Here is a 72,089-nt window from a genome sequence, read left to right as displayed (position 1 = left end):
TTCTTGCCTTTCCTCCAGTGTTTTCTTTCTCCATACTCAAATAAGATAGCTGTCTCAGTTACTGGAGCTCTCAAAAAAGCCTTTTTCTTACAAACATATATTGCACCTTTCATGGATTTTTACCTTTTTCTTGTAAGTTATGCCAAACTCTGTTGTGGTGGTCCAAAACATTCCTGGCAATGTTTCCTGCCTGACTTTCAGTCACAACTATCTGTAGAAATTTAAGTTCATATGTTATTTAAGGCTTTGTCACGGGATAACTAAGAAGTGTTTAATTCTACTTTTGGTTTAGTATAGAATATTTCATTTGGAAGTGACCTACAGGGATCAACTCCAGTTGCCCAACTATTTCAATGCCATCCACAAGATAAAATATATTATTAAGGGCATTATCCAAATGCTTCTTGACTGAGGCAACAACCATCTTGCTAGGAAGCCTGTTCTCGTATTTGACCACTGTCACAGTAATTTTTTTTTCCTCATGACCAGTCTGAATCTCCCTGTGTGCAACTTTGTGCAGTTTCCATGTGTTTACTGGGGAGGAAAGAATTGCTGAGGAGGAGAAAAGGAGAAGCCAATTGCACAGAACAATGACATTGTTGCTTCTCCTTCTTTTCTCCAAACTGGGCAACTTAAGCATCCTCAGCCTCTCCTCATGGAGAATGCCTTCCACCCCATTTAACCAGCTTTGTTGCCCCCTGCTCCACAGACATTTGAGGACCATAACATACTTTTTGTGTATTATATAGCCCGTGTAGGCATGCAGTATTTGAACTGAAACCACAGCAGTGCTAAAAGTAGTGGGACAGTTACCTCTTTGGACTGGCTGAGTAGGGTGTTTAATGCAGCCCAAAATGTGGGTTATCATTTTAACTATTGAGCTGGTGGCTCATAGTGAGCTGCTGTCACCAGCGCCCACAGATCCCGTTCTGCTGAGCCATTCATCTCCCAGTCTGTGTCTGACATTGCTCTGTCCCAGGTGCAGCACCCAGCATTTGTCTTTATTGAACTTTATGCCATTGCTGATTGCTCAATACTCCAGCCTGTGTGGATTCTTCCAAGTACCATCAGTGGATTTGTTAAGGATAAATTCAACTTCTGTATCCAGTTTTCTGATTAAAAATGAATAGGGCTGTTCCTAGGATTGAACCCTGGGGAGCACCAGTAGTGGCTCGCTTCCAGCCAGGTGTAACCCCATTCATGACAATCCTTTGAGCTCTGCCATTCAGTCAGTTCATCACCCAGCATCGTGTGAACCAGTTCATCTCACAGTTGGACAGTTTATCCAGAAGGGTACTGTGAGGGATGGTATCAAAGGTCTTACTGAAATCCAGAAAAACTACATCCACTGCTTTCTCTTCATCCCTTAAGCGGATGACTTTACTGTAGATAGACATCAGATTAGTCAGACTGGATGGACTTTCCCATCATGAAACTATGTTGATGATGCCTGATAGTAGCTTTGTTGTTTAAATGCTCCTCTAGGACAATCCTCTCTATAACTTTTCTAGGTACTGAAGTTGAACTAACAAGGTGTGCCCACTACACATCCTTTTCTTCTTTGTCATTTTTTTTCCCCCAAATGTTCTGCTGCATGATCTGTTTAAATTTAGATACTTCTTAGTAGTTCTGAAACAGAAACTGTCTTGTATTTTAACATGGTACAGCTGAATGCTGGTATCAGGATGTTATTTGTGTGAACTTCTGTGCATGACTTGTAATTTAGTTCATGCAATCCTCAACCTTAGCACTAAATATGACAATAATTTCTAAGGACAAAGTCAGAATTGCTAGATTTCCCATTGCATACCATTTCTTCCTTTTTTATAAGGAGACTCATGCATATACAGAAGACCGAGCCACTCAGTTGTGTGTTTGTATAATTGCAGTTTGGGTTTTTGTGCTTGTTTCTTTCTCTTCGAATTTTGGTGTACTTATTTATAACGTTGGTCATTAGTGTGTATAGACTTCTTAAGTACAATACAAATTATCTTAGTGAAAGTTTATAAAATCACTAGGATTGTATTGTGGTTTTCTTTCTTCAGCATTCTTCTGAACAGTTTGCTTTAGTATGTGTGCTTTAAGATGGGGCTAGAGAAAAACCATGCATTTTGTACTGTACTGTGAGACAATGGTTGCTGTCCTTTTTTTCTTCTCTAGTTTAAAAGGTGTAGTTATGTATTTATATCTTTTTGCTTTTATATCAGACATTTCTGGATTTTGAGAGTTATGCAATAGATTTCAAATGTTTATCTTTAAAGAGAGATTTCCTTCAAGTTGTGTTCTAATGCTGTGCTATTTATTTTTTTTTCCCCCTCTTGAATCAGAGACCAAAAAAAAAAAAAACTCCAGTAAATAATTTTTAGTAAGCAGTTCATTTCCAGCATTAACACTGCCTCAGGACAGTACATCCATTACAGTAATACACCAACTTATTTGGTTTCTTGTTATTTTTTTCTGGCAGTACAGTTTATTGTATCATCATTGGGCTAATATGATAGCTTGCTACAGTTCTATAAATTATGTTACTGAATGATCTTGTAGTGAAGCTAACCCCACTTCTGTAAGGAGTTATTCTTAGTTAACTTCAGACTGCAGTTTACAGTACAGTTCCTTGCCTAGTTGTGTTGACACAACTTGAACTCAAGCTTTGTGCTATAAAGTTAGTCCGTGTTGATTTATATATATATAAATAAATAAAAATAAATATATATATAATCACTTCTGAGGTAGCTCGTACTATTGTTGCCATATTTTACCCTCTAATTGTCTTGGTATTCTATAAATACCAGGTATTTTGAAACCAAGCCATCAATTTGCTTCAGAGGTCGTGAAATTCTAAAGTGAGTTTTGCTGCTGTGAGTTTGATAGATATCTGCAGTGTTTCCTGTAATGTGCTGTCTGGCAAATGTCAAGGTAGAAAACTGAAAGTAGAGAAGACAGATTAGAAATGTTAAGTGCGAAGATTTTTCTGCCATGGAAACGCTGCAATAAAGATCTAAACTGACTTGATAATCAGCTATTAGAAATGTGTATAGGAAAGCCTGTATTGATGGAAAACTTGCTATTCTGAGCTTGTCTCTTAGTCACTGACCAGCTTTACTGAGCTCAGCTGTTCTATTTATTGTCCTTGTTTGTTCAGTGTCCTAGTGTTGTCTCAGGCTTTGTGTAAATTACTGTTTTGCTATTCTGTAAATGGAAATTGGTTGGCTTCACCTGAGAGATTCTGTATCCGGAAAGAAATACCTTAAACTGGTAAGGGATTTTATGAGCACTTGGAAAATTTGGTACTTTTAAACATGTGAGAGCGAGAAGTTTTGAGTTTGCTGCTTGGAAAAATGCATTTTTTGAAGTTGCTTAACTTGGTGACATTTCTGAGCTGAACGATGTTAAGATGCTGAAATCTTTTAGAAAAGTAAGACACAAGAGCATATACTTTTTACTGAGACAACTTTGTGTACTAGGAATAGATGCTTTTGAAATAAAAGACTCATAATATCACAGAATGGCTGAGGTTGGCAGGGACTCTGGCTCCATTTGGTCCAAACCCTGCTCAGGTAAGGGCAGCCAGATCAGAGTGTCCAGAATTACATCCAGGTGGCTTCTGAAGATCTCCTAGGAGAAACTCCTCATTCTGTCTGGGTGAACTGTGCCATTACTCAGCCACTCAAGCAGTAAGAGGTGTTTTTGTGATATTCAGGTAGAATCTCTTGTTCAATTTGTGCCATTGCATCTTGTCCAACCACAGAGCTCCAGTGAAAAAAAATGCCTGGCTCCATCCTTTTTGTCCCTTGCCTTCAGGTATTTAGACACATTGATGTGATCCTTTGAGCGTCCTGCAGACTGAACACTCCCAGCTTTCTCAGCCTCTTCAGTACTGAAGCAAGCTGCTTGGAGAGGCTGTGGAGTCTCTTCCCTGGAGATTTTCAGAAGCTGCTTGCATGTGGTCCTGGGCATCCTTCTCTGGGTATCCCTGCTTGAGGGGATGGCTTCTACAGCTCCCTGCCAACCTCACCAATCTGTGATCTGAAAGTGTTGTAAGTTGAGGTCAACAATCAATTCATTTTGGTTTTTGAGTGCCAGCCCTTTACTCTTTGGGGGAAAAAATGAAACAAAGGATAGGTTTAGTTATGGCTGGGCCTTTCCTTTAAAGTAACATTTCTGTGTAATCTTTAAACAATTTATCTCAATGTCATTCTTTCAGGATCTCAATTGTTGGGGTACTCTGCCTTACAGTGTATGAAAACTTTTTCTTTAAAGTGACTTGTTAAGAGGTTTAATGTAAACATTTATTAATATACATGAATTGCTTTCCTTTCCTGGCTTTAGTAATTGAAGGGTTAGTAAACCTTCAGATAACACAGTTTCTTATGCATTTAAGCATTAACCTGATAAATAAGTAGAGATGTTGATATATGCATCTGTCCTTTTATGTAAACTATACATTTATATTGAGAGATGTGTGTAAACTGCAATATTACATATACCTATATAAATTGATAATGAAATTAGTACTTTTCATGCATCTATTTTATTTAAAGGAATCAGTGCTTGACTATATAGTGTTGCAGTTTATGAAATAAACTGTATATCATTACTTTTTCATACATGCTTTTTAGAAATGCGTTATTGCATTTGAAACGTGTAATATATTTAGCAAAGGTACCTGACTACATCTTTAGTGAAATGTAACTGTATCTAGGCAACCAAATTGGACAGGAAGTTTCTACAATCATTGCTCTGAACTGATTGCTTTTAAAGAAGAAATCAATATATTGTAATGTAAATTCCAGTTCTAACATGGGGAAGGAAGCACCAACATGAGAATCTCAGCCCACTTTGCAGCAGAGGACTCATGGGCCTCTTCCATGAAGGAAGGTCAAGGAGAATTGGGCGTGTTCAGACTGGAAAAGAGAAGGCTACTGGTGCGAGATCTTGTTGTGACCTTCCAGTAATGGAAGGGAGCTTATAAACAAAAGTGGGACTGACTTTTTACATATGCAAATAGTGATAGGATAAGGGGGAATCATTTTAAACTAAAAGGGAAGATTTGGACTAGATGTGAGGTGGAAACTTTTTACTCAGAGGGTGAATGAGGTTTGTTCAGTGAAGTTGTGTATGCCCCATTCCTGGAGACGTTCAAGGCCAGGCTGCATGGGGCCTGGGCTGCCTGTTCTAGTGAGCAGGAGGGTTGGAACTAGGTGATCTTTAAGGTCCCTTCCAATCCAAACAATTCTGTCATTCTGTGAATTTCATGTGGCCTGTTTTTTGAAAGGAAAACACTGATTGAATGCACAGCTTGGAATCAAATGGCAATCTATATCACTTCTCTCACAAAGTTATTAAAATAATTTCTCTCATACATCTATCTGCCTATCTTTTTTCTTGAAGCTGATGTAATACATAACAACTCGTGTTACGAGCTAAACAGATTACAATGGTAAGGAAATACTTTCCAGGAAAACTTAAAGAATCTTGCCTGCTTTGTAAATATATGTTGGAATGCCAGGAATAAGTAGTCTCCATTGTTCAATAGTGTAGTGACATAAATAGTTATTCCATTATGGGAACTCTGTTTCTAAAAAGAGAGAGCTGTTGCCACATCTGGCTGAATGATTTTGCACTCTCCCTGGTACTTTAAAATGTTTGCTCAGTTTTGTGCTAGTTTAATAGTCAAATTAGCTATTCTGTTTTGACTTAGTTTTGCTGCTAGAGTGGTCAACTTTAACTGTTATTTTTTAATGGTCTGGTGAGCACCTGAGTAACTGCGTAGTGAGCAGCAGAGATATGTGTCTGATGCACATGGATTGCTAGAAGTGCAGCAGCAGATGGAAGGTGAATGGGTGCTGAATGACATTTTTTCAGTTTCTGCATTTCTCTGTTAGAATTTACTATACGATTGGAGTAGCAATAATGTGAAGTTGTTTGCCTGCAAAATCCAATTGGTAGAGTTGTTAAACTTATTCAAAACTCATTATTTTAAAATATTGCTATTGTAGGAAATACTTTTCAAGAAGTGTACAGATAAGAGCACTTGATTGGAGAAAAGTGGTGTGAGCTTTGGTTTCATTCCAAGTACAAGGAGAGTCAAACCTGTTTCCATATTCTTCTGAATGCACTTTTAACATATAGGTTATACTCTCAAGTGGGGAAAAATCCTTTTCTATCTGGTGCTTTGTGAAGAATGCCATATGGTAGTGAGAAAAAGATAATGACCAGCTCAGTGTCCAAACAGTAGAGTGCTCAGAAGAGTAGAGATGTTAGTTTCAGTTACCAGTACTGTAATATGGGAACAAAATGAGTGGAGTATTAGAATGAAGTTTTAAAACTTGCTGTGATTGAAGGTGAACGGCTTGCAGTAAAAGAATTGAGAATAAATGATATAATTGTCTCAATTAGTTGTAGGTTCTGTTCAGTTAAATATCATTTTGAATTCTCATTGATTTCTGAATCTACCATGATGAACAAGAGTGGACCGAAAATAAGCTGCTTAGTCTCATTTAAGTGCTGCCTGTATTCTTGATGCTTTAAATATTTCTTCAAGCATTTTGAAAATGGATTTATCAGCTCTGTGCTGTTTCAGTTACTAATCCTTAACAAATCCAGTAAACCATTATATACCTTCTGAAGCTCTTAATGACATTGACAGGGATTCCTTCTAATATGCTTTAGTGCCTCAGTGTTTGCTAGCAAAGGTTGTTGTTTAATTCCTAGATGAGAATCTATTTAGATTATTTCCTACGTGCTGTTGGAACATAGTGCCTTTTGGTGTCAGATCAAACCATGACAACATACTTGTTTGAGGCTATCAAACTGCTCTGCGTGTTTCTGTCTTATTCCTCCTCACTTCTGGTCTTGTTGGGTGTGACTGCCTGTTTGAATGGATTGAAATCTGATAAACCTTAAAGCTTCAACACTTTGAGACCAGCTATTTATCTTGAAGTCTATTTAAAAAGAAAATTGATTCAGTGCTATTAAACACAGATAATTGTGTGTACTTGTAGGAAGCTTTGTGGGAAAAATACATGTGTACACAACAGAGTGTGATTGAATATGCACACAAGTTTTCTTCTTTCAATTAAAATAAAAAATATGAGTTCTGAAAAAGATTTCTTTTTTGAAAAAGAACTTTTTGAAACTACAAACTTTTTTGAAAAGCTTGGGTAGCAAGACCTTTTCAGCATTTCAGACTGTGTCAGTTTGTAAATCCACACACTTTTGATGGAGATATTTTTAAAGTGTATTTATTTTGACTGCCCGTGTGCTTATTCTTGTTTTTCTGGAACTCACAGTCCTCATGCTGTACAAGGTGAGAAACGCTAGACGTGCTAGATGTGGGTGAAGACTAAATTTGTGTGAACCAAGGTTTATTGCACTACTTTTACAATATGGACTAAGTTCAGTATAACTGCATTTGTCCTTGTATAAACTTTGATGATACCCATTTATCTTATTTGCAAATGATACCTTGATGTTACATGACAAGTAGAGTTTTAAAAAACTAAAAGAAAAACCATTAAGATTTACATGAGACCACCTTCTGTTTTGGGAGGGATGCATCCACCTTGCTTTCTGATTTTTCCCAATTTTTTGTATAGTTACAGACTAACTACTGTAGAGGATAGGATAGTACTGTTGTTCTGAATTGTGGGGAGTATAAAGTGAAAATATGCTGTGAATTTTAAGTTACTTTGTTGTATGTTTTTACCAGAATGATATTGTATGCCTCTACTGCAACTATGAATTTTTTGTGAAGTTTCTTTGATTGTGATTACTGGTGGTCTGCTTATCCCTCTGCTATCTCAGTCACTGAACCTGCCATCTTCTCACAACATATCTATTATTCAAAGAACAGTAAAAGGCTATGAAGGCCACCACACTCAAGAGAAAAAGGACAATTTGAAAGTCTAGATATTTAATCGTTAGGTATGTTGTATACTGTTGGCAGAGATTGACTGTAGCTGTTGTGGTAAACGTTGTAAGACCAAAGGGGGTGATTCTTTCCGGTGGACTGTAAAGCATTTATCTGGATGGTTATATATAATGTCCTCTCAGACTTGTTCTCTAGAAGGACTTTAGTCATATCCTTTCATAGCATGACTTCAAATTATACAGTGATTATTGTTTCTGAGCATTCTACATGAATGCTTATCTTAGAAGAGGATAACTACTTGTGTTTTTTAGCTAACAAATTGAAGTCTTTAGTTCTGAGGAGTAGGTCAATTATTTACTGTTCTATTAGAAACACCAACAGATTTCTGGACTTGGAATTTTTGTGAGATTCAGAGGCTCACCTTTGATTCATTTAAGTAATCAGCAGATAAACTTACTGAGGGTGCTTTGATATTTAGTAATCATGCATGCTGTTTTTTAATAGCTATTATTTTCATCTCTAAGCGTGCACCTATTCCCCTAATTTTTGACATAATTAAAGTTTATTTCAAAAATTTTAGTCTCAAGTTTTTTGCTGTCCTTGTGGTTTGGGCACCTCATACTTTTTGTGTGAAGTCTTGCATCGGTATTAATTGAAGAAAATGCTTCAGAATTAAAAGTATGGTAACACTGTCCCTTGTCTTGTAATGCAGTGGTTCTACTTTCTTTCAAGAGATGTCTTGTATATTCTTAACAGAAATCTCCCTTAAAAGTAGCTTCAATTCTAAAGTACTGCATTTCCTTCAGAATATTTCACAGTGTTTCTGAAATATGCCTGGGATTATACTGGAGCTCTCTTCTTTGGTGGGACAATTGGTCCACTATGCGATTACAGTAAAAGTGATGCAGATGATGTTAGAAGGGTTCCTACTAGATGACGGTAGCTGTGCAGCCAATGACTTAAAACAATGGAGGAATGTGGATATAAGAGTAGTTTTGAAGAGCTAGGTGTACTTTATCTTCAAAAGCTATACACATAACTAAAGTTGTCTACTAGATTACCCTTCTTACCACACCCATCAAATTCTAAGAAAAAACATTGTTTCATAACATCTTTGTCATAATAAGATATTAAACACTATTAGAGAATTTGAATAACTGGAAACTCAATTTGTACTTCTAAAGATAAATGGAAACATGAACATGAGTAGGAAGTTACCTTAAAGTCTGCACAGTGGAATGTCTTGTGCACACTTACTACAAACAGTGTTCTTTAGAGAGTTCCAGAGGTTATAATGAATATAAAAATTCACATTCTTTGCTACTTCAGTACTAAACTAATGAATATGGTTTTAATAACCACTTTATATTTTTATATTAGTAATAATTTTAAGTCTCTTATGTAGGCTAAGTTTATAGTCTTAGGTTGTATAGACCTGGCTAAGCACACAGGACACTAATTTGAGTTACTCTGTAGTTGCTTATTTAAAAACATTTTATTAAAAATAGCGGTTAGTTGTCTGCCATTGATTTCAAAGATCTGGTAAGGGTGATACTGAAGGCTTGGGGAAAAAATAGTAGCTTAAAATTAGTTCTTAACAGAGAAGGTGAATTATAGGTTTGCTTAGTGCATTTGCTCTAGAAATAAACCAGCATGTGGCTGCTGAAACTTTGAAAATTATCTCAGTTCTTTCATCTGAGTCAGCGTCACAATTTTAGAATCTGTCACTCTTGTGGTTTCAGGAAATGATGTAATCAGGGATTTACACTCCATTACTGCATGTTGAAGTTACTGAAATGTTTCCTTCCAGACAGCACTAACCGCGGTTTCTTTTTTAAGTCATTCAGAATTTTCTGACATATTCAAATTCTGCTAGTTGCAGAAATTCCAAAACTAATATCACTAAATATATAATGAGTATTCTTGTAAGAGAAAACTTCTGCTTGACTATATGAAAACATTTGGGATGGGAGAAAAGGAAGATAAAATGTCAGCAGTAGTAGCTGCCATAGAATTAAGAAGAAAGCAAGATGGTAGTAGATAAGAAGTATAACTGTCATGAGGTTTCTAAAAGACAGCAGAAGACAAAAAGAAAACTTTGTAGGGGCAGATATTCTTGTGTAGAGACTGGTGCTGAAGAATATTCCATTTGATGGTCATCTGGGATGGGTGGCAAAAGGTTTTCACTGTGGATTTTTTATACTACTGTGGATGTGTTTGTGAGTATGGTAACAATGATTAATAACTTGAATAATAGCTAAAATAAGTCTCATTTCTGGTAATGTGTCATGAGGTAATAAATGTAAGGAGATTGTATTTGCAAGCTGTTTTATGAGCCCTGACGCATTTGTAAGAGCTTACTGGCCCCATAGCAGAAACAGCACTTTGCTTGTGCTGTCTGTCCTCAGTGATAGCTGAAGACCCCGAACTATTTGTCTTGTCCTCCAACCAGAAAATGCTGACATCTGACAGGAGACTGAGTTGGAGTAGTTGTTTTTTTTTTTTTTTAAGTTTGATCTGATACCAATCTGCTTTGCAGTCTGAAAAGCGGCCAGTTTTATATTAATTACTCTTGTCTATACTTGACCTCTGCTCTGACACCATACAAGACTTTCATGTGTCTGTAGGTTCTGTTCCTTTTGAGAATGATCTGGTGGTTCAAAGCCAGCCCTGTTCTACTCTTCAGCTTTTATGTAACTCTTCAACTAGTTCTGTGCCCCAGATTTAGACTACATTTATTTCTGTGTTAGTATTGCCAGAAATATCTTTGCACAATTAGAAATTGTTGAACATAACAGTTGGTTTCCTCCAAAGAGAGATGCTACATATGTGAAATTGTGAAGTTGTTTGGTCTGCTTTTTATTTGATGTATGAGTAGTTTATTCAGTAAGCAATTATTGAGTCTTTCACAAATTAGAAATGTTATACCTATTAAGGTATAAGAATGTACAAGCAGCAGTTTTTGTGCTTGGTTTCATAGAACACTTGCTTGTGAAATCTTTTGTTCTGGAGTGCTTGCTATGTAGGCAGCATGTGGGATAGTAAATTGTGAGACTAATGTAAGGTTTTTGATGACATTTTTTCAAATTATGGAAACACTTATTTTAATTGTTTTTCAACATGGATGTGCTTCATTTGAAAAGTAAATGAAAGCACTTGCAGAACCAAACATTGTTTTAGCTCGTTCTTATATTCATTAGAACTTTGATACCCCTATTCAGTTTCTTCAAAGTACGATACATGCAATTGATCTGTTAAGCACTTGGGGTTTTTTGAAGACATTTGGACATGTAGAAGCAACAAGTTGTCTCTGTTTCCAAAGTTGAAAGTTGTCTTCAAAGAAAAACAGCAGTACAGTTTAGTGTTTCTTAATAAGTTACAGTTTGTGCCGTGAACTTAATTTTTAGTTTAGGTTAGTTTTGTGCCTGAACTGAGTTCACTGAACTCCCAGAGTGCTGTCATAATTCATGCTGGATTGAAGTAAATAACTTCTTTGGATACCACTAATAGCTGTCAAAGTGTTGAGATGTGAAGATAAAGCCTAATTACTTTGAGAGAGAGGACTTTTCAGATCTTTGTACAGTCTGTAGGGGAAACCTAGTTCTTCTGTCTCCTTGTTAAGTTGTGCTGAATAAATTGGACATCTTTTGCTTTCACACTTTGTTGGTTTGTAAAATGAAGCATAAGGATCTACCTTTCTGGCAAGCAGTTGTAATAAGAGTATTAGACTTAGGTGATGTTACACTGACTTACATCAAATGAAAGTTTTTAAGAAAATGCTATGCTTTAAATGGCATTTTCATCAGATATGTTGTCCTCTGATTTTTCTCAATAGGGAGCTCCAGAGGTATCACAGAGGGCACCAAGTGCCAAGAGAGATGAAAATACTCATCAGTTATTCAAGCCTTATTCTACTGAAGCGGAATGACTTAATAGTTAACTAACTTTCATTTAAAACTAAGCAGTCAAAAAAATCCCTACCATTCTTTCAAGTCTGGAAGTGATACACTGCTACTTTTCTGGTTAGAGCAACTCTGCCATCTATTTTTTATATCATTCGTAATTATTCCATTTTTGTATTGTTCATATTCATTTTTATATTACTATCTGAGCCAGTAAGGCACTCAGCATTAAATTTATTGGCAGTAGTGAAGTTGCAATCAAATATTGCACTGATGTAGTACCAGAAACAATAAGTAGTCTTAATCAAATGATAGAGGAATACACATTGTCTGTCTGAATTTGGGCAGGGTTTGGTTGTGGCAGTATGGCAATCTTTGACATGTTTTATGCATCTGTCACATAAAATACTTAATGCAGCTTGCATTGAGTAATATTTTCTAATATGGTTCTCATTTTGCTGTTAAGAACTTATTCACACTCTCGTGCAAAGGAAAGGACTTTTTTATCAGTGCAGCTTTCCAACTGTAAGAAAACTTGTCTGAGCTCTGCATTCTGGAATACAAAAATTGTCAATTTCTTTTCAATATGGGACAGTGAGTAAGGTGTCTTTCAGACTTATTTTGAAGGATTATTATCAAGACATTTTAGTATGAAGTAAAAGCAGATGTACAAAAAGAACACCAAAACATCAAAACACTCTTCCCAATAAAAAGAACAGAAAAATAAAGGAAACAACAGCAGCAAAGAAAAAACTGTTTTTATTTTGCAGTTGATAAGGTAGGTAAAATAGGAGACTGCATCTTCCAGAAGCTCACTGTTAATGGTACACTGCAATTAATTGCTTGTGGGTTTTTTTTGTATGTGTTATGAATGCTTATGGTTGTGTTACTAAAAGAACTTTTATGAGAATTCTAGGTGTTTGCTGTGATTTCATACTAACACCGTAGTGGAAAATGGACACCCAACTCAGGAAAAACTGAGTCAGTTATATATTACATAATAAATAATTTGATCTAATAACCAGACCTGACACTGACCCGCTCTGTTAATCAAACATGTTAAATGTTTAAAAAGGTGATGCAATTACCTCTGTCTGTGGAAAGGTGATGAAACAGCTTGTTCTGGATATCTTCTCCAAGCAATTGGAAGGGCAGTTTGTCAGGAGTAGTTAACGTGGATTCACCAAGGGGAGATCATGCTTGACCAACCTGGTAGCAAGGCATTTGACACAGTGTCTCCACAACATCCTTGTTATGAAACTTAGAAAGTGGGATAGATGGGTGGATGGTAGGTGGATTGAGAACTGGCTGACTGGCAGAGCTCAGGGTTGTCATCAGCAGTGCAGAGCCTGGTTGGAGACCTGTAACTAGCAGTGTTCCCAGGGGTCAGTGCTGGGTCTGGTCTTGTTCAACATCTTCATCAATGACCTGAATGAAGAGGGAGTGTCCACCTCAGCATGTTTGCTGATGATACGAAGCTTGGAGGAGTGACTGACACACCAGAAGGCTGTGCTACCATTCAGCAAGACCTGGACGAACTGAAGAGTTGGGCAGGGAGGAATCTGATGAGGTTTAACAGCAGCAAGAGTAGAGTCTTGCATCTGGGGAGGAATAACTACGTACATCAGTATAGGTTATGGGCTGATTGCTGGAGAGGAGCTCTGGAGAATGATGTGGATGTTCTGGTGGACAACAAGTTGGCCATGATCCAGCATTGTGACCAAGAATGCCAATGGTATCCTGGAGAGCATTAAAAAGAGCAGGGCCAGGAGGATGAGGGAGGTGATCCTCCCGCTGTACTCTGCCCTGGTGAGGCCACAGTTAGATTACCGTGCCCAGTTCTGGGCTTTGCAGTTCAAAAAGATAGGGATCTCTTATATGAGGATACACTGAATAACATGGATCTGTTCAGCCTGGGGAGAAGACGACAGAGATGGGATCTGATAAATGCTTATCTAAAGGGAAGTGGGAGGCAAATGGATGAGGCCAGACTCTTCTCTGTGGTTTGTAGTGGTATGACAAAGAGCAGTGGCCTAAAACTTGAACAAAGGAAAATCCTTACAAGCATGCGGAAGAACTTCTGTATGTAAGGGGTGACAGAGCACTGGAGCAGGTTGCACAGAGAGATTGTGGAGTCTCCATCTATGGAGATATTCAGGACCAGTCTGGATGCCCACCTGTGTGGCCTATTGTAGGGTACCTGCTTTAGTAGGGTGATCAGACTTGATGATCTCTTGAGGTCCCTTCTAACCCCTGCAATTCTGTGATTCATATCCTGTAATGATAATACTTATCTCCAAAATTCTTCCTGAGTAGAAGGAATAGGGTGATGTGCTTTTTTAAAAAATGATTTGAATAAAAATATTACATGAGAATAAAGATTGTTTTATTCATGAAATTAATTTAAACCTTTGACACATTTATGCTTATGTGTGCAATTAAAAATTTACAGATTAAATATTAATTTACTGTATAACCATTTCAGATGTCACAGTAATAAATAATTTTCATAATGTTGTCTCTGTGTGTGTAATGTTGACTACAAGGCTTTTAGTCTTCTAGCTCATTATGGCAAATGTTGATGTTGTCATGGTGTTCCATGATTCTTGGAAGTGATGCATAGATCTTGTCTACTCCAGTAAGACTGTTGTTCCTTAATCTGTCATATTGTGAAAATGTGTAGTACTTATTAGCAGCTCTTAGAGGTTAGTGATTGCTGTTTTTGTGTACTTTACATTTGTGTAAAATGTAAAGTAAAATGTAAAGTAAAATGTTATATTAACATACTTTCCTTGAACTTCTGTGGCAGCTCAGAATCTGAGAGCTGTTGCTTCTCTGTAATTATATATTTATCAAAACCATGCCTTTTACTCGGACATTAGGAAAGAGCATAAACCAGTCATAGGCTGAAGTTGGCAGTTGCTTTGTTCCATAGCAGTGTAACTGTACAGTGCAGGAGCTTCTGTTGGTGATAAGTCATTGTGCTGTGTATTGGAAGAAAGGAAATCTGTCACATCAATTGCGGCACTGGGGAAGCTGTGGGACAACTCTTGTCTGACAAATAGTTCAAAGCTGGATTCAGCCTATTATGATGTTACATATTTCATTTAACCTACTAGGCAGAACATTTCAAATGGATTCATTATACAGTAATGAAAGTACAAAATATTTTATTAGCTTTCTATTTAAGTTGGAACACACCTTTACAAGTCATCACTTTCAGTCCTTGGCTCAAAATCAAGCAAGCATCAAAATTATGTGAGCCTTATCTGGTTGCATCTTGAAGATCTGCAAGACTAAATGATACAGTAAATGATACAATTGGTGTTCTACATCCACAGAGCCAGCTGTTTTCCCATTAAAGTATTACCAAGTAACTTAGAGTTGGTAAATCCTTCCTTGTTTTTGCCAGTCACATTCTTGTCCTTCAAGGACCTGGAAATGGCTTCCAGAAATATTTACTCTATCAATTAGTCTGAGGAACAAGGTGAAGTTGACAGCTCCTATATTTTTTTAAAGATGAATACAGTATTTAGCAGTATTTTCTTATGGTCACAGTGACCTCTCCAGTGTTAGAGAGTTTTCTTTGGTCATATTGGAATTGGACAACTGGCAATCTTTATGCTTTTAGAAACGCCAGCAGGTTGTCTGAAGTTTATTGTTCTCATGCATAAAAAGAACAGAGCTTTGCAGAGTTGAGTGATTTCTTGTCAAAATACCTCAATTTTGAAACTTAGCTAGAAGCATTTAGGTTTTTATATTAAAAATAATTTGTAATGTGTTTGGAACAATTGAAGTTCCTTGTATTGGTTAGGTATTTGAAGTGTAGAAACAAAAATTACATGTGTTCTCAAAGATGACCAAAAATGTAATGAATTTCCATTTATTTTTCAGGGGCTGGTGAATCAGGGAAAAGCACAATTGTCAAACAAATGAAGTAAGTATAGTAAAATACAATCATAGAGAGATATTTTTTAAATTTGAATAGAGAATTTATTTTTTTTCCTTCCGTAGGATTATCCATGAAGCTGGTTATTCAGAAGAAGAATGTAAACAGTACAAAGCTGTTGTCTACAGTAACACCATTCAATCAATTATTGCTATCATTAGAGCAATGGGGAGGTTGAAGATAGACTTTGGTGATCCAACCAGGGCTGTGAGTATTGAAGTAAACATGCACTTGTACAGCTGAAATATCCATTCTTTTTCAATTTCTGTCCATTGTTATTTCCTGGAAAATCTCTTCATATCCAACAGTCATTGTAGGCTAGAAGGTTTGATAAAGAAGAAATTTCGTTTAGTTTTCTACGTGAAGTAGAAGTGCTCTGTTGAGCAGTTAACTCTGGGTTGATTCATGACAACTATTTTGTTTAGATACAGTCCTCCAAATTCTATATACATCCAAGTCTTAGGGATTTTTTTGAAAAATAATACTAAGCTTTGTAGTCATACTTCCTAATTTTTACTTGTGGGCTGCTATAAGTCCTTCAAGATGGACATCTTCGCTTTCCTTAACAAAACACAGATTAAACAGGTAGGCATCTAACTGTTCTCCGCGCTTCGCAATTGTGTCACAGACACAGTAGTGCCTAAAATGTTCTCACCTGCAGGCCAGATCCAGTTTCATACTGACTTTCAGTGTTGATGACTTTACTGTACGCTAAGGCACAGGCACAGTGCTGCTGCTGGTACTCAATTTTTTTCACGATAGCACATGAATTAAGGATTTTTCCCAAGAAAATAGTTACCCATTTCCAGGCTTTCTTGCACGTTTTTCATCTCCTTTCATCTACTTATTGGAGCTAGTCTGCAGAACTTTTTGCTTATCACTTCACAATTCCTAACCCTATATACTCTTACTTGTGGTGAACCTGTCCCCTATCAGATCAGGAGGATAGATGCTGCTTGTAAAATGTAGATATGTTTATGTACATATGTTAATTCTGTCTGAATTCTGCTTAATTGTAAATCAGCTATGTAGATCGCTCTGAAAGTAATGCCTCCTACTTATTTCCATGGAAACTACAACAGACACAAAGAGCACAATAACGTTATTTGATAGGGCAAATTCTCATTTACTAAACAGTGTTTTTCAACAGTCACCACCATGAGCTGTACTTTTTTGTCAGCAGTGAACAAGAGGCTGCATTCCACACTTGTAAAAATCTGCATGGTTGTTCGTAACATGAATTGCCTTTCATGTTACTGTCACCACTGCTGAAATGCGCCACCCACTGCCTGCCCTACTGTACTCAAATCCACTTTTGGTCTCCATAGATGTTCAGCAAGCATCGATGAATGTCAGTGAGTGCAGTTTTTCCACATGGAGGCATTTAGTCACACACTTTTTCTTCATACACACTTCCATGTCAGACTTCCTCTCCGCTACCATCTGTCTCATGGCAACAAAATGTAGCGAGATATGGGTGCGGAAGGTTCAACCTCTACTGCCATACCATCACTGTCCGCCTCTTTGATAGTGGGCCAATATAGTAAACTAGGAGGCATTACTTCTGGAGCAATCTTCTCGCTTTGTTTTCATGCTTTCTGTTGTCTTACCATCAGACTAAAGATGTTCAGGGCAGGAGCAGTATGTGAATGCATATTAGTTCATTTGTACAGTGAATTCCTCTTTGATGTCTGACAGTTAATGTTGGAAAAAAGTAGATGGTGTATTTCTGTTACTAAATACAAAGTAAAAGAAAATGGAGGAGAGAGTAAGTGTAGATTTTATCAGATAAAAGGACTGACAAGAAGATTGTGAAAATGTTTTATGTGTGATATGAATTCAAACTGATTGGAATTTTTCAACTTCAGAGAACTATATAACTGAATGCAAACTTCAGTCAGGGATAATGAAATAATTGTCTCTTCCCTAGTATTTAATCAGATCTTGGTGATCTGAATTCTTTTTGCAGAGCAACATTGCTATTGAAAGTAATTATTAGACTTGAAATAATTTCAAAATGAGAAATCAAAAAAGGAATCCAGAGCTTGTGAATTACAAGTCTGCCTTTCTAGAAGATATATGGATGTTCTTCGTTGTATTAAATGTAGGCTTTTAAATTTTATTTTATTTTATTATCATTTCTACAGAAGAAAAAATGCAAAATTGCAATGTTGTGAGAAAAGCTGTTATACAGATTCTTCCTTAGTTTTTTGAATTGAATTTTTGGAGATTTTACTCTGAATAAAATAAATATGTTTGGAAAAATGACTGCTCTTCTCTTGTCAGAATAATAGCAAAATAACAAGTTGAATGTTTTTCTTTTGTGAAACTACTGAATCAGGGAAGCACAAGTTCTAACAGGACCTCCATCCTAGGATTAGCATACTTTTCTTTATCCTCTGGGATATTTCCATGCTGGAACAGAATCCATATTTTGAGAGGCATTTAGTGAATATGCTTTAAATGAGAATGGACCTTCAGGCCATTGAGATTTGCTGCAGTTATCTTCAGAAAAGGCTAAATGAGTTTCTATAAGATAGCTCATTTGTGGAATCTTACATAAAAACAGTGAGTCCTTGAGAGGAAGCAACCGTATTGCAGTGTGATTAAAGGAAAGCATCTGGCATTTGTTAATAATGAAAATAGGACTCAATTATTATGTGCTACCTCATTTGTGGCATCTGTGTACTTTCCTTCTGTAGAAAAGCGATATGGGGGTTAACAGATGCCACCTAACAGAACTTAATTCACTTCCTGCCCCTTCTAGTTACTGCCTCTTACACTCTCCCAGTAAAAACAAACGCAATCTTAGGACACACAGAGGTTAGAGCTATTTCAAAAAGAATGAGTTTTGTATATTTGAAAGTCAGACTATAGCAGACGTGAAATGACATTTTGAGAGTTCATGACAAGACAGACTCACAGTTTCTGGTATGTATCTGCTGCTTCTGTCAATTGTATATTGGCGTTTTCATCCAGAAACAACATTCAGTTGCCATTCAGGTTTCTTCTGTGTAAGCATATTGCTTTAGCTACAGTCAGGGAGATCTAATTATCCTGCTTTTTGATCTTCACTGCTCTGTTTTTCATGTAATTATTAGTGCAATCCACTCAACTTTTACTAGCTACCCATGTTTTGCCCGATGTATATGTTGTAATCAGCATACTATTCTTATGTTTGATAAATATCCATTTTTAGATTTGTAGCTTTCAATAGATGATATATCACTTACCTGTTTGTTCATATGTATGGCTACATGTGTACTGTTATGGTTTAACCCAGATGCTAATCACCAAACACCAAACCATTCACTCAGTCCCCCACCTCCTGTGAGATGAAGTATAGAATTAAAAAAAACGAAAACAACACAAAATGGAACCCTTGGGTTCAGATGAAACCTGAGACAGAAAAGGATGAGAAATTATTTATATACACACGCACACATGTATTTACAAAACAAGTCATGCGCAGTGCAGTTGCTAATTATCCGCAGATCAGTGTCCAGGTGGTCCACAAGTAAAGGCTGTCTCCCCAGGCCAGGCCAGGTGCTCACAGTTATGTTGGTTTTTTTGCATTTTGTCATATGGTATGGAATATCCATTTGGCCATTTTAGTCCCCTCCTGGCTCTTTTGCAGGGCTTTATGAGAGGCCTAAAGGTCCTTGGCTCTGTGCTGCACTGCTCAGCAGCAGCTAAAACATTGGTGTGTTATCAGCATTTTCTTCCTAAAGCCAAAATACAGCACCAGACTCTATGAGGAAAACCAACTCTGTTTCTACTGAAACGATGACGTGTACACACAGATACAGATAAATATCTTCAAATCTGCCTTGAGTTGACTATAAAGCGTACTTTCTGTTTCCAGGTTGAGAATATTTAAGCCTAAAGTGCGCAGTCTCTTCAGAACAATCATTTCTTTCCATGCTTATCCTAAAATGTTATCTTCATATAACGGGAAAAGTGATAGAACCTTTTTTCCTGCAGATTTGCGTCATATCTTCATTTACTGTTCTGTGAGAATAACTTTACAACATGCAGTTTCAATCCTCTTCATTCTTGAAATATTTTCAGTTCCTAGTTGGTGTACCTAAGCACCTCTCTTTCCCCCGTGCTCCGTTCTAATATCATCTCCCCTTTCTTTCATTTAGTGAACAAAGAGGACATGTTGTGGGTAGTAGTTACAAGCCACAAGTATGCTGATATTTCTGACTGACATACTTGTGAGTAGATCACATAGAACTGGTAACTACTGTCAGTCAGCTGCCTTCTGGGGAGTACCAGCTTGCAAATATGTTTCCTCTGTCCAGCTGCTATGTTCTTTTTCCAATACCTTACAGATTTAACATTTTTAGTCTCTTATCTGAGTTAAAATTGGACAACTGTTCAAGTTCTGTTAAAGCTGAAACTGGCTGGTGGATTGACATCCTACAGGATGTCTCGCTTTCACAGGCAGTCATTATATAAATGCGCTGTTTGCTGTTGTTCTTAAGAACAAAACAAATAAAACAACACCTTGATTATTCCTAGACGTGAAGTTATCAAGAAAACTTGGTCTCAGTAATTAAAGTAATGAATATTTTAACTATTTTATCTGGAAAAGTTGAAGAGTTATTTTTCTTTGCTAATGAATGATTGTTTGTCACAGTCAAATTGTTTTTTGAAGTTTAAGTGATTAATATGTATTTTGCAGTCAGTCAGTATACATCTGCATATCTGAAGGTTCTAATATGTATTGTAACTGTTCTATTTAATTTGAGGGGTATGACAGTAAAATAAGGTTAATATTAGACTTCGGCACAAAATGTATAAAATATTTCCATTTATAGATACTCAGTTCAAGTGATAAACTGATAGAATTTTTATCAGCTGATGCAAAATTCACTGAACTTATCTTTTTCTGTTGTTGGAAAGAGTGGAAAATAATACCCTATACAGGGTACTAATTGCTTGCCTTCACATTTTTGTTTGGTTATAATCATGTATACCAGGTTATGTAACTCATTCCTTTGCTGAATGTAGTTTTTATTCTTAGATGATAGGGGAATTTAATATACCTTTTGTTGTTTTTCTCAATGTTTATCTCTCCACCTTCTGTTTACATCCTAAAGGATGATGCTCGTCAACTCTTTGTGTTAGCTGGAGCAGCAGAGGAAGGATTTATGACTGCAGAGCTTGCTGGTGTTATCAAAAGACTATGGAAAGACAGTGGAGTACAAGCTTGTTTCAACAGATCTAGAGAATACCAGCTTAATGACTCTGCTGCCTAGTAAGTACTATGTGACATACAAGGCTCTCTTTTGTTTTCTAAGTAGCAACTAAAAGAACATAAGAGAAATTTAACCTTTTAAGTAATTCTGCTCCTATTTAGATGGAAAACCTAGAAATATTTAGCCAAAGATATTGTATACTTGGATCAGAATGTTAGATGGAACTAAAATACTGAGTTGTTCTCTTTACAACTGTTTTCAGAGTAACTTGGGTTTTAGTTGTAGTACAATGTACATTAACTTCCTACAGAGCTATACAAGGGTGAAAGTGTTAATGCAAACACTGGTAAATGTAGAACCATGTTTAAGTATAGAACCATGTTTGCTTTCTGGGATTTCAGAATACTAATTCTTTGTAGTAGAATCAATCATATGAGTTTTCTTCTAGAACAAAAGTCTCTCTAAAACTTCATTTTAAAAAAAGAAGTGGAAAATTACAGTATTTTCCTCTTAATCTTTTATCTCAGAGAAAATTGTTCATATAGAAGTCATGTGTTGTGTAATGAATGGACCTAGAACTTGTGTAACTTTTTGCAATTATCTCATTACTATTTTATGAATAACTGAATGCAGTATTTATTTTTACCTCCAGTTACTTGAATGATTTGGACAGGATAGCACAAACAAGCTACATTCCAACTCAACAGGATGTTCTCAGGACTAGAGTGAAAACCACAGGAATAGTGGAAACTCACTTTACTTTCAAAGATCTTCATTTTAAGTATGTAAATTGTTCTGCATGTTCATCTGTCTGTTAGTAGCTTTTGTAAAGTTCTCATGGATGGACTTTTAGCGATGCAGTTAGTGATTCAATTTAACAAATTTGTGTAATCATAACTAATTATTTTATTATTTTTTTTTACTGGAAAATTCCTTGCTGCTTGGATTAGTTTTCTGAAAGCATATGGGAATTGTTTGAATTTCTATAACAACTCAGAATAAATGCAGCAATATTAAGTAATAAATGCTTTTGTTTTTATTTGAAACTTTTTGGAAAATTTATTTTCTGTGTAAATCAAATTTTGAAATATTCAATTTTGTACTGTGTTAACGTGTAGCTGTTCTATCAGATTTTTTCCTTTAAATTCAATTGGAGAGCTGGAGATTTAAAAATATTTGTTGCTCTGGTTATGAAACAGCAAATCCTTTTTTCCTGAAGAGCTGAATTGAAAACTGTACTTTAGGTTTTTTAAGGTAATACTTTATTTCCTGATGTGAATAAAGTTTTTTCTGGCAGTTTTTTACCAGATAACGCTAGCATTCTAACCATTTTGTGTCCAAAGGCATTAATCGTGAAACTGTAGGATAGTATAAATGTGACACTATTGCATCTGTTCTTAACTAGGAAAATGAAATGGAAGCTCAGTAAAATTCTCATTGCGTATGCTTTAGGTTGTGTGGAGATAGTTGTCAGCACATCTATACACATTCTGATTTCTAAAAATAACTAATTGAATCTCATCAATTTATCTTACTTATCTGATGCACCAAATCAGTAGGTTTTCTGTCTACCCATTTACATCACCCCCCAGCCTTCCTCCTCTTACAACCTGAGGAAAACAGATAATCAAAGATAAAAGTCAGTTTTAATAAATATGAGACTTTCAGAGCCTCTTATCTTTTGAGATACGGTGAAAGAGTTTACAAAAAATATTTGTCAAATAAGCCTTCCTCAAGTTTGGGGCTTGGGGAGTAGGGAAGCAGTCAATTTGTATAACCTTAAAAGAAAAAGTGTAACAAGAAGAAAACAATAGCAACATGAGAAAAAAAAAAAAAGAAACAGTGAAAGAAATATCAAAAAGTACCTGCAGTACCTACTGTCCTTTTGGCCTATATCACATTTTTTTAATGTGTGCTGGAGCTATGTTCTCAGCTTAAATAATAGAAAGAAGCAGAACGTGTCAAGCCTTGCAACACTAGCTTTACAAAACATTAAGTGCTAACTTGTGCTTGCACAACTCCTTAAATTTGCACAATTGCTGATAAACCATTCAGAAACTGACCCATACAGCTAAGTAACAAAGATAAGCATGGTGACTTGAAGAACCGTCTGCAGTGCTTTAAACTTAGTTCAGTGAAGTAATTTGTCTTAATATATTGACAGTCACTATGCGATCTTACCAGAAAAGTCTGTGTTATTTAAGCAAATGAAATGAAAGTTCTTTAAAGCATTTATTTAATGACATCATCCTTTAGATAGGGCATGTAGATTCAGCTCTTATAAACTTTAATTTTTTCAATACTGCCTTGTATTTTTTTGTAGTTCACTGTAGACAGTAACTTACTGCGCATAAGCAAAACACATTTTTTTTAGTAGCCAAATTGCACTGTGATTTTTCGTATTAAGGCAAAGGACAAGGTTGCACGCCATACTCCCAGATTGTGAGGAGGAATCTGTAAAGCATCCAAGATTCTCATTCTTTCAAAACTCTGAAATTTATCTGTGTATCAGGCAGCTTCTGTAAGTGTCTTAGTGTGCTGAGACTGTGACCTATCAGATCTCTGTGTATACAAATAAGGCTTTCATGGTAGTTGCTGACCAAAGTGGATGGAAAAGCTCTGTCCTCTGTTCTTTCTCGTCTGTCTTCTCCTTCCCATGTCTTTATACTTACTGAATTTTAAGCTTTTTCATGGTAACGCCTAAAAAAGTTAAAGTTACGTGGAAGAATTGCTGAAGACAAAAGTCAGGCGTCTCTTAAAAGGAATAATTGCATTTCCTTGTAACGACAAGGAAAAATCCAATATTTACATGGTAAAATACTGGCTACCATAGCTAAGGAAGGCATATGGTGACCTTTTCACATTGTTTTTAAGCTGAAAGTAATCACAAGAATTTGAGACAAGACTCTTCTTTGTGTGGTAGAAAGGAGACAGATGGAAAAGGGCTGCATTCTGTTTTGTTGAGAAAATTCAGCAATTTGCATCCATTTTAGGGTAGCACTACTGTCCCCTTATTTCGTTACATTTTGCTGCTGCTGGTTTTGTTGCTTGGTTGTTTTGTTCTTTTTTTCATGAGTTAGTTCATTAAATCCAGAATACTATTTTTCTGTCTTGCAAAATACTTGAAGTTCAGTTAATTAAGATGTCTAATAAAACATTCAGTCTTTCAGATTCACTGTAGCTCAGATGTTAGGAAATAGTCCTTAAAGCATTTAGATAAAAGAGAAAAGCAAATTCATGTGAACTACGCTAACTTGCTGATCCTCTGCTGTTAAGTTCTTGTATGTGGTCTTTTCCTATCGTGTTGTTTCTGATCAGCTGGGAATTGAAAAGAAATATCTTTATAGTTTAGTTGTCTCATTCAACTGCATTTCCAAAGAGTTCCTTTATTAGAGGGGAAATTACTAGTCTTGTATGATGCCTGTTTTGTCTTTTAAGAAGAGAATGTTGAAAATAATATTTAATGTCACTTAAAAAAATACAGATTATTTTTAAACATAGTCAGCTGAAAAGCTGATCAAACTGTGATTTTGTTTAACATAGATAAGCTGAAGCTCACAACAATTTAGAGGTGGCTAAACTTGAAAAACTGAGAATTATATTTTATATATTTGGATTTGGATTCAGAACACAGACAACAAAAAATATTTGTGTACAAGTTTCACAGAGTAGCATTCTAGTACTAAAATATAGCGAATTCTGCTCTTACATTTAAAGAATTTTGTATTGACTTTTTATTACTTAAGACTATTCATTTGGGAAAAATATTGAAGAACTTCATGAAAGCTTGCATTTGGTTAAGTTAACTGTACTTTTATAGGTTATACTTAACTTTGTTAATGGAATTATTTGTAATAATAGATTTTTTTTTTTAATAAGTAGATTTATATTGCTTTCATATCACTTTCTCATGTTTTGTGAAATGTATAGGAAGACTTCTAAGTCCTAAATAACTTGAAGTTATTTCTTACACTAAGAAATGAAATTGTAATAAATGTTGCAGATTTTATGCTGTTTTTCAAAGTTCTGTGATCAGGCTTGCACAGTTGATATGCTCAGATTTTATCACTCAATATTCAGAAAGCTGGAAAATCCAAAGTTCATTTCCTGCTTTGTATTTCTGTTTTGCAGAATGTTTGATGTTGGAGGCCAAAGATCAGAGCGAAAGAAGTGGATTCATTGTTTTGAGGGTGTTACAGCAATTATTTTCTGTGTGGCATTAAGTGATTATGACTTGGTCTTGGCTGAAGATGAGGAAATGGCAAGTACCTTAATGTTGAAGAAAGGAATAGTTGTTAGAAACTAAGCATTTTCAAAGGGAAGCTAAATACCTCTTTTGGAATAAGAAGCTAAATGCTTTTTTGTAGGATACATGGGCTTTTTGTAAAGGTTTTCAGAGAACTGGTGATAGATTTCATGTCTTCAAATTTCAAAAATAATTTCTTTATTCTTGCGAGTACTTTGAGATGAGTACTCTTCAGATGTATTCTTTCATATATTTCAAGTTACACATAAGCTACTGAGAATGTCAATAATACACGTGCTTGTCTCTATGGATACTCAAAATATCAAAGAAGTTGGTTTGCTTATCTGTCCCTGCTGTGTTTTGTTACCCTTCCTCAGCCTTCAGTTTTTGTTTCTTTATAAATGTTTTACTCCGACCGCTTTCCATAGTTGCAGAAATCTTTATTTTCTCTCTCTTCAAATCCCTTTCCATCCTTTCTCTTCTTTCAAGATGTGACTCCTCCCACGTCAATATGTACAGTGTGTGTGCTTTTCATTATCTGGGTAGTCTAAAGCGATGCTGATCTGTTGTATAAATTGTTAACAAGCTTCTCTGTTATTCCTCATGTTCTGCAGCTTCGTGTAAAATAGTTGGAAGGAAAGAAAAACAAAAACAGGAAAGAAAAACACTTTAGAGTTAAATCTAGTCAAAATAGATCATACCTGCCATCTACTTAAATGTCTGGAAGTAGTGTCAGAGTACTGATATGTTGGATAATTTTTCTACAGTGTTAAAATTAGGGTTAACTTTTTTTTTTTTTTTAAATGAAACCCAACAGCTTTTTCATTTAATTCTCTAGTTCTATAGAACTACTATTTTTTCATTATATTGGAATCTTGACTCTGTACTGAAGTTAATTCTCAGTTTTCTGAATATCTGATAAATATCAGGCAATTTCTGGTCACTCAGTTTTCTAGAATATCATTATTGCAAAATGTGAAAATGCATCAAAAATTCCTAACAAACTAAAAAAGACTTAAGCCTGGAAATGGAGAAATGGCCTTCAAGGTCATCAAGACCATTAAATTTTATTTGGCCACTGTGTATATCTCTGTGGTAATGTGTGATTCTGCATACTGGCAACTTAAGTTTTTAAACTTTTCTAGTTGTAACTAATCAAATATATATATTGTGGTTTTACTTCTAAACTCTGATAAAATACAATAAAGTATTTGTTTGTTTGTTTGTTTTTCCCCCAAATTACAGAATCGGATGCATGAAAGCATGAAATTGTTTGACAGCATCTGCAACAACAAATGGTTCACAGACACTTCTATAATTCTCTTCCTGAACAAGAAAGATCTTTTTGAAGAAAAAATCAAGAGGAGTCCTCTCACTATTTGCTATCCTGAATATGCAGGTATTGGACAGGTGTCAAGTAATTTGGGGTTAAATTATCTTATTTTTGATGAACAGATTCGGAGGAATTTGATAACTGTAGGTGTACAAAATATTTAGATAAAGTTTAATTTGCCAGGAAGTTCTTAGGAATTACGAATGCAGGAGTGCTGAAGTCAGATTAATCTTAAGGAGATTAAATGATGGTGATCCACTGATAGCATTTAGATGTTACTATCATAGTGCTTGTCAACCTACTGTGGTTAGCATGTTCTTTATTCTGTATTCTATTCTTTTTTACTCAGATGTTTTTGTTTGTTTGTTTGTTTTGTTTTGTTTTTTGCACTAGCAGGAATCCCTGAGAGTTTATTTGAAGGGAGCATATACTCATAGATGTTAGAAGAGGTGACTTGTTCAGGAAATATATAACATTTTATTTAACAAGGTTTAGGCCTTTTATGTGTCATTTTCATTGTGATTTCAGACTGTTCTTTGTCTGAGGAAAAGAAAAACTGTCAAAAACATGAGAAGTGAAAGTGAGTAACTTGAATGAAGGAATCAAATATAGTCTATGTAATAGTGATCAGTTAATAAGTTGCTCCATCTACTACTCTTATAAATACTCTTCATGGAGCGCTTTTTATTATTAAAAATCTGTCCAGGTTTCCTTCAACAGGATACACATGTTGTATTGTAAAGTAGTGTCTGTGAAATTATTTAAATCAACATACTCCTTTTTAGGTTTTAGTGATTGTTGCAGAGTAAGTACTTCCTTCTAAGATACAATGTACATTTAGTTCTTCCTTTTTGAAATCTGCTTACTGAGCAATTTTCTCCTTCTAGGTTCAAACACTTACGAAGAAGCAGCTGCTTACATTCAGTGTCAGTTTGAAGATCTTAACAAGAGAAAAGACACAAAAGAAATCTACACTCACTTCACATGTGCCACAGATACGAAAAATGTGCAGTTTGTTTTTGATGCTGTAACTGATGTCATTATTAAAAATAACCTTAAAGACTGTGGCCTCTTCTGAGAACAGACAAAACATTGTTAAATGGTAAATTATGTGCCTGAAAAAAGGACTTAGGCATTTGGAATAAGCCCATGTTGTGTGAAACTTGCATAGGTATACTTAATTCTCTTTATTTTATTTTTAGGTTTGAAGAATGACTTCACACAATTCTAATCTGATTGATTTCAAGATGAAAGATATACAAAATATGTTGTGCTGAATGATAGATCAGTACTGTACTTGCCTGTTTTAACAGCTTTATTTATGTTTGTCTTGTAAATTTAAGTAACTAGGTAACACTGAGATGTCTTGACTGTATGTAAACTTGTAGTAATGTATTTGTATAAACGTTGAACGGAATACTTTGGTAACTTGTCCTCTAAAATTTCTGTGGTTTATGAAGATACTCTTAGAAGAGACTTTTTGCCTTTTGGTTATTTAAACATCTTGTAAAATTGAATTTCCTTTTCATCTAGAGGGTGCATGCTACTTTATTCTTTACTTTTTGTTGGTAATACTGTATATGGCACTAGCTTTTTTGATATTTAAACAGCTTCATACACTTGCTCAGATTTAAAGAAACATAACTAATAAAACTTGTTTTTTTGCCTTAAGTTTTGGGAAAAAAAGAGTTTTTTAAATTTAGGTTGAATACAAAAATTATTTTTAAAAGTTAAGTGAAATCCACAGCTTATGAAATCTGGATTTTCAGTCTTTGCAGTGCAAATGTGACTATATTGAAAAACTGAATTTGAAGGTTGAAATATCATTGAAGCTCATGGAAATGCAAAAAGGAAGTTGTTAAAAACATGCTTGTAGAAATAAAAAAAAAGTTTGAAGCTAATCTTTACTCACTGGAGTGAATGGCAGTTTTTTTAGACCCTTAACAAAGGCTGGACTTCCGATTAATGTGATTTCTTTCTGCTTAATAATTGAAATGATGTTATCCTTTAACTCTTTGCTATCTTGTGGTAATAAAGCTAAAACTAATTTGCTAATTTAATAACCATAAAAGTATTAGGTTCTCCCACAAGACATGGCCCAGTGTTTTCATAGTTTAAAGCAATTTGCTGTTGCTTATTAAAAAGAATCTTCAGTATATTGGGTAGGGTGACTTAGTGACTTGGAAGATGCTGATTTAGTTATGTTTAAAGTCTCATACTTTCATTTAAAAATAAGTTAAAGAATATGATTTTCTTCTGGTTATGCTTTCATTATGTGATTTGCAATTTTAGGTATATATCATCCATTGCCTTATGGTTAGTGCCAAAACTGATTTTTATACCTATTTTAAAACGAATAAGCTTCTATTTGTAAATAAGTTCCTGGATGGTTGTCTTAAATGTATGTCTTCTACATAATACAGACGTACCAAACTTGGAAGTATGATTTTCTATAATTGTTAGAATATTCCAGGCAGCTACAGTACACTGTAAGTTTTTTGAGAATGATTCTTTGAATCTGTTGCTATTTTTCTATATTATCCTAGCTTACTGTTCTTAGAAGCGTTCAACCAAGATATTCAAATCATTGTTCTTTTATTTCATTTTTTATTGCGTGAATGTTTCATTAGGCCTTAGCTTGAGTAAAACTTCAATGTTTCCTTTGTTAGGTACAGAATTACTTAAATGTGTTTCAAATGAAAGTTTAGAAAGGAGTTTCTAATTTATTACTGGAGATTGTTAAATATATTCATACATTATGAGCTCTTTCAGCAGTTGTAGTAAACAATCTGTATATCCTGGGCTGCTTTTAATTGTGCTTTACAGTTCTGGATACATAACTGATTTTAAATTTCATTGAATAACTTTGTGGAAATTGTATTTACACCTACATTAAAGTTGGTTTTTGTACTCGATGTAAAAGAGAAATTGGGATTAATCAAATTACATAAATAAATTTAAATTTTGTGCCTTGCTTGAAAGAAATTTTCTTCCTTAGATGTGCTGCATCCATCCTGTAGACACAACTGTGTAGTAAAACAGAGAAGATAAAAAGAGCCAATTCAAATGTTTTATTCCAGAAACAAAAATGAGCATAAACTTAAAACTGTTAGTTAATGCCTAAATATTTTTCTCGACCACCAATCCTAACATCTTCAATTTCAGATTTTTTAGAATTTTATAACTGTTGATTTCTTTAATATTAATGTCTTAACCCAGAACAAAATTGTGAAATAGTTTTGTTTTAAGTCCAGGAATATGAGCTTGTCTTTTATGACTTGATGAGTTGACGCCTGGTATGTTTCCTTATAGATGCTCTGTAGTGGTCCTTTGTTTAGGTTTATAAATTGCCTGTATAAAAACTTCTCATATTAAAGCCCAATAAATCATGACCGCATCTGTTCAAACTTTCCAAAACTGGGTTATTGATAAAAATTAATTTGTTATACTTCAGTTGAGAATTCCTTTATATGTTGGAAATACTTTGCTAAAGAAGTTTAATTTTTTTAATACTCTAAGAATTATCTATACTGATAGCAAGCACTTTGATTTTCTTCTGAATTTGAATAGCTTCATCTTTGAGCGAAATGAGTTTTGCTAATTTTGTTACCTAATAAGACTGTTGATATAAATCCCTTCTTCTTTTTAGGTTGTAATTAGATGATAAATAAATAATTCCAATATGAATGTTTACAGACTTACTTTCATATGAATGACTTTGCCTGAACTTCATGAATTTTAGTTATATACTTCTTTAATATAAGTGCATGCTGCAGTGGACATATCTACCTTGGACAAAAGTTTCTGAGGATCTTGTATAACAAAGTTGATCATTCTTTTTTGTCCTGGGATGGAAGTTTTGTCATCCTAACCTATTCGTCTAGGCAAAGCTACAAGAAGGCTAAAATGCAGTGGTGGGAGCTACATGCGTGCATATTGTTACAGGGCTCCAATCTATCTCTGCTTGATCAAGAGGCTCCTTCTCAGTTATAAATAACCAAAGATGAGGAAATCCTGCTAGTCTGAGGACAGTCTTATGCTTCAGCAGGTCTGAGCCTCTGTTCTCTTCCAGTTCTTCATTCCTTGCATTTTTTCCATTCAAAGTATCCTGACAAACTGCTTTTTCTAGCAGTACCCAGGGAACCTTCTTCTACTATCTGAGAATATTTCTTAAAATTGTCTTAAATTGTTCTTAATATGTATAGGGAATTACAGCCTGATGGAGTGTTCTTTAATGCCAGGATCTTGTGATCATATTGTGAATTGTTGAAGTCTCAGTAAAACACAGGCATGATTAAATTTTCTTTTTCAGAAGATCATTTGTGAGGGAATGGGTTTTGGAGTATTTGGTATATGGTTTTATTATGATACCTACTGAATTTGGAATAAGTTTGTCAGCAAATATAGTAACTTTGGTAACCAAAACAGGGTTCAGGGTCAGCATGGAAGCAGAGTAGTGTTTGCTGAATTTCAGTTCCTGTTTCCACGCACACAATTAACATCTTCATTATTTAAATTCTACATAAAACCTCAGGGGGGAAAAGAGATCAATCTGCAACCTGCTGAACAACATGATTCAGCTGGTAAGCATTCAGAATTGGGAAGAGTGAAAAAAGTTTATTTTCCAAATCAAGCAAAAAGGAAACCCTACCAAGACACTGACTGTCCTACTGTGTGGAAGTCTCTTGAAGCTATCATATCTCATATGAATAACTAATAGCCTCTGAGTCAAAGAGTAATAATAAGGTTGAAAATTTCAATTCCATACCTCTCATTTCGAAAAAATAGCAGGTACAACAAGAAGTTTTAAAAAGCTCATCCTTGGATAGCTCAGAGCTTGTGAGAGTGCACTCACAAGGAGGATGAGACTGGATGTTGAGCAACTTCTTTACCAGACATTACCTATATCAGAGTGTGTCTGCATTTTTCGCAAAAAACTTAGTTGATGTTATGGGCTCTGAAAAACAGAAATCAAGTTGCAGAAGTGGAAAACAATATTTCCAGTTCTGCATCTACAGGGTACTTGAAAAGAAGCTTCTTTGACAGGCAGAACAAAAGGTGGTTAAGACCAAGTATGTTGTCAGCAGAAGTCACTGCAGCCCCACAAAACTAGCTGTTTCCAGCTCACTTCTTTATTCTCCTTCCTTCTCTTTCTGTCCATTAATAGAGAATTTTGGGAAGGAATTTTGCCTGTATGCTTTCATGCTCATGCATTGGTCGTGTGAAGACTCTGCATAATGACTGTGGAATGTCTGCAATAGTACTGAAGGAGTCCAATGAATGATCAGTGTGCTTAAAACTGCACATATGTGTATTTTCAAAAGCATGAACAAAAGTCTTGGAAACAAACCTGAGCAAGACAAGGATTTATGAGTGTAGTTTAGTTTCTGAAGTCAGACGCAGCCAGATCAGATGATTGTGCAGTGTGACACAGCCCATACCTTTTACAAATAAGTGTCTTTATAACAATACAGTTTTAATTCTCCATTCTAGTAAACGTGTTAATGGTAATGAAAATACATAATTTGTTAGATACTATGCATCGAAATGTGAGTGCATTTGGTTGAATTCTAAAGTGGCTTTTAGATTCTGCCAGTATCTTTCCTAGCTGAGTTACGTTGCTTTGGCTTAAATGTCTTCAGCTTAATTCTCTATGAAATTATCAGTCTTTGGATTCCTGACTCTAAAGGATGGAAGAAAGTCATAAACTATATCGTCTGCTGAGACTAAGAGAACATTTTCAAGATGTAATCATTGAGGCATAGGAGACTGAAGTTCTGGGGGAACTGTAAGGAAAGTACTCTGCAATGAACTTCACAGCTGCATCTAATATTTGAAGAAAGCAGCTTTGGGAGAGTGATGTGACATAAAGTTGCATCTGCTTTTGTTGGGTGAACTTCTGAGTGTGAGGGGATAGGCTGAGGTATGTAGAGTTTCTCAGCTACGTACCTGTTTCCCAGATGAGGTTGTCAGATGCACGTGCTTTAAAGCCAAGGAAACTGATCTTACAAATATTGAAGAAATGCCCCTTTCTGCATTGCAGTCTAATGTTCAGGGTATTTTTGAGCCTGAAAAGTTTTGAGCTGCCTGCTACATGTGAGGGACGTGTCACTGCTGGCACTGATACTTGTTTAGGGCTTCTCTCCAGCTTGCCAGAACTGTGCAGTCAGGAACAAAAAGCAACTCAGCAAACAGGCAGTACACAAAGTGCATAAGAGGCCCCTTCATCTGCTGCAGGGGAAGTGAGAGGATGCTCCCCTGATAAGTGAGTGGAGATTGTGGGGGGAGCTGCTCTTCTGATTCTTGATGGGTCTTTGAATGCTTTCAAGGCTTAATGCAATTTTACAGGAAGTGATGGCAGCAGGAGAAAGTTGGTGTTTTATACGCTGTATCTTGGAACATTGTGTCCTATCCAGATTCTTAGCCCTTGAAGATAGGTTTTCTTCTAGCTAAAAGCCATGCCAGAAAGTAAATTGCTAATGCTGTATTGTGTGCTAGTCTTATACAAGTTTTTTTCACAACTAGAATTTTTAGTGGTATAGAATTACAAAGATGATCTAAATGATAAATCCAAAGGCTATTAAATGAGTTGTATAACATTCTAATATTTAAAGCGTGGAGATAAGTGAAATACAGTATCCTATCCCTCATTTTTCCCCCACCAATTCTGTGAAAGGAGGGTTAGTGGAGCAGTCAGAGGCCTCACGTGTGAGCCTTCCTGAGACCAATGCTGAAATATAGTGCTACCATGGGCTGTAATGGAGGGTGGTGAAGAATTTATGTTTTCTGTGAAGTTGCAGTTCTTGAGGAACTTTATGGCCCTTTGTTGCAATCTGTGGTGACTTGTCTGCTGGCATACGGGCGCTCTCAGCCTTTAACAAATGCAGGGTAGTTCATTGTGTTTTAAACAGTGGAACTTGTAAGAACTAAGGAAGGCATGATCACTAAAGAAGTAATTTGCAAAATTTAGATTTTGAAGATTAGGTTACAGGTTTCTGTATGCTTCCAGTAACACCTGCATGCATGATCACATTATGCCTGCATTTTCAGAAACTATGAACTGGATCTTTGCTGGAGTTTTGGTGGTAGCACTTCTCATTGTACTTTACACAACTGAGGAGATGATGGCTCATCCACCTGTGTGTTTCTGTAATCCAGCTGCAAGGCTATTCAGCTGGCAGCTGGGATACTGAGCTTTACGTAGTCTGATTTCTGAAGTGCGTTTGAATAAGAGAAATGTCCTAATGACTGGGCCAGTAAATACTCTTGAAATAATGACCTCCACTTTTCCTTGTTACATTTATTTTATTTTGCTTGATAATGACTTCTCATCTCCACAAGGATTAGAATCTGTATGTATCAGTTACCAAACCTAATCTTTTTTTGCAACAAGTTTTTGTACAAAGTCAAGCAATTTCCATAGGAGATCTCAGAGTAAAACATTTGTTTAGCTCCGAGCTCTGAATCAAAGCCGATGCTGAACTTACTTGCCTATGTCCTGATCATCCTAGCCAGCTGTATTAGGTTGCATAAGTTTACAGCTATGTCCTCTCTCATCACCTTTAAATAGTAACAGAATCATCCTTTTAGACATTTTATTTTCCAAATATTGCCTTATTTACAACAATCTATAACGTTATTTTGAAATTAATTTATGAACTATTTTTGAAATTACCAGCAAACAGGGAGGTTACATACAGAGCTTGCTTAAAGACTAATCTCATCCTTTAGAAGTTTCTCTGTTGAGCTGTGTGGATTCAGCATATGAGACTTTCTTTACAATGTGTGTTCTTAGTCCTTGAACAGTTTGTGCAGTTCTTTCCTGTATCAGTTTCCAGTTCTCCTTGTGTATCTCAAATTGCTGTGCTATTTATTAGTGAAAAGAATTTAGAAGTGGAAAGCTGTTTTTTACTTTTTAAAAAAAACTTTTCTTTTTTTTAGTATGGATGGGAGAAGAATACAAAATGAGTGTCCTACCAAAAAATACCAGTTAGAGTCATCTCAGCAAGCTTCAAAATTTTCCATTCCTCAAGTATAAATATTGCTAGAGTGGACTGTAGGTTTCTGAGCAATTTTATATATGCTTTTTTAAAAATAACACAGATTGAAAGACAGGAAAACTCCATGCTATGAGACCAGAGAAAGATAAATGAAAATCAGAATTATAGCACTCATTCTAGAGTAATTCATTAATATGGAGGAAAGACCATCAATAAAACAGAAGAGCAAGATTTTACTTAGCAGAACTCTGCATTTCTGCGGGAAAGCAGTGCTGCGTCTCCACAAGTCCCTTGCCTGATCTGATTTTAATTAAAGGTCCCCACTAACAGTTTTATTTGCCTAATTGACAACCATTTGTACTGGGATTCAGCTCCGGAGCCAGGAGTTTTTACTACTGAGTTCAGAAGGGGGTCCTTAGGAAATCAGGGCTCTTCTTACCTAACTTTCATAGCTCCTCAGGGCACTTCCATGTTCTTAGGTGGGCCCAGGAGGAGTAAACTGGACTTCTGATGCAGATTTTCTTAAGAATAGTTTTCTGGAGGTAAAATGCTGTAGTTAATACAAAGCATAAAGCTTTTAAGCTTTAAACAGAACAACTTGGTAGAAATACTGCCATTTCATTATGCCTAAATAAGGTACATAGTTAGCCATTATATTGGCCTGTCTCCTTACTTGTATTCTAAGCAGGTCTCTAATGGCGCAGCCATTGTTTTGCCCCTCTATGCTGAATTCTTTGAAAGAGGGAGGTGAAAGAAGTGTGGTGAGAAGCTAACCATCTGCCATCATTAACCTTCCTGTATCTGTTAGTCTTTTAAATCTGATTTTCTTGTTGTTGTCAGACAGCACGGAGGGCAACATACTCGTGCAACAGCATAATCAACATGCAATTTAAATCACAAAGGTGAATTTGGTTCTTACACCAAAAGGTACAGATAATGGAGCAGTAAAAGCCAAAAAATTGTACTCGACGCTTCTGTGGGGCATTTGATTGGTTTTGCTTAATGGATTTTTGCTTCAGATCTCAGCTGGCCATGAATGGCTGCTGCACAATGGAGGTTTTTCAGCTCAAAGCGCAGGTAGTTTTGTGGCCATGCTATTCTGTAATACTTCGACAAAAAATCATACTGTCTTTGTTACAAACTCCATCATAACTCTGCCTCTTTTCCAGAGCTGTGATCTCTGATAGATAGAAAATGCTGCAAATATCCTTCCTTGTATTGGTATGTTCTCATGTCCGTATTCTAGATATAAGCATTTCATTGGTCACATTTACAGATGTTTGTTTGTCGTTTGTGTTTTCTTCCTGTTATTATTTTTTGTTGCTCTCTTTTCTGTCGTCTATGGCACTACAATTATGTTCAATATATCAGGAAGAAAAAAAGCACAGGTACTTACAGTCTTGGTAATACAGTGGTTATTTTGGACCACAGTAATTAAATGTTTCCTTCAGAGTTTAGAAATGTCATTCATGTTTTCTTTTTCTGTTTTGGGACTCCTTGAGGGTGTGGGGGCTTTTTTAGATTATTTTTAAACATAGGCTGTCTGAAATTTCTCATCTTGGGCTATTAGCTCATGAAACACAGATTTTGGTAAAAGCTGAGTAGATTAATGAAACTGTGAGCCACTGTATGTTTTCCATTTGCTTATTTTTTCCCCTCTAGTTATTTATGTACTGCCACAATAAATATACTTGCCAAGTAATGCATTTGATTTTGTGGAGTTTTTTTTGTTTGTTTTTTTAATAATATTTTTTATTAGCAGAGGTAAGTAACAGGAAAGGCAGTAAGTAGATCTTGGGGAAGAGGAAGCAGCTGGGGATGCCAGTGGCTATGGGATTTGTCGTAGCTGAAAAATAAGACTTTAACGTCTCTGTTGTGAATGCTTTTTTTAATGTTCTGGAGAGGAAGCAGATGGAAGGAGACTGTCAGTTCTTTGTAACAAGGAAAGATAAAGAATAAACCCTTCAAAAGCAATATATAATCCTTACTAGTACGTCTCTCTTCGATAGCAGTCTCAATATGATTATCACATGGGCATACAGGCGGTCTCTGGCTGGCTGTGCATCTCCTGAGTTCCTTGCTGCATGTCTGATCAAATAAGATTTTGACACACTTTTAAGCACTTGCTAGGTTGTGTTTAAAGTGTTTTGTGCTCAACTATCATCTGTATCATAGGTTTACAGTTCTGACACTTTTAAAAGTGCAGTTCTCAGTCACTATTGCCCTGCTGATGCTTTAATGGTCGCACCTCTAGGCAGTGGGGTACAAAGTATGAAACCATGCAGCATTGGCTTTATGAGAATATTTAGAGAAGTACCAGTATTGGACTGTTTGTATTACAGTCTTTCACGTTTATCCTAAAGCAGGCAAACTCATCCTGAATTGGAGTTGCCTCATTTCCAAGACAACTTGTCCACTCTAACCAAGAATATAAAATTCTCTTGGCTTTGTTTCCATAGATAATCATTTGAGGTGAACGACTTGGAAGAGCGTTGTGGAGAGACAATACGTGAGTAAAATCCAGTTCCACGGTTACTCACAACGTGTAAGAAGTCATTCCTCAAAAAGGGTGACAACTGAGAGTCGGCAGCGTGTGCAGTTCTTTCAGTGACATCATGATTTACCACTCAGACAAGATTTTCCTGTAGGAAATAAGTTTGAGGGATTAGGCTGATCTTGAGAGGAATGTGAATGCCCTTTAGAAAAGCAGGCATTCATCATGGTATATCCTGCAGTATTGTAACTTACTGTCTTGTGGTCAGAACATTTTCTAGAAGAAGAACTAGAAGTTCTTTTCTACTAGTGGAAATCACGTAGGGTTATTAATCTGCTACTGAAAACAAAGATTGAAACTGACTTCAGTGGAATCTCTCAATAACCATTTCCTCGTATAATTCATTATAATAATTTTTGACTTCAATTTGCATGCAGAATCTGTGGTAGAACAAGTGAGTATGAGATAATATTTCAGCTGTACTCTCCAGAATTGCATTGTTATTGCTCAGTAATTTCTAAGGTCTGGTTCTCTGACCTGTAATATAGACAACATATTTAGTGCTTAACTATCCCTATGGTTTGGAATGTTGCTGAGCCTAACCTGTCTTTATAAAATTATAGAACAGAAGAATGCAAAGAGGTTTCTGAAGACAGACTTTGTGCAGTAGGTTTCTACCACAGGAGTTTAATGCATGGCCTATATTTTGTAGTGCTTTTGTAACTCTCAGTTTGAATCATTCTGTTTAGAAAAACTTTATATTCTTTGCTATTTTTTTTTTTTAAAGTAATTAAGAAAAGAGCATAAGATGATTATATTGCTCTTTCAAGTCTTTGGTGCTTGATTGCATTACATAAATCCATCCCTTTAGTCTATTTAACTTTGTTTTTCTGTTTCAAAAAACAGTTGGATCAGTGAGATTTAGCAGTTGTACTGTTTTCTTATAGACCTGTTCACTGGTAAAAACATACAAGGATGTTGCTAAAAATAAACATCCTCTTCCTGCAAGGCTGGGAAGATGGACTGTATAAATACATCTCTAAGGGAAGTGTGCTACGTAACAGGAAAGCACTTCAGTCTTAGTTGCTAAATGATGTCACCTTTATAAACCACGGTATAGGTCCTCGGAATAAAAGCAGTCATTTTCTTGCTTCACAGTCCTATTTTTGAATGAAATGACCTCAGTTAGCTGTCAGGCTGAGCAGTTAGGAAGGCAGGGCTGTCTGTGCTTTTTTCTCAGGCAGCTGCTGTCATCTTGGCAAAAAGCATATATATATTCGTATGCTCTTTTCCCTGAAGTGATGAAGTAAGTGATAAAATACATGCATTCAACATCGTGTTCCTTATGCCAATACAGCTAATAAAATGATGGTTTTGCACATCCTTATTCCATTCATTTATTCAGTTAATTTAATGAGGCTTAATGATAATGTAAGTTACGCACATTTGTACTTGATTTGGGCTTTTGGAATTCTTATTTACTATGTAGGAACAGCAGAGAGAGAGCACAGAAAAAAAAGCACTATTTTCCTAATAAAGGAAGTGTGGCATCTGTTCAGTTCAAGTTGCTCAGGATCCTGTCTATTAGAAAATAACTATAACGGTTTTAGCAGCAAACTTTTTGCTTCAGAGGGACTATTAAATAGGTTACATTAGCAGCCAGGGGCATTTTTATATTAGGAGAAGGATTTTCAGTTAAAACTTATATTCCAAATTTCAGTTGTTTTTTCATTTTCTTGGTTAGATCTGTTTAAGTGTGTTCATGATTGCATACTGGATTGACTAATGGCACACTGACTCCTAACAAAAGAGATTAAATTTCAGTGCTAAAGAATCACATAGTTTTTCATGTTTACTTTTTCAACTGATATATCTATTTACTATCTAAAAAATGATGTTCAAGTACTTTGACAATACGTACATTTAAGAGGAGGCAATAATCACAGAATCACAGAATTGTAGGGGTTGGAAGGGACCTCTAGAGATCATCGAGACCAACCTCCCTGCCAAAGCAGGTTCCCTACACCAGGTCGCACAGGTAGGCGTCCAGGCGAGACTTGAATATCTTCAGAGAACGAGACTCCACAACCTCCCTGGGCAGCCTGTTCCAGTGCTCCGTCACCCTCACCGTAAAGAAGTTCTTACGCACATTCGTGTGAAACTTCCTATGCTGCAGCTTATGTCCGTTTCCCCTCGTCCTGTCTCCACGTACCACTGAAAAGAGACTGGCCTCACCGGTATGGCCACCACACCTCAGATATTTATAAACCTGGATCAGGTCCCCTCTCAGTCGTCATTTCTCAAGGCTAAACAGACCCAGTTTACTTAGCCTTTCTTCATAGGGGAGATGCTCCAGGCCCTTCACCATCTTTGTGGCCCTCTGCTGGACTCTTTCCAAGAGATCCCTGTCTTTTTTGTACTGGGGAGCCCAGAACTGGACACAGTACTCCAGATGAGGCCTTACCAGGGCAGAGTAGAGGGGGAGGATCACCTCCCTTGACCTGCTGGACACGCTCTTCTTAATGCACCCCAGAATGCCATTGGCCTTTTTGGCCACGAGGGCACACTGCTGGCTCATGGCCAACCTGTCGTCCACCAGGACGCCCAGGTCCCTCTCTGCAGAGCTCCTCTCCAGCAGCTCATCCCCCAGCCTGTATTGGTGCATGCAATTATTCCTCCCTAGGTGTAAGACCCTATACTTGCTTTTGTTGAATCTCATCCGGTTTCTTACTGCCCAGCTCTCCAGCCTGTCCAGGTCTCGCTGAATGGCAGCACAGCCTTCAGGCGTGTCAGCCAATCCTCCCAACTCCATATCATCAGCAAACTTGCTGAGGGTGGCCGCTATCCCCTCATCAAGGTCATTGATGAAGATGTTGAACAAGACCGGACCCAGCACAGACCCCTGGGGGACACCACTGGTTACAGGTCTCCAGCCAGACTCTGCACCACCAACGACGACCCTCTGCGCTCTGGCAGTCAGCCAGTTCTCAACCCACCTCACTGTCCACTTGTCTATCCCACACTTCCTCAGCTTTGTTATAAGGATGTCGTGGGAGACAGTATCAAATGCCTTTCTAAAATCAAGGTAAATTACATCTACCGCTCTTCCCCCATCCACCCAGCATGTGACAACATCGTAGAAGGCCACCAAGTTGGTCGAGCACGACCTTCCCTTGGTGAACCCATGCTGACTACTCCTGATAACCTCCTTTTCTCCCAGTTGTCTGGAGATGGTATCCAGCACAAGCTGTTCCATCACCTTTCCAGGGACGGAGGTGAGGCTGACAGGCCCATAATTACCCGGATCTTCCTTCTTGCCCTTTTTGAAGACCGGAGTGACATTGGCTATCCTCCAGGGACCTCTCCTGTTATCCAAGACCTCTCAAAAATGATGGAGAGCGGTTCGGCAATGACCTCCGCCAGCTCCCTCAGCACCCGTGGATGCACCCCATCAGGTCCCATGGACTTGTGGACCTTAGTACTGCCATTAAAAGGAAGAATTGCTCTCATTTCATTAATAATATTCAGCCAGATTTTTTGCATTCTGCTTTTTAACACATCTGTGAAGTGCTTTCACAGAATCACAGAATTGTAGGGGCTGGAAGGGACCTCTAGAGATCGTGGAGTCCAACCCCCTGCAAAGCAGGCCCCCTACAGCAGGCTGCACAGTTAGGTGTGCAGATGGGTCTTGAATATCTCCAGAGAAGGAGAATCCGCAGCTTCCCTGGGCAGCCTGTTCCAGTGCTCCATCACCCTTACTATGAAGAAGTTCCTTCACATACTGGTGCAGATCTTTTCCTATAAAGTTCCTATGTTTTACCTTAGTGAAAGTATGTAATCAAGACTCAATGGAATGTTGTCCTTAAATTCTTTATAAATAAATGTGTTACAAGTCTGTTATACAGAATGTATCCATGTATCTAAAGTGCTTCATTAAAAGACATCAATAAAGTTACTACTTTTCTACAAGCGGGAAACTGAAGAGTGAGAAGAGTCACTATGGCAACACATCACTGTCTATTCAAATCAGAAAGGTTGTCTTGTTTCAGTGTATCTTATACCATCCACACAGGTGTCACGTGAACGTACCATCTAGAATGAATCCAACATCCATAGGCAAAAACAATATGTTCAGATAGGGAGGACTTTCACTGTCCTACTCAAAATAAAAAAATCCTATTGAAAACAGCCAATTTACAGAGCAGAAAGCTCAAACCTGAAGTTTCCAATATCTGTGTGACTCCACCTTTAGGACAACTTATATCTGTATCTTTTATTTCAGATAAACAACCTCAAAATTCCATTAACTGCAACATAACTCCATGAGGTGTTGTATTTTTAAAGCTGAGTGTATTAAATCAGTTTCCAGCATCACCAGGCAAGAACATGCTGCACATCTCAGAAAGACTGCTAGAGACTTCCCTTTCTGTTTGCTTCATAATATCAGGAAAAACTTCTTTACAGGAAGGGTTGTTAAGCACTGGAATAGGCTCCCCAGTGAGGTGGTTGAGTCACCATCCCTGGATGTGTTTAAAAACCATTCGGTTGTGGTGGTCAGGGACATGATTTAGTGGTGGGTTGTTAGAGTTCATGTAGTATGGTTAGATTGTTGTTGGACTTGATGATCTTTAATGTCTTTTCCAACCTGAGCCATTGTATGAAATCACAATTTTGAGAACTGTTTGTTTCCTAGAAGCAAGGGAAGGCATTAGGCAGCTCTTCTACCTACCAATGCTTTTGGGTTTGTCTGAGTAGGTGTAATCTCAGGTGAAGTGCAAAGAGCCATAATGAAAACATCTGAGGAGCACCCAAATTCTGTGTGCACTTCCTAGATTTGTTGAGTGTGTGCTAGGGGATATACTGTGTAGCAGTAAGAGAGGTGACAGGATAAAATGCGTAAATAGCCTTCCACAATCTCTGTGACATGTATTTGTAGTTGAAAGTAAAGTCAAAAGCAAAAAAATGTTTGCCACATTAAATAATATTATTTGTAGTAAGAGTTCAATGGCTGCATCAAAAAACACAGACATATGGCAACACCTTTGTTCTCCAATAAGCAATTTGTTTTTAAACATTAACATTATTCATAAGACTTGAATTGACTTTTGTATGCTTTGAATGTAACATTTGACAACAGAGTAATTATTTACGTTCTATTAGGAAAATAAGCACAGAAGTCGTTTTTGAAACATTAATGTATGTGGCCACGGAGTTCAGTTCTACTTGGGATTTGATTTGCTTCAGGAAGTAGAGAGACACAGATAGAACCATTTCAGGAATGATTCCCCCAGTGTTTAAGCTCAATCATAACAGATTAGGAAATGTGATATGTGACCTTTGGAAAGCATGAACAACTACTAAAATATGCAATCTTAAAGACATACCTCAATATTTTATGAAAAATGGAAATTTCATTATTAGCCAAACAACACATTTTCCATTTAAAGCTTAACACTGAGGAAAACAACTGTCTATTACTGGCAGAGACAGACTTTTATGGCTACATGGACTGGTATGTTCGTGCTGGTTTACATCATTCTGCTGATACAGGGTAAGCATTTTTTCAGAGCAAGTTTTTCATTTCAGCAGTTTATGGCTGCTTTTCATCTTGGGGGTGGCACAAAGGAGGTAGGGTATGTTGTTGGATCTGGCTCTATACTTTAACCAGCTAAAAGCCAATACTCTAGACAAATATTTGCTGTGCTTGACAACGGACAACAAGAAACATGGAACAGCTTTTAAAGTTAACATCTCTTTGCACCATTGATCTCTTGTTTCCTTAGAGTGTGATTTACAGCTGCTTATGCCTGTGGGCGAAGGGAGACAAGAAGCAAAGATCAAGAGCTCTTTGGAGTATTCTATATCAGACATTTCCTGAAATGGGCATATCTACCAATTTGCACATTTTGGGCTTTTATGAATGATTCTCCAATCAATATTTATTTCACAGCAACCACAAATGCATGGCAGAAGCAAGACAACACAACTTCTGCACCACTGAATGCAATAAAGGAAATTGAGGAGGCTTTCTTTTTCTTATCTGTTCTACTTCTTCATTCAGCAGACTTCCTTTCTGCTTTGAGTTCTTTGCACACCTTTAGAACAAAGGATATTTAAAGCCATTATTCAAGGCTGCAGTGTGGAATAGAGCTGCTCTCCTTGATGGAGATTAGAGAACCGGCACTGAAAATGAGTTTAAGAGTCACAAGTAACAGGTTTTGCCCTGTAGGTCTGATCATATTGCTGTTGTCTGTGTTCTTGGAAAATCACCGATCATTGCAAAGCAACTGCTTCCATGACATGAGTGGCACATTACAGAGGAAATATTTTCTGTCCTTATCCACTGTTTTGTTGAGGGGAAAGTGTGGTGGATCCGTGGGTTTGATCCAGCCCATCAGACAGAGAATTCCCAATACATGTTGAGCTGTGTGACAACAGGTTGCTTTGGCCCTGCTGGGGCAGCCAGGGCTCAGAGCATGATGAGATGCCAGCACCTGGGGCTGTGTCTGCAGCTCCTTCTGAGCTCCTCCACTCTGGGAGGACACAACAGAGGCTTTTTTCATGCCACTGTCAGCAGTTCTTACAGATGATTATCCATAAACAAGCACTTCATTGTTATAATTTATTATGAATTGCAGAAGCCTAGTGTGGCTGCTTGAGCTGAATTACAGCACGGAGTGCAGCAGCTACCAGTAACAAACACTGAGACTCTTGGCTCTGTGCACCTGCCTGGAATTGTAAAACTGAGTACAGATCGTGTGTGGGAAGTCTGGAAGGGAAATTTTGGAGCTTCTCCCCTAGGAAGGCAAACCATGCTGAATGAAAAAAAATTACTGCACAGTCCTAATGCAGGTAGCAAGGGCCAGTGGGCTGCTTTATTTCTCGTTGGTTTTAACCCATTTGCTCTCAGTTTAGATGTGGTTGCCATGATGGCAACTCGCTTCCTGGGGCGGTATATACAACTTTGTGGCATTACTGGTGAATGTTGTAGCAAGGTGATGCATTGGAACAGGCTGTCCAGGGAGGTGGTGGAGTCACTGTCCCTGGAGGTGTTTGACAAGAAGATAGATGTGGCACTGAGGGGTGTGAGTTAGTAGGCAGTTAGTTAGGTGGAGATGGGTTGATACTTGGGCTAAGTGATCTTAGTCATCTTTTCCAATCTTAATGGTTGTATGGTTCTAAGGGTTTAAAATTACAAATTTAAACCTTAAGCTCATCATTTTGGGTCTCTGAAATACGTGATGAGCCAAGTTGCTCAGGTAGGTAGTTTGGTCAGGTTGCATTATAGTAATTGCTTATTTATTGCATCCTGTCAGCTGAGAAACTGGCTGAAAATGCTTTATTGAGCTGATTCTTGCAATGCAACATTGTCCATGAGCTGTCATTTGAAATAACATACAGTGTAAAGTAGGCAGTGGAGAGGCATTGTCACTGAATCATGAAATAATGGTCAAAAATCATAGAATCACAGAACAGGTTGAGTTAGAAAAGACCTCAAAGATCATCTAGTTCCAGCCCCCTGCTATGGATGGGTTGTCAACCACTAAATCAGGCACAAGATCAGGTTGCCCATAGCCCCATTTTTCAGCTCCTGCCATTTACCATGCCTTTGTAAACCCTCACACTATCCTGCTTCAGGAGAAGCAACACTATTCCTGCCTTTGAGAAGTGATGCTACAGCATACGTGTGGCTGTCGGTAGCTACAGTCTGTTTCCAGATTTTGTATCAGATGAAAATGGCATCCTACTCTAAGAACGTGGAGAAATTATCACGTTAAAGCATATAGAGAAATTATGATTTAGTGCATTACTCACAAACTCAAGTGCTGGGTTTTTACAAAGCAGCAGTGAGTCAGGCTGGCAGGGCAGAGCAGAAAGGGCCCTTTTGCATGTCCCCGTGGCACCTTGATGATGGTAATGGAAGGGAGCAGTGGTGCTGGCACAGTACAGACACACAGTGACATAGCAGTGTGCCATTGTCACCTGTTTGCTCTGGCATCAAAGTTCCTTTTAAAACTACCTGAAATTTCTTGCTTTTACATGAAAACTTATAAATAAAAATATGAGTCAAACATACAAACATCCACTCAGGAATCTGTATGAATTAGGAAAGCGTGTTTTAAAAACTCTATTTCTCCTTTTTCTCCAAATTTCTAAATATACATACAGAAAGTTTCAGTATGGTGTAAATATCTTTGGGAAGTCCTCTCTCTCCTCGTGTTTTTATGATTCAGCATGTAGTTTTATACAGAAGTGCTCTCTGAGCAGTTTGAAAGCTTCCCTGTGAATTATTTCTGGCCTTCTGATGCTTTATGAAGCATCATATTTTGCAATTGAAATATTTTTAGCATGATTTTAGCACGTCTGATTTTCCAAAATAAGAGAGAGCCTCTCTTGAAACAGATGGAAAATGTGATAAACAGCTGAAGGGGAGCCTGGAAATGAAATGGATAAGGTCTGGGTGATATTCTGATATTCTGTGCTGGACCCCCTTCTTCATCTCCTTTGCACTCAGACTCTTTCTGCACAGGAAACTCAAAGGCAGAAATGTGTGTGTTTCGTGGGGGGATATGAGTTGAAGAGGGGGAGGGAATGAACATAGAGACATATATCTGAGGAATTCATCTTCAGCAGTGAAAGGCAGAAACAAAAATCCCCCCTGAGTTGGGTATTGGGTAAGTCCACATTATTACACATTTCTTTCATCTTCCTCTAAAATATTAACTACTGCTGCCGGGGTTCTAGCAGTGTGCTTCTGCGTACTACTTTCTTCAGTTTTTTTCCTCTACTTCCATCTCCCTTCATACGCATTTAATGGTGATAATTTGTTGGAATAAACTCACTTTGTCCAGAAGAAGACAAAAAATATCATTTTAGATACGTTTCTTCTGTGCCCCCAAAACACAAATCCAGGGATGAATTTGAATCCTGAGCAAAATCGTCCACTGCAGATCAGTCTCCGGGCTGCAGTGCTGCCCAGCAAAGGAGGAGCGCGGCAAGCTCGGTGCAGTTCACTTTTCAGCCTTTCCCAAAGATGCATTTGCATTAAAATTCCAACCCTGTCATGTCTTTCTCATGGTGAGCAACCTCTTCTTCCTCCCACTAGAGTCATTGAACGCGGGATCAGTCCCCACCATGATAATTATTTCCCAGTGATGGAAATGGGCACAGTGGGACAGTATACATGCAACAAAGATTGTAATGCGTGAAGAAGGCGATATTTTTGGTTGCTCAGTGACTGCTTTAGTCTGTAGACCCCCCAGAGGCCGGCACTATCCGTCATGCTCTGTCACTGCAGACAGCTGGCGCACAGCAGGCACTGCCTTTGTTGCTTCAAGCTTTTGTGTTGCTTTAGGATTTTTATAATTAAATATGAAACAGCAGTTCAGAATAATACAAACCCAACCGGATGTTGGCTTTTTTTTTCCAGAACATCAGAGGAATTCCATTGGTTTAATTTATAATAGATGGCATGCTGGTGTGCTGGGATCCTTGCTAATCACACTGACCTGTATTGCTGTACTGCTCACATACAACAGTGTGTTTGTGATCTCCTGATACTTGCTTTCTGATTAGACCATGGGACTTCTTCAGGGTGATGGTGCGGCTTGTTGCATGATTTCAAAGTACTCTCAATCTTGTTCTTTGCAGTATTTCTTGGTGTGATAATCATTATCATTAGCAGCATCAGCAACAGCAAATTCCCAGGGTAAATTGGAGAGGAATAATTCTGTGGCTGAAGCTTGGCTGGGAGCTGGGAGTTGGGGAGGTGCCCTCTGTAATCACTCGGTCCTCCCGACTGGTTTGATCCATCTGGAATTAAAGGTTTTGTGATGTTTGCCTTAGGTGTTGCTGCCAGTTTGAGAAGATTTGGCTGAAATTTGCCCTAAAAATATTGTTTGTTCTTCTCTACTTCAGAAGTCATTTCATGAATGTATATAAATGTATATTCAAGAGACAGCTATGAAACAAGATGGTCCAATGTTTGTTACCATGGTTGGGTCAAGGATGGTTACCCACAGTCATAGGAGTCAGCGTGACAAATAAAATCACAGTGCTCCTAAGAAGTCTGACCTGTTTAACAAATTGTAGTACTTTCCAAAGAAAATTGCCTTACATGCTTTGCAGGTCCTTTTAATACACGTATATACATAATAGGTTTTAACCAGGTGCAGGATAAAATCTGCCCTAAGGATTTTCAGATATAGTTATACTGACATATTTATTTCATTATTTTGACCAGGGGAAGGAGGTCTGCAGAGAGAGACCTTTAGTCTGTTGTACCTTCCATGTATGTTTATTTTTATAATTTGTTATCAGAAAGCTTAAAAGTGATGAAGATCCTTATACTCAGAGCACATTCTATCACTCACACAGCGCTGCCATTCTTACCAGGCAGAGGTCTGAGCATTCACTGAGTGTCTCTCCCCAAAACTCCCCTTCTCTCCTCAGCATCATTTAGCCCAATAGTCAGTGCAATAGTCAGACACTGTCAGAAGGATATCCCAGTTACATTCAGGAATTTGTGTCACTGTGCCAAATTCACATCTGCTGTAAGTTTGATGACATCAGGAATGAATTGAAAGGCAGTGTTTTCTATATTCCTCCAGCTGGGGTCACATAGTTGCACTGAGCCCATCTCCTACAGTTTTAACTTGGCTCACAAGACAGACACATGACAGAGACTGTTTCACTTGAGTGTAACATAAGGATGCTAGGTGGTTCTCATTAGTAACTAGGGTTACCCCATCATGCTGAGGCTGTTACTGACATCAGTGTCCTTACTTTTTATTGCCCATCAGGACCTGCCAGCTCTTTCTGTGCTGTAGCCAGACCCTTCTGCTCTGGAGGGAGAGCATCCCTGGATCACTGGTCCTCCCGCAGTCTGCTTGGTCTGTAAGGAAGTATATAGGTGCAGGAACGCTCTGCCAGTGTATTAGAGTGGGAATCTTGATTCACATCTGTAAATATCATTCTGAATATGCAGTAACAGTATAAAATGGGCTAGGCAGATGAGAATAAAGGGAATAAAGGCATCCACGGGTATGTCCCACCATGGCGTGGTGTAGATAGATAGTAGTGAAAAGTCTCTAACCAATCTCTCACCCTGTGAAAGGATTTGGATTTCCTCACATGGCTTTAAGTGGGTAGAATGGTTCAAAGAGCCCTCTGTTCTTTATGTTCTTTTTTTCTTTTTTTTTCTTCTTTTTTTTTTTTGTTTTAAATTTAATCTGCAACTTTTTTGCTAAAATAAATCTCCTATATTTCTACCCCTGGTTCTGCTGAGAACTTAAGACACACAGTTTATTTTCACTGTTTCCTGCTTTACAGATTTTTTCTTTCTTTCTGATAAACCTAAGGTATTGTATGCTTTTACTTCATAGTGAAGTGAGCAGAGGAATGGGTGTTTGAGTTATAGCCTGGTTTCAATTGGAAAGGAATTGTAATGAGACTATAAAAAGAGGCCTGCAGTGTATGTAATCCACATGAGGCATTTTGCTAGAAGTGAGACGTGGTTGCTAAAGCATGCTTATGTCATTCTGATCTTATTAAATACATTATGGAAAGGATAACATTCTCATGACTTGGTGTCTGGTAGCCTTTATATTACTTTACTGAGTGATTACTCTGTGGCTGCTATTCAGGCCCATACACAGTTTCCGATATTATTCTCAGTGTGATTCATATTATTTTTTCACTGAAAAACATTCTCACACTACAGACGCGTAGAGGATGCATCCTGCCTTAGCCCTGACAGAGCAAAGGTGGGGGGTATGCAGCCATGACTGGTTTTGACACGCCAACCAGTCAGTTTGTATAAGACACAATTCGGGCAGCAGTTTCTTCTCCAGTTTGCTACAGTCTATTTTGAGCTGAATACTGTGCTCCATTTGGAAGACCAAACTTACTATTTTTGTTGCTTTCTTTTCCTTTGTTTTTCTACTACAACTTTTTGCTGTCGAATAATTATCGTGTAAATTTAAAGCATACATTTATGTTTTACTATGGAAAAAAGGACAGCCAGGGTTAAGCTTTGGTCAGACACAAACTAGAACTTAATTTATCCTGATAGCTTTTAAAGGGAAGAATAGTTGAGGAAATGTATGAATGTTTATAAAAATGGACTTTGGAGAACAGCAGCTTTCCTGCTAGCTATAGATGTGTTTTTCCTTCAGAAGACATTCTGTAATTGTAAAGGTGTATAATTTCAGAGGATGTCACGGTTGTCATGGCAATCGCATTAATATTGCATGGGCATAAAGTGTGCACTAACATGGTGTCCATGCCTCCTGCCCTCAGGCTACCACGAGTGACTCATTTTTCCATTTAAAATTGTGTTGATTTTTCCCTATGAGCATACCTATTACAAATATCAACTGAAGACTCTTCAATTGTTCACTCAATTTGCACAGACAGATTGCAATTCTATCTGCATTAGGAAGGGACTTTTAAAAACTTTTTTTCAACCAATAGATAACCAAATCTGTTGTATTGCTGCAAAACACTGAGAGAAGTACTGGATGTAACAAAGGCTGCATCACAGATTTAAGACACAATTATTGTCTTTTTATTGCTACATTTATGTCTTTTCCTCTTAAATTTTGCTTGTTGTTCTGTCTCAGGTTGAAACTTACTGCTATTTAGGTAGATGAGATGAGCCACAAGATAATAAGAAGAACCAGAAAAACACAGAAATTTCCAGTGGTTCAGATTGTGATACTATTGCACATGTTATGCCAGCTGTGCTGGAGCTGAGGAGAGTTGAGGTCTGTGGGATGGAAATACCCAGATCTGTGGGACAGAAGTACCTGGATTTCTCTTTCCTTTCATTTGACTTCAGTGGGCTTTACAATAATGTGTAAGGATGCACAACATGGTCCTTTATGCTTCTGCATCTATGGTGTGTCTCATGGAAAACTGAAAGCTGTAGTAACAGCCACTCCTCAAAAGCACTGCCTGCATGGGGATGAGCCCAGCCTTGTAATGTTTGGATAAAACCCATTTTGGAGCTACAGCTGTGGCAGCATTATCCCTCAGCTGCGCTAGTCTGAGTGAATGACCTCCTCCTCTACTGTCTGCACTGGCTGCCTTTGAGTTGGATGTTCATTTTGGGACTTTAAAATCCTAAACAAAGCCCATCTGTCTATGTCTGTGAAGTGGCTCAGAAGATTCATTTATCTCCTGTTTCCATTAACAGGAACTCCTACAGTGACTGCAGTGGTGTCAGGGGAGCAGAGAGGAAAGGCACTCTTTTAAGATGAAGTTATGCATGGAGGCAGCTTTACCTGCTCTCCTTGGTTAGCAACGTCCTTCAACCAAGTTTCACACCTGTGCCATGGTCAATGTGATACACCCAGCATCTCAGAGGTGTGCCTTAGACATGTCTCTTCAATATTCACAAACATGAGACTATTTCAGCATGTAGCATGTTGTGTCTATCTAGAATATAAACATAAGCTCCTCTGCAGTTTTTCCTAATGCCCAAGTTGCTTCCCTTACTGTTTATGTCATACTGGTAGGGAAGTGGCTGGCTGGCCACCACTGCCCAAAGCTCTTAAGTACTTAAATATTCCTCCTCCATTCCCTGTGCAAAATACGGTTTGCCATTCTTATGGCTGTTTGGCTCATTAAGAAGTTAGCAGCTGTTTGCTTGTGGTCCTTATATAATGCATTACATTTGTACTTTATGGTACACTCAGAGCTTGCCCAGAATTTGGGATAGGTGGCTATTTGTTCAATAGTCATGAATACTTCAATTATAGCTGTATTTGTAATGCATTAGATAATAACAGGAAGCTGGAAACAATTAACTCCTTCACTCTATAATAAAAGTATTAGGGGGATGGCATCTTTCTTCAATCTGTATGGAGCACCACATCCAAAGCACAGCATTAGGGACCCAGGAGGGCTGTCACATGCACTAAGCCAGGAGCAAAATGCCTTTACTCAGCAAGACCCCCAGTTCTCAGGAACATGGACAAGCTGTGCTCCAGATCACTTCCTCAGGATTAAAATTCTGCCTTGCAGCCTTTTTTTTCAGCACCTGAAACATTCCAGCTGCTTTGATTTTCTCTCCTCTTTCTAATTAGAGCAAATCGGGTTTCTTTTTCAGTGCTCAGTTATGATTTGTAATTAATAGGAGGGTGGAGCAGGGATAAAAATTCATTTGATTGAGAAGATCTGTTCTGCTGAGGCATTAGAGAGGAAATGAAAACCACGAACTGCAAGAAATTTGCTCATTAGAGAAGTATTAAATATGCTATTGTAAAACAGAATTCTTCATGACACTTTTTTCTGTTAAGAGAGTTAAACCTTGCATTTTCAGGTGAAAAAAAAAGAGATCCATTAAGCGTAGCCACAAGTTTTTAATTAGTGATACTATAAAGCAAAAGGAAAACACAAACTGATTTCAGTGTCACTACCACAGATATGCAGAGATCTCCCTTTACTCTTTCCAAGGGCTGTGGGGTTTCTGACTGCTGTGTAGAGCCAGAAACATTAATATTCCTAAAGGACGAAGTCTGCCAGGGAATTTCAGGCACTATGAAGGGTGGAAACCATTAGAAATCAGAAGGGGTCTTTAGATGTGACATCATTCTGCTATGCAGAACCATGCCTTTTGGACATCTTATGTAGGGACTGGCTGGCCCAAAATGAAACAAGAAGCACTGTTGTCACTTTGATATGGACCAGTAGAGTTTTCACAGTGTTAATCCAAAATATACTGAGAGCTTCAATGCAAATGCTCCTGAGAACTTTTCAGGAAGGCCCGATGGCATCCACAGAACTTTACTTTATTACTGAATCCTCTCGGTATTTCTTACTGCTGGGTGACATAAACTACAGCATGGACTAGGTCTGAGGTTGCAAATACAGCTTTGCCATCATAGAATCATAGAATCATTAAGGCTGGAAGAGACCACAAGGACCATCTACTCAACCATCAACCCATCTAACAAGCCCACTAAGAGTCCTTGCACAGAATGAACAGAACTCACATAAATCTCTGCTTAAAAAAAATGATGCTGTCACTCTTTTGAAAGTGAGGCTTATTACCATTCAACATAGTTTCAGTTGTGATCATGTTCGATATATTTATAAAAAATCTCTTGAAGATGCTGTCATAAATTTTTCACTCTGCAAGGACAACCACCTTCAAGGTTAGCTATCCTCAGTTGTACTCTTGGTGGCTTTTATTCCTGATACTACCTCTGTGGTAATCCATATCAAGCACATTCAGCAGAGAAAACCCCATCATTTGAAAAACAAGCAGTAACCAGTCTGTGTGTGCTAAACAGCAGCTGGCAGAAATAGCTGCCCCTTGTTCTTCTCACCATCAGTGAGTCCAAGGTCCAGCCTGATTTCCCTGTAACCAACAGTAAACACCTGATGGCTGTGAACAGTCTGAAAGCCTTGGCTATGGTTTATTTACCCTCTCATGCACTTTAAGCCTCTCTTCCTAAACTCCTTCAGTCTCTCTATGAATTCCCTGCTGGGTTCTTTATCCATCCACACTACTCAGCCTCAGGTGCATCTCTTCGGTTCACTGGTCAGCGTGGGGTTAACACTGCTTTGGGTCATCTCCACGAAACCAGAGTTCCATTGCAGGAGTTCGTGCCCAATGGAGCGTCCCTTAGGGAGGGATGACCCTCAGCAGGGTCGTGGAAACCTCTCTGGGTGAAGTTTAAAATGAAAATAAACTCGGAAAAACATAAAAATGTCTGCACTATCCTCTCTGTGTAGTTGAAGTAAGGCTGGAAAAGGACTTTTAATCTTTGTATAAATATAAACTAATGAAAAACCTTTATGAAATTCTCAACCTTGCTGAGTATATATGAATAAATTGATTTCATTTCCTCAGACGATCCATAGGCTTGGTGCTATTCACTGAGGCAGCACTGCAGTAGGAGGTGATGCTGTATCATAATACATGCAGAATTAGATTTTTTCAACCTACTATTTCATAGCTTACTATTTTAAATAGTGTTTCCCACATGAAAACCCTGGGTTGAAGTAATTATTAGAGCTAATGCTTGTTGACAGCCTGTACTGCAGAGTGATGAATTAAACCTCGTTATTTTCTGTCTTGTGCCTCATGACTTGGTGCAGAGACAAAGTCACTCACACTTTGTACATCCTTCTGATGTGCAATGGGGTTTGCACTGGGTCTTGCTGCTGCCCAGTGGGAAGGAACTAAAGCCAGAGAGCTACTGCCATGGGTTGTCCTACAGAACCGACACTTTGGATCAGACCCAATGTTTGCCTTCTTACGTATCTCCATTCATCTGTTCTGTGAATATGGAGATAAAATGCATCATCAAAACAGGTGGAATGCAAAAATCTCTCTGGTATGTGCTTGTTTTGCATCTGACATCAGCAAATTGAAATTGAGGCCAAAGTCCTCAAAGGAATGGTAGAGTAAGCTGAGGTAATGGGAGGTTGCATATCTTTGTCTTCGCAGTCCTACACGTTTATCCTGTTTGCAAGTAAAACAAGTTCTCCCTCAGAGTGCTTTCCAAGACAGCAGCTGGGATGCTCAAAGAGTGTTTGGTCATGCAGGTTTCTGGAAGAGGAGGGGTAGCTGAGCCTTGGTGAGAGATGCTATGCTGGAAGTGAACAGAGGAAGCAATGTTCTGCTTTGCACTCCAGCCAGCAGTAATCTCTTTCCCTGCTGAATGTTGCATTTTTTTCCTTTATAAAAACATTAATCTGCAGGGTATTGGTACATGGTCAGATCCTGCCAAGAACAAATTGTTAAGTAGTTGCTGTGCTCATTGCTTCTGGGAGCTGTAACTGTTGATCTTCATTTTGCAAAATAAGTATCATAGGGTAAAAATGTGTTGGCTGTGACATTTTTTTCCCAGAAGAATTAATTCTAAACTGAGGGATTAAGAAACAAATAATTCTTAGAAGGCTCTGTTTGTTCAGCAGCTGTTGTTTATACACATAACAGAGGAAATTTGGTTAAAATTGCGTGATATGTTCTTATATTTCAAAACATGACCTGCTTGAAAGTCTCAGTTTTCACTTGGCTTTAGATCATGCTACAGACGCATCTCAGCTACATTTTCTGGCTGAGAACTTACAGGAATTCACCCTCTGCGGTGTTGGACTCAACCTGCATCATCCAAGGGCAGTCCAGCAGCAATTCCCCTGCTCCAGCCCAGCCCTGTGCTTTCTGCATAGCCTCCAGCTACCTTCAGCACTTTAAAATCCCATCTCTGGGACCCTGTGGCTTCCTAAACCCTTCCTAAAGCACTATATGAGAGAAAACAATTCCAAAGCTGATATTTTACTTCGAGGCACTTTCTGGAAATGTTGGAACAGAGGAGCCAAACTTCTGCCAAGGGCGTTTCCAGAAAGTGCCTGCATTTTTTTTCCATAGGGCAGAGCTAAAAACTATCATACGTACAAGCAGCTCCGCTCAAATCTATTGCCCATTTTCACAATTAAGGAGCTACAGTAGCACAATAGATTTCACTAAGAATGATGGCAATAGTGAATATCCTGAGATAATGAAATGTGCAATAATTTTACAATGGAGAAATCCAGAAATATGCGGTTTGCATCAGTTTGAGGTTTAGTATACTAAGAGTTATGATCATCTGTATCATTTTGTCCTTGAACTTGGCATTTTCATGCTTTGTCACAACCTAAAAATGGAAATATTGTCAAATACTACATCATCTCATCAGACAGCTTCATTTTTCCCCTTGTGTGGTTAGTTATTAAAGCTATTGCCGTTCACTGTAATGGAAGCTGTGTCAGACTGCTCTATTCCCCAAATGCTCACAATTTGGGAATGTACATATCTGTCTTCTTGTAATGACAAATAGTTCTGTTGTGCCGGTGATGAATTCTGCCATCATTTCAATAGTATTTTTGCAATCATTTATAAGAGTTTGTAAGGCTGAGAAAGCAGAAAACATCACTGGAAACCTAATTCTTAGGGCATTTGTCTAGAAAAAGAGGAGAGTCCTAACCTTGCTGACAGGACAGGAAGACTTTGACCTCTTTCACGTTTTGCCACATGAACTTTCCAGTAATTCTAGTGCATTGAGAAAACGCTGGTTTTAATGACAAGTGTGTTAATAAATCCTTTCCTTAGGCTTTTAGTTGGCCTAAAGAAGTTCTCAAGAGAGAAATATTTAATTTAAAATGTCACTGATCACTCCCAGGTATGAGCTTAACTCTACAAACCTTTGTGTACTTTCACCTCTCAGTAGGTTATTAAATTGGCACTGCCTACTGATTTATTTGGTCATTAATTGTTTGATAATCAACAACAATTAAGAAGCTCCTTTCACCCTGTGTGCCAACTTCAGGTGGGTGTTGGGAAGCAGAATGGAAATGGATAGTTTATTTTTGATGGTAGTTTTAAAACTGCATGGGAATAAATGGAACATAAAATAAATAACTATGTTCAATAACTGAATTTTGCTTTCAGTAGAGACGTAAGAAAAAAAAAAAGAAAGAAAAGCTTTCTGAATTAGATATTATTATTGATTTTAATTTTTTACTTTTTTGTAAAACAGATTTTTAAGAAACTATTATATTTATTTTTCCAATTAACCAATAATATTTCTGTGTAGGGATTTTTATGTGGGAAGTGGTTGCTTGTGCAATTTCTTTCTGAAATGGAACTGATTGGTTTTGAAGTTCCAGGAGGCCCATAGTTACTCTCCTTGGTAAATATAAGCTCCTAGTGCCAACAAATTTCCCAGTTGGCAGCTGGATGCTGGAGTAGGACTTGAACTCTTTTTACATTTACAAATTTCACTATTGTAATATAGGAAAAAAATCAAAGAAATGTCTCTTGTTTCTTTCCTACAAAATCACTAGGCCTCCACTATGCAAGAAAGGTGTAAAATGGGAAAATAATTGGTGCAAGTGGTATAAAAATGGCAGGATACAAAATGGGAACAATTAATTTTAGGAAATATTAGAATATGTTGATATCCACCAAAAGGAGACCTGAGGCTCAACAACCAGTATTTTGACATACATAAATTGTTAAAGACCTATGAATTTCCTGGAATATTGCTCATGATTTTGAGTTAAAGATATAGAGTAGTTGGAATATGTTACTCAAGTTCATGCTTAGATTCTGTATTGGCACTGTTCCATGCCCAACACTTTCTGATGCAGAACCTTTTCCTACCACTCCCAACCCTCCCATGATATTTTCTTGGTCCTGTTGACCAGAGGACAGAGATCAGCACTTCAAAGCGAGTTAGTACTTCTGTGAAAGCCTAAATCCTCCTTTCTCCATTCGCAACCCCTCCAAGCCTCCCCAGATACACCAGTGGTGCTCCAGTATCTTTCCCAAGTAGACTTTCTTTATGGTACCAACTGGTCACTTGTGTATTTACACAGTCACTAGGGTTATAATAATGTGAGCCTATGCAAACACATTCTTTCAACCAAGGTATTTTTCACAGAAAAGGAGAGAGATACTCTTGCTGGTATCCAAACATAGAAATATATCCCATTAACATATGCTTTGTGGTTAGGTTACCTTAATACTTCTAAGATGCCAGTGTCTCTTGGTAGAACACTGTGTACTTGCTGAAATAACTGAGTAGATATTTACTTGTTAGGGATAGTAAAATACAAAAAGAAGACTGGTGGTGCTAGACAAATACAGTTTTCCATATGTTATTTTTATTTATTTGGGATTTCTCTAAGATCTTAAAGTTAGAAATTGGATATATTTACGAGATTTTTAGCCAGATCGATTCTGGTCATAGTGACAAGCAGTCTTCTGTAAGCTGATTGTCTATTTTTTTTTTGGCTATGAGTAAAAACAAAGATTAATGGTTTAAAAGTAGAGTGTACCTGGATAATCTTAAGTAGGATAAGGTTCTTGGACATCATATTAGTCCCTCTGCTTAGAATTTCATCTCATATTCTGAAATAGTTACAGTCTTGATGTTTCAGTCCATCTAGTCCCTGTGCATCATGGTCACAAAATAGTACAGTGCTCTCTGTGGAGGCCGAGTTGAAATTTAGCAGCACACACATTTGTCTGTAATACATCTGACATAAACATGCAGTCTTTTCAAACTGCTGCTGTCTGTATTTTATGGTCCTTAAATCAGAATGTAGTTGACATTTGGTGGGTACAAGTGAAACTGAAAAAATTATATTAAGAAAATTTCAAATCTCCTATGTGTTACAAATTGCTTGCTATAGCTACCTCATTAAAAGATTGGCTATTTTCAAAGCAGCCTTAAGTGTCACATGATGACATAACAACACGGCAATGATCTGAAATAGTCATGTTCTGGAGCGTTGCCTGTAAATACATATCCTTGTTTAGTTCTTACATGAGCTGTAAGTATAGTGCCTCATTGATCTATGACTTGGGGAGCTTACAGATGGACTGTCCCAGCACAAATCAATACAGATGTGACCACTCATCTAATAATAACATTAGATTTTACGTGTACAAAATAGTTTCCTTAATTCTATTAGCATTTTAATTAAAACCAGTGCTGCTAATGAATTGCTGAAGATTCACAGAACATCTCTAACAAAGCGAACAAACGATCTAAAACAGATTTACAGACGTTCTGTCTCTGCTTTGACTGTTGAACCCAACATACTATGCCTGTATCGCAGCCATTCAATCTCCTCATGTTCTGTTACTGCTTCTCAAAGAAATACGAGGCACACAATATATATTTAACAGAAGCATATCACTTATTCGTGGTCTATTAGAAATTGCTCTGTAGGAAACATGAGTACTGAAGACCTAAGCCCCCAGACAGTGAGAATTTTTAATTTTTATATTAATTCCCCACTTTCAAAGATGCATATGCTTAGAAATTACTTGATTTTTCCTGCTACCTCCTTTTTTTTTTTTTTGATAGTTCTGTCACAGTCCAGATACTGTAACTGCTCTCTGCACTTTTTCACCCCATTCTTCTTACCAGTATTTTTATTTCCAACCTGTATTTCATTTTCCCCTTTTCTTGTCTCATTCTGTATTTTTTCCCCACTTGATGATTAGAAGAGCATGCATGGCAGCGGAAGAGATTACTCAGTACTGTTAGAGGAATTAGGAATCTTTTCAAAGTGTTAGAAAGCTTAGAAAACATTGTATTGAACAAAATTCTGCAATAAGAAGACAGATTTAGCAAAGTTTAGGAAATGCTAAATAACCTCCTGAGGACTATAAATCCTGTTCTTATTAGCAAGTATTTGAAAACAGAGCAGTCAACAACAGAGGTGAGACGAGGACTAAGACCCTGGGATTATGTTTTCAATTTGCTTTTCTAATTAGTCAACACTGTGTGAAGAATCAGTTTGTATGATCTACTTTTTCCCCTTTCTTTCTAATCACTCTGGATCTCCTATTAACCAAATTAATAGGAATAAGAGGGTTTTCAGGTGTTTCCACAAGTTTCCTAAAAGTAACTAGCTGAGTACAGATAATATCAGAATTCAAGTACTTTTGAGTTATATTTTTCTATCTGTTGCTTGATGTGGTCAACCAGGAGGCACAGCAATGCAGGAAATTAAGGGATATCCCAGGCTGGATATCCCCCTGGCTAGCCTGGTCTAGTGGTTGGCAACCCTGCTCACAGCAGGTTGCATCTAGCAGAAACTAGATGATCATTTCAACCCAGGCCATTCTATGATTCTATGATTAATTCTACCATTCACTGAGATTTTTACTTTTTTAATGATGCCATTAATAATGTTTCATTTGTATCTCACTAGCAAATTGATGATAAATATGAAGTTCCTACTGACTGGAGAGAAGTTTTTTAAACTGGTAACGACAATGAAATTACTGTCTTGATGCCAAATTACACTGCAAATTGTACATCAAAGTATTCACAAATGAAGACATAGTTATCTCTATGTAGTGGGGTGGCTGGACTTCTAAGGACTATATACTGCAGTCATCAAGCCAAATTAATCAGCCAGTAATCCTCAGCTTTTACTGTTGAACCTCTTGTCATCACCTATTGTCACTAAAAATCTGGTTGTCTTTTATTCTGATTTTCCTGCCACTTACAATGCTGTAAGATGCTGCCATTCTAATTTGGTGGCTTTTTAAATGTACTATGATGAAACTAGCAAGGTGGCTATTTGAAGGTGCTGAATGGCTGAAATGATCCCCATATTCCTTATTTCCAGATGACTGCATTCCCTGTTGAAGGTGCATTGCCAGTGGGCTATGCTGAACTGAGCAGGGACCAGCAGGGTCAAATTTGGGATGGAACTAAAATATCTCCTTAGGTTGTTAAGATAGATACCACTGCTTCTGTAAGTGTATTAATCCTCAAGGATGTTCAGAATAGAACCTAAAGGCCAAACTTGTCTTAGAACTGCACTCCTTCAATCTTTCTTTCCTACCACCATATTTTTTCTACCTTTTCAAGTTGCTGTTTCCCACTGGAAACAGAGTTGCTAGATATTTGTTATATAATAAACCCTATCAGCATACTCTTTCTGTCCTGACTTTGTTTTTTCAAGTACATATATTTCCGTAGAGATACAGAGACTCCAGATTGAAAAGCACTGTCTTTAGTATTTGATTAGCATGTATATTTTTCTGTAAGCTGGTACTAAGGAATGCTTTTTACAAATACGAAGAAATACTTTGCACAGTTTGTTTCCCACTGTCACGTGGTTATTAGAAACCTTCACTGAAGTGAACACCTTCTAAAAAGATTGGGTACGTGCCTGCTTTTTGCTGAGGATATATGGGTGCAACCTTTCCAACATTTCCTTTCATGGAAATGAAATACCTTTCTATTCTTAATTCCTCACCAGTGGTACAGAATCATGATTAAGAGTAGCTCTTCTTCTATACAATCACAGGTATTGTGCATAACTTGGTTAGCATTTTCACCCAAATAAGATTGTAGAAACAGCACTAAGTTTGAGGGAATGGACCCAAAGAATATAGATAGCTTTAGAAACTCTGGACACTTCTGTGATATTCCTAGTGTGCAGAAAGGTTGAGTCTGCATATGCTATTTACATTTAGAGCCATAGCCCTTTTGTTCTTTCTCATGCCTTCAGGATCTACACACCACCTGCAGGAACTATTAGATGAAATCCTCTGACTTTGGTACGCGAACAAATAAACAGTTCTGGCACTAGCATCCTTCAAACTCATTTCAATATGTTTGTTTTCTCTGAGGTCTATATCCCCAGAGAACATTGCTGAATGTCACTCCTGCTCTTGCACAGCCCTACAAATGCATGTTTAACATCCAAACTCTGGGTTTTATGTAGATCCTTCTTTCTTAATCTGTAAAATGCTCGTTATACTGCCATACTTAACTGAGAAAGTAATAATTCCTCTTCTATGGATGGCAGTACTTGAGAAGAGTACTGACGTTATTTAATAGGAGTACTAGATCCTCTAATGGGAGTACTAAATCCTCTATGCTGCAAGCTTGGCATCCTCTATCCAACTGTTTTTCACTTTTCTTCTCTAATTCTTTGCTGATGAGATTTTCACAAAGTACATTTTTTCACAACTTTATGGGATTCCATTATTCTTTTTCCATGGGGGACAAAATAGGAAATATATTCAAGTACCAAAAAAAAAAAAACCACAAAAAACTTATCTCAGATGCTTTGTTTCAATTAAGAAATATTCAGCAAAATATTCACATCGGATTTTGAATGTTGGTTTCAAAAGTTGTATGTTTAATGATATTTCTTTAAATTTTTAAAACTCTTTCATCCTTTTTCATCCTTTGTTGGATCTTAAAAGGCTGTCTCTCGAGAAGAGGGCTGCAAAACTTGTGAAGCCTTCTTCCTTTCTGCTATAGGATATTGCTTCTTCTCAGCTCTCCTGTAAGACTTCCACAGTTTCCAAAAGCTCCCACTCAGTGTGAAAACTCAGCTGAGAGCTAGGGAAAAATATATCTCAGTTACCCTGCAAAAACCTGGCCAGATCCATTTATCCCAAGGCCCCCTTGACTGATGAGTGTTCTGAATTTCTGTGTTTCTAGGGAGTGAATTGTACGACATACAAAAAATGTGCTTCGTTGGTGTATTCAGGGTTTCTTTCTTAGGCTGTGATTAGCAAAACAAATTCCAGCTCCTTGTGCCACTCGTTCATCTGTGATGTTTCATCCCGTTCTCTTCACCTCTTCATATGCAGTGCTGCACTGAATTTTACCTCCTGCTTATATGTCCCTCCTTTTAAGCCAGCTGTGATTTTCTCAGCTGATTGAGCCCTTGCTGGGAGATAACTGCTTATTGTTTTCTTGATCAGCAAGCTCTCACACAAACTAGTTTGTATTATCAGAAAAAAAAAAATCCTGAAAAATCTTCACAACAGATTTAGCTCAAGCCACGGGCTGGGCTTGAGCATAAAAGGCATTATGAAAAGAGAGATTTTATTGGTCTCTGTTCAGCTGGTCTGTAAATGCTGCAGTCCGGCTGCACTGGATACATGTTTGTAATAGCTATGAACATTTCTGTCTTTACAGATGTAGCTATGGGATTCATCATACGTGAAGTCAAACGTTTCTGTCCCCTCGCAGTCAGAGTGGTTTTTGACATCTTGTATCCTCTTACGCAGGCTTTAGGAAGCAAAGTGTTTATCTCTGAAGCAGTACTTTTCTGTGGCTATTTTTAGAGACCTGAGGGTGGATTCTTTTCTTTCCCAAGTATAAGAGAGCCTTGCCGAGCTTTGACTATTTGTTTTCTTCCTTACGTCTCTTCATCTATTATTACTCCAGGATGATTCACATTGCTTTCTGAGCTCGTACGCTGGGATGCCTGTTGTGGGGAGCTTAGCAACTGCCTTGCACTGAAAGCCCATGCCGGCTGCCGCACGGCTGATGCCTAACCTTTGCTCTGCTATGTCAGGAAAAAGTCATTGCTATGAGCTCATGACTGAGAAATGTTCTGCAACATTTGATTACCATCCTCTGTGTGTCACCTCCCACTATTTTCTGCTTTCACTGTAATACTTCTGTTGCCTTGTTAGCTGCTATCCTTCAACCTATGTCTTGCAACGTATGGATGGTCAGAGAGGAGGCAACATAAGCAAAAGAAAACAGAAGAATCCTTGGTCTTTCATTTTAGTTTCATATCCTAAAGTAATGGGCCACATTTTCCTCTGCCATCTCTGAAATTATTTCAGTGTATTTTGTTGAATTTTTGTGGACTGAACTGGTGGAAAGCCTATAAATGTTGGGACTTAAATCACAAGTCTTGCCTACAGTTTGCTTTCATGGTGACTGGCACTACAGAATTTGGATATAATCTTTATTCATTTCATAGAGTTAAATTCTTGATTGTTTGTTTGTTTGTTTGTTAGCCTCGTGTAACATGAGGCTAAAATAATTCCAGATGGAATGCATTATGTTTGGATGTGGCTCAGGGACATGATTTAGAGGAGGGTTGTTAGTTAGGGTAGTATGATTAGGTTGTGGTCAGACTTGATGATCTTTAAAGTCTTTTCCAACCTGTTTATAAGGACTTTGAGTGACGATTTCTTGAAATTCAAAAAAGAGATAGCAGAAGAATTTAGATTTTTAAACTAGGTATGCCATCAGTACTTGTCAGGTTGCTCAACAGTAAAGATAAATAATAGTGAAGATAGCAAAGACAGTTGTCAGATTTTAAACACAAGCAAAATCATGGGCTGAGAGACTGCAAAACCTTCCAACTCCATTTTTAGAAAAGGTCTTTTAGAAAACAAATTGATAGCACTTTTTATTCAGGTAAAGAATAAAATCTGGATAATGGGACAAACTGCAAAGGTATGCATGATTAAATGGGTATTACTGGAAATAGAGGCCCCATTTTCACTTGATTTGTGTGGGAATTAAGAGCAATAACAGGTTCTTCAAGGAAAACACATTATATGTTCTTAGAAACTGAATGTATTCTTCAAGCAATTACACGTACAGCCATTTTGTACATCAAATCCTGGAGACTTTCTGGCTAGCACTTTAAGTGAGGCAGCATTCCTGGAGCATCGCATGCTCACTGCTCCCGGCTGCCTTTGGCTGCCTGGTGCTGGGGCTTACAGCCATTCTCATTCACACCCCAGGGAAAAAATGCTGTATTTTCTCTATTTACCTCCAGAATCTACTTTAAAATAATTTAGTAGTTAAGTAGCTCAGTATGATTGGGTTGATCCTCTTTGCTTATTGGCAGCTTAATGGAGTATTAAAAATAACAGTGATAACACAAGCTCTATTTTAGGGGAAGATGAGTTCAGATCACACTCATTGCAGGTAAGGCTCCACCAGTTGATGAGAAACAGCTTTCGGATTTCAGCTATTTGCGAGGATCCCTTCACAAAAAATAAAAGGTTTCCTTTCAAACTCTTTGCTTTCCTTATCCAATAGAATTCAAGTCTCCACACCTGCCTGACTAGCAAGCCCAAAGATCAGCAGTGAGCCTTGGAGACTTATTCCCTTAAGCAATTCCTTGAAGAAGCTACATCAGTAAGCAGAAAATCCCTGCATGAAAGATCTGTTGCCCTGTTGAAGTTACAAATGGAAAATCTTGCAGCAAAATAAAAAAAGGTTATAAAATTTGGAAGATGCTAGATGGTTAAGAAACAATATCAGTATCAACCTTGGTGATCTATGTGTGAAAAACATGATTTCAGTTGTGAAAGGTGTCTTCACAACTAACAGAAAACAGAAGATAGTACACATAAAATTTGACAGTTTGATGTTAACTGATTTTTGTCTTCATGAAGAAATGCATTTTTCCTTGATACTAACACATATAATTTAGATTGCTTTCTGCACAGACCCCAGCAAATGGAATGAAAATGAAGGAAGAAAACCAGCAATGAAACATTAAGAACATTTGCTACCCTTCTCTTCTTTTTCAACATGGAATTAATGAAAGCGTTTATAGTGAAACTGGAAATCACAGACCTGCTGCTCCTGCTTTCATTACAGCCTGAAAGCTGGGCATCATTCTGAACTACATTCCTCTGAATAAGGTGAATCCTTGCAATTAGCAGGGCTAATTTCATGGAAATTGTTCCACTGAGACAATGCAAAATCTGCTGTTCTGCGTACGGTACTGAGGGTGATGGTCTGGCGGGAGAATTGCCCTCAATTTCTCCATCTTATCGTGGTTAGCGCAAATACTGAAAACACAGAATTGCCTGCATTAAAATTATATTGTTAAATGCAAAGACTTGCTCTTCCCTTTCCACCCCATTTTAAATGTACTGACACTGAGCTCAATTTGTTGAATATAAAGAATAAATTTAAATGGAATCTGAGGATGTCTTGGGAAGGGTTATTTGTTTTATTTTTTTGCTTCTGAATGAGGCTGACAGCACAGACTTCACATCGCAGCCCAGGTGTCCTGGCAGCCAGGTTACTTCCTGTGCTTTAATGGATTTCTGCCTCTCTGTTCTTTCTCTTCTTCCTCTTCTCCACTCTTCCTCATTTTTTTCTGCTCCTAATCACATGTTTCTGCAAACTATCCTTTCTAGGCGCATTGACTGTCACAAGATTATTTGGTTTAAGGTCATGAGACTTCAAGTTCTGCTTTTTTTTCTCTATTTTTAATGAGCCCTTTAGAATTCCCCTTGTTAAGTTTAAGTCTGCAACCAGTGTTGCAGTGATGAGCAAAATAGAAGAGTTGAGTGATTGTCAGACCTTAAATCTCAAGTGAATCTGATGATGAAGTACAGAATTGAAAAATGATGCAATTAATCCAGTGAGTCTCTAGAAGCAAAATCCCCATTCTTACAACCTCACAGTCCTCAAGCCCTGTAGTATTTCAAGACACAGCTCTTTTTTGCTCCTTCTCCTGAATAGATTTGAATCATCATAGAATCATTTCAGTTTTAAGGGACCTTTAAAGACCATCTAGTCCATCCCCCAGCAATGAACAAGGACACCTACAGTTAGATCAGGGTGCTCAGAGCGCTGTACAGCCCGAGCTTGAAATCAGGGAAGGGGCATATAACACCTCTCTGGGCAGCCTGATCAGTTCCTCACCACTCATTTGAGTGGGACTCCAGCTTGGATCAGGTGAGCAGAATGGAGCTGAGAGATGCTTTCAGTCTTGACTTACTTCACCTGATTTAGGTTATACACATAGGTGCTTTCCCTCATATAGATTGAAGATGCTGAGTGATGATGATTAAATCCCATGTACTAAATGTAATCACATCATAGATGAGACAATGGGCCACCACTGTAGTAAGTCCCCCATGATACTTTTGTTGGTTTGAGTAATGTTTACTAAAATTATCAGCACATGCAATAAGCTTGTAAGAACAGGGTAGCCAAGACCACTGAAAACAGCAGCGATTTTAGCACTCAGGGACTGTCTGTATCACAGCGATTTCTGAAAACATCCCCAAGAAAGAGTGAACTGAATAGCTCCATTGCAATGCACTGTTAATACAACTGACCTGCATGGACCCAGTATCCTCCTGAGACCTGTCTGGAAACCCCTGCCATTGGCTCCCTAGGAGGACAAACAGACCTTTGTTCAAAAGGCTTGTGGAATTCTAAGTCTTGAGTTGGTGGGTTTAGTCAGCATTTTTTCTTATTAGCACAATCTCTCTTCTTTGTTCTCTAAATCCATTTGTGCAGCTTGGTGGCTGCTAGTGGGCCTAAGCTCCTCCATACCACTTGAGGTTAGGTCTGCAAATGGGCCTAGAGCATAATTCCATGTTTGAAAGACAGTGCCTCCACCAGGTTTGGGAGTACTTTCAAATTATATTTACATGTTTTCCCATTTTTCCTATTGATTTTTAACACTAATATTGCTAAGTGTGTGCTGGTAAGCTGTCCTGCAGTGGGCTGTAGCAAGTTTTATTGTTGAACTATAATTACACATTCTGTATTAAAAATATCATTTGGTATTTGCATTGGCAAATTTCATTACACTTAATTTGTCAGTGTAAATCAAGAAACAACTTTTGATGCTGTGGAGTAGGTGACTGTACTTCTAATACATGCTATAAAGTTTATTAAAGAAAAACACAAAAACAAGCAAAAACCCAAGAACCTTTGCTAATCCTCATAGTGTCATGTGACACTGCATGGTTTATGGACCAGGTCATTAACTTGCATTACTAAGCCGGCAGTAATTGAATCAGTAAGGTTGGAAAGACCAGTAAGATCATAGAATCAAAGAATGACCTGCGTTGAAAAGGACCACAATGATCATCTAGTTTCAACCCCCCTGCTACGTGCAGAGTCACCAAGATCATCTAGCCTGACCATCAGCCTGTGATTGCTCTAGACCATGTCCCTCAGTACCAAGCTATGCTTCTAGAACACCTCAGGGACAGTGACTCCACCAGCCTGTTCCAACACCTCACCGCTCTTTCTGAGAAGAAATTTTTCCTAATATCCAACCTGAACCTCCCCTCGTGCCAACTTAAGGCCATTAGCTTTTGTCCTACCGTGTGATTGATTAGATTTCACTAATTATTACTGGAGAACCCTGGCTTTAAAGTTAGTATTCCTTGTATAGCCTTTGATAGAGTTCAGAATCACACAATGTTTGCTTGTTTCTTTGTTTTCAATTGAGATTGTTGCCAATAAAACGCAGTGTAGTAGCCTTGCTATAATTTTTACCTTGCCCTTCTATCACTTTATTCTTGTGTATTCGAGCTCCTCATGTTCTCACAGTTAAGCAAACATCCTGATGTAAAGATTCCGTTTATGTTTGTAATAGAATTAGCAACCAGATATCAGATACACAAACCCAGCAGAAGAAAAAACATGATTTTTCTTAACTATCTGGGGAAGCAGAAGCTGGATCCTGTGTAGAGCCCAAGTGAGATCTTATCCTGAGACATTTGTGTGCTGCCCTTACAATCAGCAAACTTCCTCAGAGCAAACATGCCAGCCGGGAAGCCAGGGGAGAGTGGCAGATTCTTACCAAGCCTCAAATATTTGCTCTGAGACAGCCCTAGTCAGCTGCTTTCTAAGGCAGCAAAGCTGCTAGCAAAGTGCCGTTTGGGCTTTGCAGAAGATTATAGGACTTTTATGCGTTTTTCAGATGTGGCCACAAATATTTGTTTTCTTGCTAAAGCAGTGGATTGAGGGTAAATTTACTCAGACTTCTTACAAAGCTCCTTACGTAACGTTTGTGGTCAGATGATTTTCAAAGAAATTAAAAAAAACAAAACAAAACTGTTGTATTGTTGTACAGCCCTGGACAGGCAACCCATGCTGTGGGAAGGACCTGCTCAGTGTTAAGCTCCTGAGATATAGGTAGGAATCTCCCCTGTGTAGATGGAGCATCCATTCTCCACAGCATATTGGATGAGGTCATGAGACCTCATATGTGGCATGTCTGGCTGATGTTGAGGTCTGCTCTTGATAAGGACTTTGATCTAAGCGTGCAAGTAAAAAATCTCCTCTCTGCCCACAAGTCCCTTCTGTACGCAGTGTTAACATCAGCACAGCAAATACAACACAGGTTTTGGGGAAATTGGATGATTTTGATCAAATTGTTCTGCACTGAAATTAAATAGCAGCAAAGTTTGGGTTAGTTCTAGCTAGCATTTCCTTTTTTGTTGCTGCTGCTGCAAAAAAAAAGAGAATGTAAATGAAACTCCACAGAATACTGAGCTTGCAGCCACAAAAATATAGCTTGCAGCTCTTGGCTGGGCTGCTCTCCTTCCTGGTGAGAGGGCCCGGGCTGCACCCTCCCACTGCATGGGAAGAACAAGCGCTTCATGCTGCCATTCCCACTACACCAGCATTGCTGAATTTTAAGCAATAACAGCCTAATATTTTACTATAAGTTTTAACAATCACTTTTTAAATGGAAAGATGCTTGCTTAGTTACTGAGCACATTTAATACTGGTTTTGATAGATACATTTTTGTTGGATCACAGTCGCAGTTACCTGTGGATATCAACTAAACAAGACACATTTTTGGAGTGCAGATGGTGAAGCTGTGATTGAGAACACTTTCCAGTGAGAGTAATTACAAAGTGCATATCCACGCTCCTCTGCTATCTTATCTTTGAGGATTTCTTTGCAGCTTTTTAAATGGGTGTGTGCTGGTGAACTACAGTACCTTGTCACTTAGGGGAAGGAATTTGTTTTTTGGAAGAGGAGTTATTCAGAAAAGCATGCTTTGAGAATTACAGCAATTACACGATAGATTTACTACTATAGTAGTAAATAGTAGGAGGAATATTAGATTTTGCCTAAACTGGGATAAGGTTATCAAATCTAGAAATTTAAATTTTACATAATAATGTAGCTAAAATGAGAATATCAGGTAGAAAATCCTGTTTGGACATACAGTTTGCAAAACCTCAGTGATGACGCCACAGTTATAATTTGTACTTCTGAGCAGACTTTGGCTGAGAGACCGGGGATTTTTTTCAGTTGAGAACTTTCTGGCTCTTTGTGTTGTTGTTGTTCAATGAATCTCATCATGGAATTCTACAGTGAAAACCAGATTAATCAAGTCAAATCACTTACTTCTACTGTGTAAAGCATTCACTGATTGCTTCAGCTCTTCTCTTATTCCCGTGACAGATGAAGTAAACTGGAGGAGACAACAACCCTATTAACAAATGAAGATATAAGGATGGTCCCTTTAAGCAAAGGATGGTTTACTACCTTAATAAGAGCCATGGTGTGATGCTTCTGCCCTTGAGCACTCTTTTTCTTCTTTGATGTCTATCTATTTATAAAGTGCTCTGAGACTGCAAGGATGAAGCACCCTATATAAAGTACAGAGTCTTTGTCTGCCTCTATTAAAATGAGCCCAGACAATTTTTGTTTTAAAAGGAGAGGAAAATAATTCAGGAAAGAAGCCATGTGCCATGTGTTGTTTAGAGATCTGAAAAAATCTTTGGATAAAGCTGACGATTTTCTTCTATTTCAACCTAAAATGCACACAGAGCTTCAAAAAGCTTCAGCTACTTTTCTATTCAGAGCAAATGAACCTGAAAAATTCAAGACAAAAACTTAACAACAACAACAAAAAAGGAAGTTGAAATGGATGCAGTCTTACATTCTAGGCTGCAATTACAAGCTAATGCAGGGAAACTGCGATTATACATAAAGAATAAGTTGAAGTAGCAATGTCTTGTGGAGCTGAAGGATTGGCACTCATCTCTATCCTAACAGAAATCTGCTCTGCCAAAGTGGAAGAACAAAAGATGAAACAGTGGTAAAAACGGTTTGGTCTGAGCAGTTTTATTTTATTAAGAAGCGCACTGAAAGTGATAGGCCTGCGGATGTTTGACTAATGATGCTGTTAGTTGGTGCTATGGATTATAAATTTCAAGGAGCAAATCAACCATGGTAGATCATAGAATCATAGAATCACTCAGGTTGGAAAAGGCCTTAAGGATCATGACCATGACCTAACCATAGTACTCTAACAACGCTCTGCTAAATCATGTCCCTGAGCACCACATCCAGTTTTTAAACACATCCAGGGATGATGACTCAGCCATCTCCCTGGAGAGCCTATTCCAGTGCTTAACAACCCTTTCTGTAAAGAAGTGTTTCCCAATATCCAACCTAAATCTCTTCTGGCGCAACTTGAGGCCATTTCCCCTCATCCTGTCACCAGTGAGACCAGCCCCGCTCTTGCTGCAGTCACCTTTCAGATACTGGAAGAGAGCAATAAGGTCTCCTCTCAGCCTTCTTTTCCCCAGACTGAACAACCCCAGTAAATTCATTCTCTCCTCGTAAGGCATATTCTCCAAGCCCTTCACAAGCCTTGTGCCCTTCTTAGGTCCTCCTCCAGCACCTCATTGTCCCTTCTGTACTGAGGTGCCCAAAAGTGAACACAGTGCTTGAGGTGAGGCCTCACCAATGCCAAATACATGGGCAAGATGACTTCCCTAGTCCTGCTCACCACGCCATTCCTGATACAAGCCAGGATGCCATTGGCATTCTTGGTCACCTGGGCATACTGCTGGCTCGTATTCAGCTGACTGTCCATCAATACACCAAAGTCCCTTTCTATCAGGCAGCTTTCCAGCCACTCTTCCCAAGTCTGTAGGGTTGCCTGGGGTTGTTGTGACCAAAATACAGGTCCTGACACTTGGCCCTGTTGAAACTCATAAAGTTAACCTTGGCCCATCGATCCAATCTATCCAGATCCCTCTGTAGTGACCTTCTCCCCTCAGGCAGACCATTACTCCCTCCCAACTTGGTGTCATCTGCAACTTACTGAGGGTGCACTCAATCCCCTCATCAAGATCTTTAATAAAGATGTTAAATAGAAGTGGCCCTAGTACTGAGCCCTGGGGCACAACGCTCATGACCGGCCGCCAGCTGGATTTACCTCCATTGACCACAAATCTTTGGGCCCAGCCATCCAGCCAGCATTTCACCCAGCGGAGCGTATACCCACCCAAACCATGGGCAGCCAGCTTCTCCACAAGAATGTTGAGGGGGACGGTGAAAAGGCCTTACTGAAGTCCAGGTAGACCACATCAACAGCCTTACTCTCATCCACTAAGTGGGTCACCTTGTCATAGAATGAACTCAGGTTTGTCAGACAGGATCTACTATTTGTAAACCCATGTTGACTGGGCCTGATCCCCTGGCTGACCTTTAATTGGTCCATGATGGCTCCCGAGAAGATAGCTCTAGAATCAGTCCAACATGACTTTTCTGTGACATTTCTGAGACTTTTGTCTGTTTCTTGACTTGACCTACTAAACCTACAGTGCCCAGATTGCCTTTGGCTGAGGAAACACTCAAAGTTTATGAATCATACGAGAGCTGTTAGGAGTCCCTTTGGATCAGGCCCTCAACTTCACCACATGTTACTAAGTTCAGGAGGACAAATGCTCTCTGTCTGGTGTGGCAAAACTCCAGCTGAGGTCTCATACTGGAGAATGGTTGTATTCACTGACAACCACAGGGACAATTTGGGCAGCCAAACTGTAAAGGACTTCAAGTACCTGAGCTAAACATTCCCAATTCTGTAATGACACTGAGTACATCCTTAATTGCCATGTTGAATTACAAGCTAATTCTTCTGCTCCTTTCACCTGTACACCTAGGTCAAGGAGATTGTCATGCTGTCACATTAGGTTAGAAAGACAAGGTTCAAAATGAGATCCTTTCTACTTGTCTCGTGGCTAAAATCTTTCCAGTTCCTTTATTCTTAGTGGCTTGTGAGATATTTGAGAATGGCTGCTTCTAATAAATCCAGTTAGCTGATTGTCTGCTGAAAAGCCACAAGAGGAGAAAAAGCCCTAATAAATACTAAAGTTTTGGTTTTTTTGTAAATTGTGTTGTCATTCTTTGTATTCTGTGTTTTGAGATTTGATTACCCATTAGCATATAGCTGAACATTTTACATCAAACAGAAAATAGCTGAGCCTTGGACACAGTGCTCATTTATTCTGACCTAGCTCTGAGCTCTGTGTGAGCACAGCTATTGTTATTTCATACAGGACAGATATCTGATACAGTGTGTGTCCTGTTATTGTGACTCCGTAAAGCTCCTGAGGATTAAGAAAGAAAGGCTGTAGAAATGTACTGCCTGAGGTGTCAAACATAAAAGAGGAGAAAAAGCAAAATATGGGCGAAGCAGTATATTTGTACCTAAGGCTCTCAGGAAATCAGATAATGCTCATTCAACTTCTGATTCCATTACCAGGTTTTTAATATGACTTTGGGAGAAGCGTTTAACTTTTCTCCCACCACTTTCTCTTTTGCAATACTGACACCAGGCTTTGCTGAAAAGTAGGGGAAAAGTGCAGATCAGATTTTGGCCTTATTTCAACAAAAAGGTCATCCCATGTGGATAACTGGAATAGGAATGATTTTTTTTTAAGGAATATACATAATTCATAACATTTTCCTTCTGAACTAGCCATAAAATACACAGTGCTTAATGTACTTCTTTTTGGTTTTTATCTGATACTTGAGTAAAATAGGATGTATTTAAAACTATCTGTTAGCACACTTCCCATAGGGAAAAAAAGGAAAGCCAACATTTGACCACTTGAAGTACAGAAAATAAGAAACCTCCTTTTTTTTTTTTTTTTTTTTCCTCTGCTAAAACTTTACCTAGAAGAGTTACCTTTGGCAAAAGATTTGTTTGTTGTAAATCTTCAGAAGCTATGTCAGAAGCCTGCATTGTAGCTTTCC

The 72,089-nt window shown here is 37.9% G+C and overlaps 1 protein-coding gene across 2 annotated transcripts; it reads left to right on the top strand.

Annotated features, from left to right (window-relative positions):
- Positions 1-15,575: 15,575 nt before the first annotated feature.
- On the top strand, positions 15,576-29,963 carry LOC100542305 (guanine nucleotide-binding protein G(i) subunit alpha-1). Of its 2 annotated transcripts, XM_010726819.3 has the most exons (8): positions 15,576-15,712; positions 15,790-15,931; positions 20,833-20,990; positions 21,584-21,712; positions 25,063-25,192; positions 26,423-26,576; positions 27,398-27,612; positions 27,713-29,963. In XM_010726819.3, the coding sequence occupies exons 1-7, from the start codon at positions 15,708-15,710 to the stop codon at positions 27,586-27,588; spliced, it is 909 nt and encodes a 302-aa protein (XP_010725121.1). In that variant the 5' UTR covers positions 15,576-15,707; the 3' UTR covers positions 27,589-27,612; positions 27,713-29,963. The 2 variants fall into 2 exon arrangements, with proteins under 2 accessions (XP_010725121.1, XP_010725059.1); XM_010726757.3 differs by having other exon boundaries at positions 27,398-29,963.
- Positions 29,964-72,089: the final 42,126 nt, after the last annotated feature.

This window comes from Meleagris gallopavo, chromosome 1, assembly GCF_000146605.3.
Source record: "Meleagris gallopavo isolate NT-WF06-2002-E0010 breed Aviagen turkey brand Nicholas breeding stock chromosome 1, Turkey_5.1, whole genome shotgun sequence".
Classification (NCBI taxonomy): Eukaryota; Metazoa; Chordata; class Aves; order Galliformes; family Phasianidae; genus Meleagris; species Meleagris gallopavo.
The sequence above is the reverse complement of the archived record's forward strand: the minus strand, read 5'-3'. Positions and strand labels throughout refer to the sequence as shown.

What these genes read in the sequence shown, in the direction of transcription:
- LOC100542305 (XM_010726819.3), top strand. An exon ending in CTTAATGACTCTGCTGCCTA is followed by an intron (nt 20,991 to 21,583) that starts GTAAGTACTATG and finishes TTTTACCTCCAG; the next exon opens with TTACTTGAATGATTTGGACA. An exon ending in TTCAAAGATCTTCATTTTAA is followed by an intron (nt 21,713 to 25,062) that starts GTATGTAAATTG and finishes TCTGTTTTGCAG; the next exon opens with AATGTTTGATGTTGGAGGCC.